The sequence below is a fragment of the Mirounga leonina genome, unplaced genomic scaffold (assembly GCF_011800145.1).
Source record: "Mirounga leonina isolate KUSES-001 unplaced genomic scaffold, KU_Mleo_1.0 Mir_195, whole genome shotgun sequence".
Lineage (NCBI taxonomy): Eukaryota > Metazoa > Chordata > Mammalia > Carnivora > Phocidae > Mirounga > Mirounga leonina.
Window position 1 is genome coordinate 1,537,321 of NW_023270490.1, and position 70,443 is coordinate 1,607,763.

Below are 70,443 nucleotides of genomic sequence, written 5' to 3' on the forward strand. Positions count from 1 at the left end.
CTGGAACAACGGGACTCTTCAGGGCAAACCACGGTGGATAGCCACCCTAACCAAAGGCCATGGACCTAGGGCCATGACCAGTGAGGCCACTTAAGTGTCTAGGGCTTTCACTTAAGCCTCATTTAAGGAGACTTTTATTCTTAGGTCTCAGCTCTGCACTTGCATGATCCTGCAAGTGAATACTTACCTAAAATTCGCACCCTGGGTGCCTCTTTCCCCTGTCCTTGGCACAGCCTGTACCTCTGGGACTTGCCTGTACCTCTCTTGCTATATTGACCCTTTTCAAGGGTCTCCCTCCTCAGGGCTTTTGCCTGTGCTATTCCCACTCTTCAGTTCTCAGATCCAGCATCTCCCCCTCAGGGGAGCTTTCCCTGATTTCTCCAGATCCGATTCAGCTATATAATTGACTCTCCCAAGTGCCACATGTGTCTCCTTCCCAGTACTGGCAACAGGGAATCATCTTGATATCCTGTGTATCACGTGATTCAAGTTTATCTTGAAAAACACAGAAAATATTTGCCCTGGACTTTGGGTCCTTGTAAAGCGTAGGGTGGCAAGTGGGAAGCATTTGGGCTCCTAAAAGTGGACTCACCTCTGGAGTGAAATTTCCTGGATTCCAGTGTTCTTTCACCACTCCCTTTGCTGTGTGACTTCAGGCAAGAGATTTGAATCTCTCTTGGCATCAGTAACCCCCTCCTGAAAAGAGGAGTGAAGTATCAACCTCATGGGGTTGCTGGAGAGATAAAATGCTTTTTTAAATTCCTTTAGCACAGAGTGAGGAGGGGACACTAGAACAGCTGATATTTACCCAGCCGTCATACCCAGTTTTTAATCCTCACAACTGGATGCAGCAAATTCTAGGGATATCCCCATTGTAGAGATGAGAAAACAGACTCAGAGCTAACAGGAGGAGGGATGAGGATGAAAACACAAGCCACTTATCCACGATGCTCCTAAACGTTTACTCGCATAGATTCCTTGGTTCTCGTAGGGAATTTCTGGTAAGCAAAATTGACAGTAGAGCAAATTCCCGTGCAGAGGACCTCACAGGAGGAATAGGTTAAGCCCGACGGCCCGGGGCATGCTGGGTATTATAGTTCAGCGGCGTCGCGGAGCCTATCGGGAGTTGTGGTCCTCTGCGCCAAAGCTCCCTCGGAGAGGCTCCGCCCCCGCCCTCGGAAGTCTACGGCCAGTCCCCAGGGCCGGATTCTTCTGGTGCCTGAGCTTCATCTCCGCCTTGCGTTGGAGCTGGTAGCTTCAGCTGATGTGGCTAAGAGTCCTGTTTATCGGATTGTTGGGAAGATTAAGATGGTTAATGGAACTAAAGAATTTACAAAAGGCCTTGACACAGAGCAAGTGCTATATAAGCATTAGCTACTATTTTTCTAACTATTTTTTAATCCTCGGTGACCCCTGCAAAGTAGCTTTTATCATCTGTTTGTCAGATGAGGAAACTGAGGCTCGGTGGCGTTAGAATGCTTTCCCAGCGTCACACAACAAGGAAGGAGTAGGAAGGAGTAAAATCGGGTTTGGAATTCAGTTCTCTTAACCCTGGGGCACCTGCCGTTGCCTCTGTGGAACCTGGGAGGGTTTTTTTGGTTTGTTTTTTGTTTTTTGAAGATTTTATTTATTTGAAAGAGAGAGGCACAGCGAGAGAGGGAACAGAGCAGGGGGAGTGGGAGAGGGAGAGGCAGGCTTCCCGCCGAGCAGGGAACCCGATGCGGGGCGCGATCCCGGGACCCTGGGATCATGACCTCAGCGAAGGCAGACGCTTAACGACTGAGCCACCCAGGCGCCCCGAACCTGGGCGGTTTTTAAGCAAAGCGTGGAGCTGCTGAAGGAATCCTGGGGCTGTTTACCTACAGGTTTCTTTCTTTCTTTTCTTTCTGGATGTTAGTATTTTTAAGTACTATCAATGCCCAACATGGGGCTCGAGCGCACAACAGCGAGATCAAGAGTCGCATGCTCTTCTACCGGCCCAGCCAGACGCCCCTACTTACAGGTTTCTAAAGACATGAGATAATAAGTCTTTATTGCTTCAGCTGCTCTTAAAGGTGGGTTTTTGTTACCTACAGTCAAAAGCATACCTAATAGGTACAGAAGCTGGCACAGTGCCCCAGTGAAGAGACACAGATGTGGACTGTTCCACAGTGTTCATTCAGAGACTATTCTCAACAAGGTGGGAAAACATCTGGGCAGTTTGGGGATCTCTGTGATGTGAAAGGCATAAGTAGTATATTCAAAATGTAAAAAAAATGCAATATACTTTTTATAAAACTGACAGTATTATTTTTTAGAGCAACACTCCTCAAACTCGACTGTGCACACGAATCACTAGGAATCTTGTTAAAATGCATATTCTGATTCTGTGTGTGTCCCGGGGGGCGGGGGTTGTGCTGAGATTCTACATTTCTAACAAGTGCCTAGGGGATGCACAGAGGACACTTTGAGTAGCAACCTTGTGGATAACATTGTATAATTTTATGTTTATATTTCCAATTTATAGTTAAGAAAAACCCCCAACCTTCTGCTATAACTTTTATAATACAAACTACAGAAAGCAAAGCTGACAAATTGTTGACAGAGGAAGGGTCATGGGCACCCGGAAGACAGAGTCAAATGCCTGGGGAGGGGGTCTGTGGTTGATGGGGGGTGGGAGACACATTTGCTAATGGCATTTCATGGCACATACATGGAATTATATCCCTCTGGGGGGGGATATGCTACGTCTGAAGTGTAGCATTAAGATGTTTTATCTAACATTTGATGAATTTGCTGAAGTCTGCAACCCAAAAGGGATGGGAGTGCGTGGAGTAGGGGGTAATGGTACAACATATTTACTCATTCCCCTCTTGATGGACATCTGAATTGTTTCCGTTGGCTTCTTCCTATACAATTTATTTCTGTACTGTCTGAATTTTGTATCATCTGTTACTTTTATGGTCAGGGAAAAATAAATAAGAACCAGAAGTCTGGGGTGGCCAGGGAGGGGGAACCAAAGGATGAGTTTCCCTATATTACAAAGAATCCTTGCAACTCATCGTGAAAAAAAGATAAACACTCCAAAAGAAAGATGTTAATCATAGCAAACATTTGTGCAACATTTACTATGTTCCAGGAGCATAGGGTTTTGCATATATTAATTAATCTTCACAACTACACTATACAGTCTACCATTATTATCCCTTCTTACAGATGAAGAAACAAACACAGAGAGGTTTAGTAACTTGGCCAAAACATGATCTTGTAAGTGGCAGAGCCAGGATTTGAACCCCAAGCTCTTAACCACTACTACCCTGCTTCCCAAGAAAAATAAGAAAAGGGCATGTACAGAGTAAGGAAATGAGGTAAGATACCTGATCTCACTCAACATATTGCATTTTAGTGATTCTAAGATGCACATTTTTACATTCAAACATCTCTGGAATCAGGATGCATCTTACAATCAGTGATATCTTAGATTCAATGAAATAGAGTAAGAGAAATGTAAATTAAAACCAACTATCAGGTTGGCAAAGGACAAAACGCTTGATAACACGCTGTTGGCAAGGGTGTGGGGAACCTGGCACTCTCCAGAGTTGTGAGTTTAGATGGGCAATTGGAAGGCAATTTGGTGTGAGCTAACCGAATGGAACACAGACAGCCTGGGCCCAACAATTTGGTTCCTAGGACCTGACCCCTCAGGTCTACTGACCCTCGTGAGCGAAGACATAGGTTCTCCTGTGCACACAAACAGCAGTTCATATTACCCAAGATTGAAATGTCCAACAAAAGACGAGTTAAAGGGACGCCTGGGTGGCTCAGTCGGTTAAGCGGCTGCCTTCGGCCCAGGTCGTGATTCCAGGGTCCTGGGATCGAGTCCCACATTGGGATCCTTGCTCAACAGGGAGCCTGCTTCTCCCTCTCTCTCCTTCTGCTTGTGCTCTCTCTGTCAAATAAATAAAATCTTTAAAAAAAAAAAAAAAAAAGACGAGTTAAAACATGAAAGTCCATTCTGAAGTTGGAATGCTACACAGCTGTCAAAAAGAGGAAAGGAGGGCGCCTGGGTGGCTCCGTTGGTTGAGCGACTGCCTTCGGCTCAGGTCATGATCCTGGAGTCCCGGGATCGAGCCCCGCGTCGGGCTCCCTGATCGGCAGGGGGTCTGCTTCTCCCTCTGACCCTCCCCCCTCTCATGTGCTCTCTCTCTCTCTCTCTCTCTCTCTCAAATAAATAAATAAAATCTTAAAAAAAAAAAAAAAAGAGGAAAGGAAGGAGTTGATGGAACACTGTCTCCATAATACACTAAGGGAAAAAAGGCAAGTGCAGAACTGTGTATGTAATATTCTCCCTATCACGTGAAAGTGGGGGCGGGCATGCCTCTCTGCCTGTCCGAGGGACTTGCAAGGGTCTTGTTGCAATAATGGCGTCTGGGGAGGGAAACTGAGGGCTTGGGGGAACTCGAGTGGGAGCAATTTACTCTTCACTCTAGATCAGGAGTTGGTAGACTTTTAATTTTTATTCTATTTTTATTTATTTTAGTTTTTTAAAGATTTTATTTATTTGACAGAGAGAGACATGGCGAGAGAGGGAACACAAGCAGGGGGAGTGGGAGAGGGAGAAGCAGGCCTCCAGAGGAGCAGGGAGCCTGATGCAGGGCTCGATCCCAGGACCCTGGGATCATGACCTGAGCCGAAGGAAGACGCTTAATGACTGAGCCACCCAGGCGCCCCTAGGAGTTGGTAGACTTTTAAAAAATTTATTATTATTATTTTATTTTATTTTTTTTTGTAAAGGGCCAGATAGTATTTTAGGCTTTGAGGGCCGTTTGGCTCTCAACTTTGCCTCTGTATTGGACAAAATGCAAATGAATGGCTGTGGCTATGTACCAGTAAAACTTTACCAACACACTGAAATTTGAACTATGTGTTAGGGGATACTCTTTTTTTTAATACCCCCCCAACCACTTCAAAAAAATGCTCATGGGGCCATGATTTGGCTCCCTGGCGGTATCAGCTGACCCTGATCTAGATCCTTTTGTATTGATTCTTATTCTTTTTTTTTTTTTTTTTAGATTATTTATTTATTTATTTTATTATTTGAGAGAGAGAGAATGAGAGACAGAGAGCATGAGAGGGAGGAGGGTCAGAGGGAGAAGCAGACTCCCTGCCGAGCAGGGAGCCCGATGCGGGACTCGATCCCGGGACTCCAGGATCATGACCTGAGCTGAAGGCAGTCGCTTAACCAACTGAGCCACCCAGGTGCCCTTGATTCTTATTCTTTACCTTATGCATGCATTACCTATTAAAAAATGTTTGGGGCGTCTGGGTGGCTCAGTCGGTTAAGTGTCCAACTCTTGATTTTGGCTCAGGTCATGATCTCAGGGTTGTGACATCGAGCCCCGTGTTGGGCTCCAAGCTCAGTATGGTCTGTTTGAGGTTCTCTCTCTCCCTCTGCTCCTCCCCCTGCTCACGCTCTCTCTCTCCCTCTTTCAAATAAATAAAATAAATAAGTAAGTGTTTAAAGGGTAGCTTGAAATTTTTAGGTTTATCAAAGGGAGTGGCATTAAAGTTGGGGATAGGTGTCCCGCCCAGACCCCCTCTAAGAAGAAGCCAGCACAGTGGGGGATTGCATGACGTTCCCAGCCAAGCTGGGAAGGCGTTTGCCCTGCATTGCTTGCTACCTGCCCCACTCCACCACCAGATAGCAGCACAAATCCACCAAAAAGCGGGCCATCCCCGCACAGCTGGGAAGCTGAGGGCAGAAGTCAGCCCGTACACCTGTTTTATTTTGCCTACCATCTGTTTAAAAAATGGAGCCAGCATTTAAAAAAAAATCTGGATTTCTGGTTCCTCTTTAATCAGCTGATGTGAGCAGTGGCTGCCCTCTGGGCCTGAGGTCCCCAGCGCATCCCAGTCCTCAGTGTCAGCGGCTCTTTCCCATCCTGCTGTGTAGCTATTTTTTTGCAGGGGACACATTTCTCACTCGCCACCTGCCTCCTCACCTCCATCCCTCCACTGGGGCTACAGGCCGGTGTTAAAGCATAAGGGCTTTGGGGCAGATTAGGGCTCAGGTCCCAGGCCTGCCATCTATCAGCTGTGTGACCTTGGGCCTGTTCCATGACCCCAGTGCCTCAGGGTCCTTGTGTGCAAATGGGGCTGAATGTACTCACCTCTCAGATTCAATGCATGGAGCTCCGTGCAGTCTGGCGGGTGGTCAGCATGCGTGGATAGGAGCATTTTCCCCTGCCGGGCCCTCACAAGCCCTTGTTTGCAATCCCCCCGGCCCAATCTCACAAATGACCCCAACACAGACACAAGACATAACTGAAGGTTCTGAGGGTGTTTTTCCAGCCCCTGGGATTCAGGAGCAGTGAAGACAAGTCTGCATGTTAGGCCTGGCTCTGTCTTACTGGTTGTGATATCTTGGGCACGTCAGTTCATTGGTGGACTCAGGCTGGTTTTTTTGTTTTTGTTGTTGCTGTTGTTTGCTCTGGGCAATTAAGACAGGTTGGTAGGCCTGGAAAATCTCTCCACTGGGGCCTGTGAACTAGAAACCAACCTCTGCAGCCCCAAAGGTGCTTATCTGACCCTTCTGAAGTTTCACTCTCTGCCCCACCCACTGTAGACTTCCTTTGATAACACCTTACTTTTTCTTTTGGGAACAAATCACCTTTCCTCCTCTCATCCTGTGGCTTGTGAAGTGTTGTTTTCACCCCTGCAACCCCAGGTGGCATGTTTCAAACCTGGCCAACCAGAACCATTCACCACCACAAGACCCAGTCTGTCCCACTGAGAGCCTTCCCTGGGCTTTTGCTGCAACCACTGGAAGGGGAAACTTTTCCTGCTGAGATTGCTGAGCTGGTCTGATGTCAAGTCTCAACTCAGAGAAAAACAGGACCAGACTGACCAAGGTCTGGTGAATCATGTGAGCCCCTCAGTCCTGCCAAACCTTAAGTCACAACCACCCCTTCTCCACTTTTCAGTTACAGGAGTTAATCAAATTATTTTAGCTATTTTTACTTGAGCTATTATTTTCTGCCACTTATGAATTGAACTCTGATTCCCCCTCCTTTTGTGGTCCCCTCGGACAGTCACAAATCATCTAGTAGTGGGCAAACTTTAAGGAAAATTATGTTATGGGTCACATTTTTCAAAAAGCTTTATCTGTGACCACTCTAAAGAGTATTTTATCATCTCTGTCCCCCCTTTTTTGGGGGGCTAGTATTGCAGAAACTACCTAGCCCAGATTAGATATTGATTGTAATGTCTATGTTCACTACTGAATCTCAGTGCCTAGCACATGGGAGGTGCCTTATAATGTCTTGCGCAATGGATAAATGAACAAGATACTCATTTGTCTAAAATGTCCCTCCTCGGAGAGACCCTCCCTGACCGCCCTGCCAAAACTGCCCCACCCTGCTTTTCCAATGTGATACATTTTTGATTTTCTTTATAAATCACCATCTGAATGTACATGTGCATTTATTTATGTTTATTGTCTCTCTCCTGAGGAGGTCAACTCCACCAGGGTTTTGTTCACTGCTGTGTGCCCCGGTGTCCAGGTCAGAGCCCAGCACACACCAGGGGTCAGTAACATTTGCTGAGGGAATTCACTAACAGGGATCCGCCGTCATCGCCATATCATCATGATCTCCTGCAGGAAGACCATTCCTCATCCAGCCGTGGGTCCCCTCCGAAAGTGTTTGGAGCAGATGGCAACATTAATTCACTGTGTCAGGTGGCGAAGCTCCCATTTTGAGCCCAAGGGAGGAGGAGGGGAGCTAGGAATGGGATAGGGGTGGGGCCTCACCCTCCAGGATCCTTAACCATCCCCCGCCCACCAGCCAACCCAGAAACACGAGGCAGCCGAGGTTAAGTAGACTCTTGCTGCTTTGTTATAAATATATTATGTACATCCAAAACATGACATTAAAATATTACTCCGTGTTACAGAAAAGATATTAAGGCTTTCTATTATTTACATTAAACAAGCAAGCACCTTTAAAAAAAAAAAAAAACAAACCAAAACAGAAAAGCCCCATTCTTCCTTGTTGGACATCCCTCTAGCCAGAGGGGACTCTGTGTCCCCTTCCAGATGGCCAAGACCCGTTGCAGGGGCTGCACTCTGTGAAGACATCCTCTGATTAGAAATATCAGCTCTGGCTGGAATCCCATGGGCAGATGGGGAGGGGCAGGGGGGGAAAGGGGGTCCAGGCTTGGGCAGGGGAATCCTGCCTCTTCTGGCCGGCTGCCCTCAGACCCTTGCTGCACCTGGCCATCCTTGGGTGAACAGGCTAGGCCAAAGGTGGTGCCTGGGGCTGTCCACCCACCCAGGCTTTCAGGGTCAGTTCGAAGGGCCATGGCAGGGCAATGCTCCAGGCACACATAGGTGCGCCTGGGGGGCTCGTAGACCACTGGGGGCAAACAAAGAGAGACAGAGAAGACGACTCAGTGGCCCCAACGCCAGCCACGCTGAAGTGCTGCCCAGTGAGGCGGTGGGGGGGGCGGGGCGCGGGCTGGGGGAGTGCAGGGAGTGAATGAGCTTTCCCTCTACCCAAGGAATGGCTAGCAGGGCGGGGCTCCTTTTTCTGCAGTCAGGCTTGGAGACAAGAGCAGCTCAGGTGGCTGGGGAGGGGCCAAGGAAAGAAAATGAAAAAAAGGAAATGAAAAATCAGTGGCTCAAGTATTCTGTGTCACGAGGGGTGGGCTGGGGGGTGCCCGGGCCCAGCCCAGGAGGCGTCCTCCCCACCTGGAGGGGCCAGCACGAGGAGGCTGGAATTTGGCAGATGGCTTCGGTTTGGGGGGCTGGGGAAGGTTGGCAATAAGGTGGCAGGCTCCGAGGAGTTATTTGATCTTCTGGGCCCATTTCATGTCGTCTGCCCGAGGCTTCTCGCCTGTCAGGCCCTGGATGAGGTCCTCTAGGCGTCGCCAGAAGCCTATCTTCTCTAGAGGGTAGTTGAGCCAGCCTGCAGTGGAAACAGAGCATGGGGGTTTGAACGGGAGAGCGGCAGTTGAGGAGACGGAAGAAACATGTTGGCTTTGCCTGGGGCAGGGGCACCGAGGAGTCAGTCTGGACAGGGCAGGGGACAAGGGCTGACCAAGGAATCTGGGGGTGGGCACCTCCCACCAATGGGCTTAGGGGCTGCTCACACATGCCTTCGTCCCCTCACTCATTCACTTTCTTACCCAGTGCTTATTATGTGCCAAGTACGGTGGCAGCATTTCTTATCACCGGGCTCCCCTGCCACCTCTTCCAGGGAGCCTTCCTTGACCACATCACCCTCCTTTGTTTTGTTACAGCTTTTATGATGACCTGTAACGGTTCTCATTAATTCACCCCCTTCCTGTTTTGTGTTGGTTTTTCTCTGCAACTCCCAACACAGCAGAAGCCCGTGTTTTTCCTCCACTGGTGATCCCCTGGCACATAGTAGATGCTCAATAAATACTGCTTACGATCTTACTTCCTCTCTTTTACAGCCTCCCACCCAAATCACGAGGTAGGTACTATCTGTGCCATTTTCCGGATGAGAAGACAGGCTTGGAGGGGAGTCTCCCAGTTAGTGGGTGGCCAAACCAGGATGGATCCTAGGCCTGGCTGAGCAGTTAACCTGATCTCAGCAGCCTAAATTCTAACCCGTCCACCTGTCCAAGAACATGACTTTCAGACATACAAAAACTATTTTTTGTGGTTCTCAGTTCTGCCTCCAGAAAGACAACACGCCCCGCCCCCTGTGAAAACCAGGAGCTGTAACTTATCCAGGAGCTATCACATGACAAGCCCTGGCCTCTGCCATAGTGCCATTCACAGCCTGGCCTGGGAAGGCCATATGTAAGGAGGGCGCTGCAGCCCCATTCCGGCGGGGGGGTGGGGAAGGAGCTGATAGTTGAGCCGAAGCCGGCCTGACTTGCTGTCAGGATGCCGAGAGCACCTCAGTCCCACTGAAGTTTGATGCCAGGGGGCCCCAGCAAATCTGCTCCATTCACCTTTGGTACCGGCTCATGAACCCCCAATGGCATGTGGGTCTCCTTACTGTTCCTCAGCCACACCAGGCATGTTCCTGCCTCAGGGCCTTTGTACTTGCTATTCCCTTTGTCTGAACTGGTCTGTCCTGACTTGGCTGCAGGGGTCTCTCTCACGCTGGTTTCCGATTTCTCACCTCCTTCTCACCTCCTTCTATGAACAGCTACTCCTGCCTCCTCACTCCACGCGTCTCTGCCCTTTACCCTGCTCTGTCCCCCATAGCATTTCTCACATCTGGACTTGGTCATCTCCCCTCTACTCTGCCCCTAATGCCCTTCGCTCCAGCCATACTAACTACCTTGCAGTTCCTCAAACCAACCAGGCACGTGTGTCCTCCTTCAGGCACTTTGCACCTGCTGTTCCTGTGGCCTGGACTGCTCTTCCTCCAGATCTGCATCATTCTCTCCCTCAGTTCAAATGTCCCCTTCTCAGTGAGGCCTTCACCGACTGCCTTCTCTCAAGGGCAAAGTCCCGCAGTTCCTTCTCCTACCCTCTGCTTTGTTTTGCTCCACAGCAGTCAGCACGGTTAAATGTACTACTTCTGTACTGTCTGGCATGTCCCCTAGGAGAACAGGAATGCCACAAAGGCAGGGATCTGTGCCTGGTCCTTTGGTGCTCTGTCCTAAGCCCAGGAGAGTGCGTGGCACATGGTAGGTGCCCAACAAGTATGAGCTGGCTGGCTGGGTGGGATCACAGCTCCATGAGGTGGGAGGTGGGAGTGGGGAAGGTCGTCCTCCCCTCCCCGTACCTAGAATGCTTGGCACATAGTAGGTGGGTGTGTGTTGTAAGAGCATGCTCCGGTAGGGCGAGGATTCCAGGACCTCCTCCTGTGACCCCTGCCCTACCGATCCTAGGATGGAGCTACAGCTGGACGTGGGGACAGCCTATTCCATGCCACCCTGTAGCCGCACCTGTGGTGATACAGAAGTAGGTCTCGTGGGGAGAGACGTGGTGGATGCGGTGGTGTTTGCGTGGCAGGATGACATGCCAGTCCTGCAGGAGGGTGACCCAGCGTGGCAGCCCAAAGTACGTGTGTGACCACTTGTGGATTTGGTTGGTGAAGGTGCCGAAGATGATCAGGCAGAAGATGAAGCACTCCCAGGGGTACAGCTGCTCCAGGGCTTCTGCAAGGTGGGGACAGGGTGGTGCCCACAGGGCCACACAGTTGTCACCGGGCGGGGCCACCACCAGCCTGGCCCTCCCCACTTGCCCCTGGGCAGCTCCCAGGCCTCCTTCCACCCTCCCCCATGGTCTCAGGCAAGTTCACACTCCCCTCTGGGCCTCAGTCCTCTCTTCTGTTCAGTGGGCAAATAATGGAGTCAGCATAAGAAATTGTTACAGATCTGGGCTCTGGAGTCAGGCAGAGCTGGGTTCAGGTCCGTGCTCTGAGATTTCTTGGCTATATGAGTTTGGGTCAGTGCCTCTGCCTCTTTGAGTCTCAACTTCGTCATCAGTAAAATGGGAGTAAGTCTTTGTCCAGGTTCCCTAGAAGCAGAGCCTGAGACAAGGGTTCATGTGCTCATAATTTAAATGAGGAGGAATGCAGCGGAGGGGGGGGGGTGTCCTCTGTTCAGAAAAACACCTGAGGGGGTGAGGGAAGCAGGGGGAGAGCTAAGCAATGATGGGGTTGGGGGAGTCCTGTCGGCCTGATCCTGGGGGCAGCTCGGCTCCACAGAGTTGGTCCCACCCAGAGGTGAGAGGGCTGGTCTTCTGTAGGCTTTTCCTGTCACTTTAGGCTTAGGCTTTAGGCTTATCCCAAGGGGAGAGGTGGGACCTGCTCTGGCAGTTCTCCTAAGGGACAGTGGGGAGCTGTTAGCAGCCACCACTCACGGCAGCCGGGGGATGGGCGCAAGCCTCGGAAGAGGATACGGGCGGGCCCCGCAGCGCCCACCGCACCACAGCAACTCCTCACAGCTACCCACAGAGGGGGCGCTGCTCGAAGGATCCCTGAAGTGTCAAGTTGTTAGAACAAGACCCGGAACAGAGGAAGTACTTATCCCCCCGCCCGTCACTTCTGCCCACCTGACAGATAAGGTAACTGAGGCTCACAGAGGTGAGAATGACTTGCTTTTCTCCCCCAGACAGGCAGAGCAGAGATCAGAACTCAGAACTTCCTGAGTTCACAGCCTATATTCTTCTAACTGAGCCAGGGCAGCCAAGCCAGCAGCCCTCAGGGCCAGGCAGGTCATGTAGACGGGCAAGGTGGGCCAGGTGTAGGACAGCAATGGGTAGTGGGGACTGTCTAAAGATGGCGACCGCAGCTCAGCTCCCACCAGCGGGAACGAGGACCCAGGATGGCCAGAGCGGATCGTCCAAGAGAAGCTGGGAACACAGATTTTACGTCAAATATCCCAATTCTACAGGCCGGCACCCAAAAATCTTTTATAATGTTGTGAGGGAACTCTGTCCCCACAGGCCCCTGCAGCCCGCCGCCGGCCGGCACGCTCACCGGGGCTCTGGGTGTGGAACGTGTAGGCCATGTTCAGCAGAGGCAGCAATGTCAGCAGGCAGTTGTCCCCGTTGGTCTCGATGAAGTCGTGTCGGGTGATGGCTGTGGGGTCGATGTGATGCTCCCGGAAGGGTCGAATGAAAGCCTGGGGTGGGGGTGTGGGCGGGAGAAGGGATATACGGGACCAGTCAGCCTGTGGCGGCCAGCCTCTCTCCACCACCTCCTGTGCACACTGGACTCGGGCTTGCCTCCTGGCCTTTGGGATGCCAGAACATTCCACCATGCTACTGATAACGGAGCCCACCTGGCCTTCAGGGTCCTGGTCTAAACAGCTCTGGCAGAAGACAGTCGCAGTGACTTGGTGGGGACCTCGGGATGGTACTGCCCCACTTGGGGCCTCAGTCTCCCCATCAGCGGTGTGAGGGGAGTTGGAGACAATCTCCACCCCTCTTCCCCACTCTAATACAGCTGAGGACGCCCCTCACAGTGGCAGGCAGGCCCCTTCTATTTCTCCCCTGCGGCCATGCGCCTCCCAGTAACAGTCTCCCCCTCTTCCTCTTGTGTTGGTACGAGCTGTTCCGATGGGGCTGACCCCTCCATCCCTTAGGTGAAAGTGAGCACGTGACCCTGGCCCGGCCACTCAGAGCATCTCTCTGCCACAGTGCCTGACAGGGATGGAGTCATGAGAACACGGTATGACCGTCTGTCCTACTGGACCCGGCAACGCTTTACCTTGGTTCTACTCTTGAAATGTTCAGTTACGTGAATCAGTCCCTTTATTTGGTTAAGCCAGCTCGTACTGGACGCTGCGTCATAACCAAAGAAGTCTGATGGGAGGCAAAGTTCACTTAACACGAACAGTGAGACGCAGCAGGGCTGGCAAAGGAGAATAAGACGTGGCCCCCAAATTCATGGGATAGTCAGAAAGCGACGTGGCCCCCAAATTCAGGGGGTTCAAAGCTTTCTGACTATCCCATGCTTCATGCTTTTGCTTCCAGAAAATCCCAGGGGGGTTTCTAGTCTCTTCTGGTCCCGGAGGAGGGGCATGGGGTCAGGCTGGAATGATGGTTTCTGTCTTTCAAACAGGGAAACAGGAGGCTCAGAGAGGAAGGGGGCTCACTCAAGGTCAGACAGCCCAACCCCCGGCTGGATGGCAGGGCTGGGTCAATATACGCACCTTCCCCACGATGGGCAGCTCCACGGAACCCCAGGTGTCAGCTCCCCAGTGCACCAGGCCAGACAAGAAGTCAGCAATGAGAGCACCTGCAACTGTGGACAAGAGGAGGGTGAGGTGGGGGTGGGGGACCCCCAGGGGGGCAGTCCTGCCCACCCTCCACCCCACAGTAGGGAGACCCTCGTTCATTCACTTGCCTGCTTGCTCACTCACTCATTATGGGGGGGTGGTGTCCCTTCTCTACTTGGGATGCTTTCCTCCCTGTGAATGGAGGCTTCCGGATAACACTCCTGTCCCTTTACTTGCTCTGTGCAGGGGATATGTGGGGACTCATCTGCCTGGTGAGTCTGGAGGAAATAGACTGGGCATGCGCAGGTCAACTCAACTTTCCCCTATTAGGAGCTGCCTGTGCCCTTCTCTGACCCTGATCCCTCCACGGAGGGAAGCCCGCTCTACTTCGGTGTTGCCAGTGACTAGATGGAAATGTCCTTCTGGGGTCTGGTGTCGGAAACACCTGAGGTGCGGACAGGAGCCTCCCCAACCTAGCTTTTGTCACAATAAATGCCACGATTTGGCCTCCGGAAGCCTTTTCCTTGACTTTGTTCTCCATGTGTTCGGAACTGGACCGGGGTTCCCTCAAAGACCCCAACACCATTCACTTACTTGAGGGTTCAGGATAATACAGAGGTTAAGAGCTGTTAGATCTGGACTTAAATCCTAGCTGTCTCTCACTAGCTGTGTGATGTTGGGCATGATACTAAGCTCTCTGTGCCCCAGTTTCCTCTAGATGGATGGGCATGGTCATTATAAAAAACACAGCGGCTGCCATTTATTGAGCACTTTCAGGGCCTGACACAAGTGCTTTACATGCTTGATCTCAGTGGATTCTCAGTCTGGTCCAAGCTGGTACCATCCTCACGCTCCCCTTACAGAGGTGGGTAACGGGAGGCCTGGAGAACAGAAGTGACTAGGCAGAGGCCACAAAGATGGCAAGTGGCACAGCTGGGCTCTTAACCTGCCTTGAGGTCCAAATTTATCACAGCAGGATGCACCACCACCCCTGCACAGGGGGGGAAACTGAGGCAGAGTGGCTCGCTACCTGTGCAAGGGAACACCCCAGTGCCATCCCCCATCACTCTCCCTGCTCACTGACATCTCAGCCCTCCTGGCTCATTCCCTTTCCCCCTGCACACCCTCACACACCTCTGCATCTCTCTCTCTCTCTGCATTTGCTGCTCCCTCTGCCTGGAATATTCCTTCCCCAGGTGTAGCAGAGCATACTCCTTCACTTCCTCCAGGTCTTTGCTCAAACATCTGCTGGCGACACCTGATCTAAAATTATAACCACCCCCATCTTCCAGCATTTCCTGTCTCCTGTCTTTCTTTTTCTCCAAGCACCCTTCCTTGTGGACTTCACTCCTGTTTGCTCATGGTCTCAAGAACGTCAACTCCACAAAGGCAGGGGTTTTAGTCTTTTGTTTATGGCTTCATCCCAGTTCCTGGCACTTAGTAGGGGGTTCAGTAAATATTCCTGGAATTAATTAATGCAGACTACTAAAGTACAGTGCTTGGCACATAGCAAAAAGATCAGTTGTTGTTCTTCGGTCATTTTGTTTATCAAGCAACATTCGGTGAGGACCTACTGTGTGCCAGAGCCAGAGATGCAGCAGATACTAAGCTCACTGTCCCTGGGGCAGAGTGATGGGGGGGGGGGCAAGCTGTAAACCACGCAGGCCACGAATGCAGTTTCAAGTGGCGGTACGTGTAGTCTGTTGGATCACAGGACTTCAGGCAAACCCTTTCCCTCCTCCTCCCCAGGCTGGTTCTCCCTGCGGAATCTTCTGAGGCCCAGCTGGGCCATTTAAGGGTCCTTTGAGTTTTGCTGGGGTCCTCAGCTCCTTGGTGATAGGGGACCAGGGCCTTGGGACACTGTGGAGGCTGCAGAAAAACCCCTAGATGCCATCCAGGCTGGGCAGTCCTGTTCCTCAGTGACACTGCTAGGAGGGTGGACCTGGGCTGGGGGGGTAGGCTGGAGAGCAAAAGCCAACAACGGCTGCTGCTGCTGCTTCTTTTTTTTAAGATTTTATTTAGGGGCACCTGGTGGTCGCTTAACCACCCACTCAGGTGGTTAAGCGACTGCCTTCAACTCAGGTCCTAATCCCGGGATCTTGCTCCTTGCTCATCGAGGAGTCTGCTTCTCCCTCTCCATCTGCCCCCTATCCCCCATTTGTGCTCTCTCGTTCGCTCTCTCTCTCTCTCAAATAAATAAAATCTTTATTTATTTATTTTTTAAATTTCATCCATTTATTTGAAAGAGCAAGGTGTGGGAGTTATATTCCCCAATAATGCATTTTTTTTTAAAGATTTTATTTATTTATTTGACAGAGAGAGACACAGCGAGAGAGGGAACACAAGCAGGGGAGAGGGAGAGGGAGAAGCAGGCTTCCCGCGGAGCAGGGAGCCCAATGCGGGGCTCGATCCCAGGCCCCTGGGATCATGACCTGAGCCGAAGGCAGACGCTTAACGACGGAGCCACCCAGGCGCCCACTAATAATGCATTTTTAACATCACTGACATAGGGCCTGGCACACAGGAAGCACTCCGTGATGTTAACCACTATTATAAATACTGTTTTTCTAATATTTTATTATTATTATTTATTATTATTCTTGTGATATGTAAGGATTAAATGCTTAGGACGATTAAGGAGATAAGATGCGTAACTGGCTTAGGACTAGCCTTGGTACAGTTTAGGGATTAAGAGAGAGAAAACATTTAAGGTGCTGGTACAGGGCGTGGTACCTATAAGTGCTCAATAAATATTGAGTGAGAACAAATAAATAGCTGGCGACCTAGCCCAGAGTAGCAATGCAGGCGTATGTCTGCCTAGAGGCTTGTGCGTGAACGTTAAGCTCGACTCCTAGCAGCTGCACCTGGAAAGCACCCAGACATCCAGCGGCTAAATTGATAAATGCACCATGGTACATCCAGGCAATGGAATACTGCTCAGCAGTAAAAAGGATGTGCCATGAGAGAGATAAAGCAGGGAGATGTGACCAAGAGCACCTGCAGGTGGTTAAGCGTCTGACTCTTGATTTCGGCTCAGGTTGTCTCATGGGTCGTGAGACTGAGCCCTGTGTTGTCAGGCTCCACGCTCAGCGGGGAGTCTGCTTCTCTCCCTCTCCCCTCCCCACCTCCCCTTCTCAAGTAAATAAATAAATAAAAAGAAAAACTCCAGGGGCACCTGGGTGGCTCAGTGGGTGAAGCGTCTGCCTTCGGTTCAGGTCATGATCTCAGGGTCCTGGAATGGAGCCCGGTTTCCAGCTCCCTGCTCAGCGGGGAGTCTGCTTCTCCCTCTCCCTCTGCTCCTCCCCCTGCTTGTGCTCTCTCTCAAATAAATAAAAAAGTCTTAAAAAGAAAAGAAAAACACCAGACAAATTCCCATAGAGGGGCGTCCTATGATACCAGGGCTCCTCAAAACTATCAAGGGCACCAAAGAAGGAAAGTCTGAGAAACTGTCACAGCCAAGAGGAACGTAAAGGAACATGATAAATAAATGTGAGTGGGATCCTAGATGGGATCCTGGAACAGAAAAAGGACACGTTAGGTAGAAACTAAGGAAATCTGAATAAACTATGGACTTTAATTCATAATAACGCATCCACATTATATGGTATCTTGATTGTAACAAATATACAGACACTAATGTAAAATATAACATGTTAACAATAAGGGTGGCTGGGAGCAGACAGTGTATGGGAACTCTTCATACTACCTGCTCATTTTCTGTAAATCTAAAACTTTTAGTAAATAAAATCTATTTTCGAAAAACTGTATCGTCTTATTTCACGTCCATAGTGATGGGCCCCAACACATCCTGACTTTCCAGGGGAGAAAGGACCCTTGGAGGGTAAGGGCAGTCGGGGCTGCGGGTGAGTGGCCGGGGACCATCGTGAGGGCAGTTCACAATGATGCTGAGCCTTCATGTCCGGGTCTGAGAAATGGGGACTTTAATAGCACTACTTTCCTTAAGTACAGTAGGTTAATAAACTGGGCTAAGGCACGTGAAGTCAGTCCCTGGAACGTGGTAAGCGCTCCCAAGGTAGCTCCAGGGGTTACCCACCTCCCCAGGCCTCAGTCTTGTCATCTGTCAAATGACCAGCACCTGGCCTTTGCAGGCTGCCAAGCAGGGAGGGATGTGTGCTGTGGGCAGATGTCAGGAATTATTTTTGGAGAGGAGCACCCCTCTCCCTGGGCTCTGTGAGCCCCAGGCCTCTGCAAGCGGCTGTTTCTAGAACAGTGACTCCAGGAGTCATTGGCCTGCTGCCTGAGGAGGCTGTAATGGGGGGCAGGGGTGGCCAAGGCGAACACACAGGGCGTCTTCGTCCCAGTGCAGGTAGCGGCGGCTAGAGCTGGCTCATCCTGGGGGCAGCTTGGGCCTGGTCAGCACCCCAAGTGCAGGACATTGGAATAGGGTACAGGATGGTGAATAACTCACTTGGGGCCACCCTGACCCACTGGGTGGGGCCTTCATCTGGCCACAGGTCACCCAACTGTGCCTTCTTAGCCCCCTCCCATTTCAAGGCCTGGCGTGGAGACTGTGAGAGCAGCTAAGACTGATGAGATCATGCCTGGGGGGCTCAGCCGGCTGAGTGCCTGCCTCCGGCTCAGGTCATGATCCCAGGGTCCTGGGATGAAGCCCTGCATCGGGCTCCTTGCTCAGCAAGGAGCCTGCTTCTCCCTCCACCTGCCGCTCCCCTGCTTGTGCTCATATGCTCTCTCTCTCTGACAAATAAATAAAACCTTAAAAAAAAAAAAGAAGAGGGGCGCCCGGGTGGCTCAGTCGTTAAGCGTCTGCCTTCGGCTCAGGTCATGATCCCAGGGTCCTGGGATCGAGCCCCGCATCGGGCTCCCTGCTCGGCGGGAAGCCTGCTTCTCCCTCTCCCACTCCCCCTGCTTCTGTTCCCTCTCTCGCGCTCCCTCTCTGTCAAATAAATAAATAAAATCTAAAAAAAAAAAAAAGGAAGAAGCAATCAGCTGAAGGCAGGCTGCTCCGCAGGGGCTGGGCCAAATCCTGGCTTTTTTTTTTTTTTTACCATCTTTCAGCTTGACTCCTCACCTGACCTGAGGCCAGGTGACCTCTGACTTCACCACCAGTCTTTGCATTCATTGTGCTCCCTTGCCTGGAACACCCCCTCCTCTACCAGGCCTCCAGAAACTTCTACTCACTCCTCAAGGGCCAACTCACAAGCGCCCAAGCTCTTCCTCCACCTTCCCCAGGCACAGCCAATAGCTCAAGGCTCCCAGGGACATTCATTTGTTCACACTTTCACTGATGACAACACTGTCCTTGTCAAGGTCACTGACGGCCTCCACGTGGCCAAATCCAGTGGTCCCCTTGCTGTCCCATCCCACTGGTCTGCTCCGCGGCCACTCCTAGTTGACCCCCAAGTCTTCTGGAGACACATTCTCCTTCTGCCCTCTGCAACCCCTCCCGCCCCCTCAGCTGGCTCTTCCTCCTCCCCCCACAGTCTGGAGGCACGGGGGCCTTGGGCTTCTTCTCTGCCTGCACTCAGCCCCTGGGGGCACTCTGCCAGCATCTGAGCTTCAAATACCTCTTCTACTGAGAGGACTCCCAGATTTCTATCTCCGGCTGCCTTCCCGGACTCCACACTTGGATTTGCAATTTCCTGCTTGGCACCTCGCCCTGGCTCTCAGGCAGGCAGCTCAAGCATCTCCCCCCAGCCGCCTCTTCCCACCCCTGTTAATGGCCACCTTGTCCCTTCCATGAAAGCCTGAGAGTTGCCACCGACAGGCCCTCTCTCACCTCCACAGCCGAGCTGACAGGACATGCTGGCCGCTCGCCTCATACAGCTCACCAAAAATCTGACCATTTTTCACCGCCTCTACTGCCCTACCCAGTCTGGGCCTCCATGCTCGCCTCCTCTCCAGTCCTCCCTGCCCCCATCCACCCTCCTTGTAGCTCACCAATGGCCCCTCGTGGCCTGTAGAACAAAACCGCGAGTCCAGACCACGGCCCTGCAGTCTACACCCCCTCCTCCCACCTCTGAGCTGCCACCAACTACTTTTCCTCGGATCAACCTTCTCCAGCCACACTGGCTTCCCATCTGTTCCCTGGGCACACACCAGCCTCTGGGCCTTTGTACCTGCTGTTCCCTGCTGCCACTCCCTCAGATACCTGCCTGGCCTCTTCCCTCGCCTCCTTCAGGTCTCCCTGCAAATACTTTTCTAGAAGGGCCTTCCCTGCCCGTTCTCTTATCTTGGTTTTGCTTCCCAGCATTGCATCGTTGGTCCATGTTTATTAACTGGGCACCTTTTCATGCTTCCGCCTCCCCTGGTTTCCAGGGCCTGTCAGAGGTGCCGGGACCTCTGGGGAGACAGTGCTGGGCTAGAGGCAGACCCTGCACACTGGCACGATGCCTGGCCTCCTGCGTGTTAACACACAAATCAGGGTGGCCATTTAAATCGATTAGGGACTTTGCAAGCACCACTCTCAGGAGATTGTCTGCTCTTATCAGCCCAGAGGCAAAGGTGTGGGATGGGGGAGCTGGTGTCACACGCTGTGACTGGACAGCCCGAGCTCCTGAGCCAGGGATGGGAAGTTCTGACCCCAACCAGGGAAGGGAGGTGGCGACAGCACCTGCCCAAGGCCCCACAGCCACGAGGCAGGAGAGCTGGGCCGGGGCCTGCTCGTCACCACCCCAAGATGGGGCACCAGGGCTCATGCTGGCCACATCCCTGCCCTTGAATGTAGTGCCCGGAGGCCGAGAGGCTGCAGGTGAGGTCTCTCTCACCCCTGGGCAAAGGGGGCATGTGTGGCTCCTGAGGTGGGGCCCAGGCTCCCCAGCACCGGAGGGGTTAACTCCTTGTCCTCCAGCTGGCCCAGCCCCAGCACAGGCCCACCCCACCGCAGACCCAGATGGCTCAATTAGCCAGCCTGAGCACTATTGGCTTAGGTGACCAGAGTGCTTTTAATGAGATTGTGGGAGCTGAACACTTGGGGAGAGCCAGGAGGGCGGACCAAGGGCACAGATGCCCCCTCCGCCTGGGAGCCCGGGGCAGGGGAGGGGATGAGTGCCTGAGCCTGAGGGCAGAGGGGAGGCCGGTGCGCGGACAGGAGGGAAACGAGTCACCCCAGGACCTGGGAGTGGAGATGGTGAACGAAGAACTATGTTGTGCTTCTGGCTCGAGGTGTGACGCTGGCCTGCCCTTCTCTAAGCCTCGGTTTGCTCATCTGCAAAATGATGACAAGTGTAGTATCCGACTCCCCGGCTGTGGACGGGGGAGGCCTGACCAATGGGAAACACGAGTAGGTACTGTAAGCTGCAGTTTGCTCATTCATTTGTTCCCTGATTCGATAAATATTTATCAAGTACCTACTGTGTGCCAGGCCTCATGCTTGGGGCTGGGCCGCTGCAGTGAACACACAAGAATGTCTGCTCGCAGGGACCTGAGATTTGAGTGGAGGCAGACAGATACTGAGCAAATAAATATATTGTGTAACAGTATGCTGAAGTGATGGTGTATGGAGGGCTGTTATTTTTGAGGGGTAATCAGGGAGAGCCTCCCTGAGGAGGTGACCTCTGTGTAGAGACCCAGATGAGGAAGTGAATCAGGTAGGTGTCTGTGGGAAGAGAGTTCCAGGCACAGGAACAGCATGTGCAAAGGCCCTGAGATACGAGTGTGTCCAACAGTGCATGGCGGAGACACAATGAGGAGGCCCGTGTGGAGGGAGCATGCTGTCCCAGAGAAGAGTGGAGGGAGATGGTGTCTGAGGAGGAACTGAGGAGTCGGTGTCTTATTCTACGTATACAGAGAATGGGGCTGTAGCATGACCTCACCGAGGATCTAACGTGATCCTTCTGGCTACCAGCGAAGAACGGACAGTGGGGGCAAAGGGGAAGGTTGGGAACCAGGGAAGAGGCTCCTACAAAAGTCTGGGCAGGAGAGGCCAGTGGCCGGACCAGAGTGAGAACGGTGGAGGTGGAGAGTAAGGTTTGGATTCTGGGGCTTCTCCCTCTCCCTGCCTCCCACTCGTGCTCTCTCTCACTCTCTCTCTCTCTCAAATAAACAAATAAAATCATTAAAAAAAAAAAAGTAGAGCCAAGGGCATTTGCTGAGGGCTGGATATGGAACGGAAGACAAAGAGAGGAACTGAGGATGATGCCCAGGGTTTTGGCCCAAGTAAGAGGAGGAACGGAGGTGTCACTGAGACAGAGGTGGGGTTCCCACAGCACGTCCTTGATTCGCATGTGCACACAGCCACACACACACGTGGGCACGCACAGCCACACACCGTGACCCACGTGTGCAAGTTGCCATCGGCGTGGCGCAGACAGTGGGTAGGTCCCTGACGCCTGGGGAACCCGAGGGAGGCAGAGAGCGGGGCCCCAGGCACTCACCGACACCCAGCATGACGAGGGGAGTGTGCTCCCAGTGGGCCAGCAGCAGGAGGTGGACCAAGTTGTGGGTGATGAGGCTGAGGCACAGGACCACGCAGCACCACTCCTGGAAGCGCTTGCCTGCAGGGACAGGAGGCCAGAGGTGAGCGCGGGGCGGGTGGTGAAGGCCGCAGGGCTGGGACTAAAGCCAGGCAGGGCCGGACCTGTACAAGCTCCTCCATGTGTTCACAGAGTCTAACGTGCTCGGCACAGGTGGAACACAGGGGCTGCCATGAAGAAAAGGCCCCAGCCTACCCATTTCACAGATGACGTCACTGAAGCCCGGAGAAGGGGAAGAGTCGGCCCAAGGCACCGGCCCAGGAAGCTGGCCTTGCACAGGCCAATTCTTTGGCAGATAGGACCAGAACTTGTCTCCTGGGCCCTTGTGGGCTCTTTGGAGAAGCTCCAGGGAACTTTAACGAGCCTTTTTTTTTTTTTTTTAAAGATTTTATTTATTTATTTGAGAGAGAGAATGAGAGACAGAGAGCACGAGAGGGGAGAGGGTCAGAGGGAGAAGCAGACCCCCCGCTGAGCAGGGAGCCCGATGTGGGACTCGATCCCGGGACTCCAGGATCATGACCCGAGCCGAAGGCAGTCGCTTAACCAACTGAGCCCCCCAGGCGCCCGTAATGAGCCTTTTTTAAACTGACCTCATGGCATCACTTGTCCCCTTGTGTACGTAATTATTTGGAGGTGAAGGCTACCAACACCTTTTAACCCTAGAGGATCAGATCCTGTCCAACATCCATCAAGCAAGGCTCCAGTGAGTCAGGGATTTAGGAGAAATGGGCCTTGGTTACCATTTCTAGGGCTCCTGCCAGGAGCAGGGGGTCTGGGAGCACGACACAGGAGATGAGGGACCAGGCAGGTGACGTGGAGTAAGGTGGGCTGTGTGGGGGCTGTGGGATGTGGCACCCATGCCCTTTGTGAAGGAGGGTCACTAACATGCGGACTCCTGCCAGGTGGGAGGGCGGGCCCAGGGTGCCCGAGCTTCTTAATTCCCAAGAGAAGCCAGAAATCAAGACACGGGTGTGAAATCTTTTTAAATCTCCTGCCACATATTTTTAAAAGCCATGTGAGCTCAGACAAGCTGATTCACTCACTGCAGCTCCGTCTGAGGTGTCTTTTGGGGGGGGTCTCAACACTGGAAACAACGGAAGTGTCCAGCGCCTGGGGGATCAGCCAAATTAATTTGGTCCATGGCATCCTTGCAGCCAGAAAAAAAATGCCTGGGCGGCTGTTTACACGTAGACATGGAGGTGTCCAGGACATACCGGTGAGTGCAAAAAAGCAAAGGGCTAAGCAGCAGCCATTTATGTAAGAAAAGAAAAAGCTACCTGGTCAAGACTGGCTTTCACTTAACCCCCTTGGAATTTAGTATTTGTGAATGTACTCCTCTACCAAAAATCCTTTGTAATTTGTAAATTAAAATTTAAAAATATAAAAGGAAAGGAAAACATTGCGTGGGTGGTGCAGATTGCGCCACAGGAACCCAGGGGATACTGTTTTCCCAGGCAGCTGGTCCCAAGGGCATGGAAGACCCTTAATGGTAATAATTTTCTTATCATTAGTGTTTAACATCTACTGAGCTGTTGCTATGTGCCAGGTGCCTACTGAGGTGATGCCAATTTGCAGATCAGAGATCAGAGGGTCAGAGTGGTCCCAAGGAAGTAACCTAAGGCTGCACAGCTAGTAAGCTACAGACTAGGATCCTCTGGCCGGGCAGGTCCTTGTGAGTGATGAACACTTGAAGGGGACATGGCAGAGAGAGAGGAGTCCTCCTGTGTCTGTCCTCTCTTAGTGCTTGCTATTCCCTTCACTCGCCTCTGACCTGGAGTGACTCTGGCAATGCCCTTGCAGACCTCCACCTCCAGGAGGCCATCCATGATGCTCCCTCTGACTCTTGGACTCTCCCTGGCATAGGGCTGCCCCTATGACATCCATCTTCCCCGACCCAAATGTGAACTCAGGAAGCCCAGGACCATGGCCGGCTTGCTCACCAGGGCCCTGGCACACAGCTGGTACTCAATAAATGCCCGTGGAATGAATAAATTCGTAAAGAGGATCTTAGAGGACAACTGCCAGGCTTTGTCTGTGGGGGCACCTCACCAGAGCACCTTCGAAGGAAGTATCAGGCATTGCACTGCTCCTGCTAGGGAAATAGGCCCAGAGAGAGAGAGAGAGAGAGAGAGAGAGAAGGGTCTTGGCCAGGACCTACAACAGCACGCTGAGCCCTGGGCCAGAATCAGAACAGCTGCCCTCCCTTTGCCCGTAAAAAGACCAAGGGTCAGAGGGGGAAAGGGCCGCGCCCAGGGTTGCATCCCCTCGGCCCCCTCTTGTACAGATGAGGACACTGCGCCAGCAAGGGCGAGGACCCCAACAACAGCCCCACAGCTGCAGATGTGGGCCTAGAACCTCTCGCATCCCACTTCTTAGTGGCTGTTTCCCTTGGGCCATGGGACCCTGTTGCTCCAGCAGCCCCTGCCTGGGGTCACTGTAATCCAGCCCAGCATGGCCTTCCCCTTTCTGGTTCCTGTTTGTGGCCCAGGCCTGGACGTAGAAGCAGAAGTCGGCAGGGGGCAGGTGGAAGGGGTAAGGAAAAGGTAATGCTTCAACGCCAGCCTGCCGGCCTGGCACACTAACATGATGGAGTAACAGTAACAGCAGCCGACGCACACTGAGGCCTAGCACAGCTGGGGTGCCAGGTGCAGCCCACATTAGAGATGCCGCAGACCAGCTCCCTCCAGCACATTTTGCTCTCGGCTTAAAAAAAAAAAAAAAAAAGCTACATTAAAAAAAAAAAAATCACCTACAATTCCTAATTTCCTGCTTCCCTTGAGAACACAAGGCTCTGGGCGCCCCAGGCCTGAGCAGCAGTGGCTGCCTGTCCCCATCAGATGGGGCAAGAGCTCCTGGTTCAGCCCAGTCTCCTCCCTTTCCTGTGGCCTCCTATTGGGTGGTTTCCTTTGGGGGCAGCAATCACCAGCATTTTGAGCTGGTCCCTCATTCAAGTCTCAATGCTTCCAGGGATGAGCTACGTGATCTCACTTCCCAGGTGAGGAAACTGAGGCTCAGTGGGTAGAAATGAAGAGCTGGGTTTGGGTCCTGGGCTTGTCAATGGGACACGTTAGCCTGGATGCTGGGAGCTGTCCTGGTTCTAAAGAGCGCCCAGCTCTTTCGGCTTGCCTTGGAGAATGACCCTGAAATCGGAATAGTTTCCCATCTAAACGCCATCTATCTTTGGCCTCTGGAATCTGGATCCTTCCCAGACCAAGTGCTTCAACTTTGATCCATAAAGAATACATCTATAATACTAAGTGGCCCTCACTGAGCACCTACTATATTCCAGTTACGGTGCCAGGGATGAGCTCAGCCAGCCCTTGCCATACACTGTGGGCTGGGGACCATTTGCCCTTTCCTTCAGAGGGAGAAACGAGGCCTGAGAGATGAAATGACTGGTCCAAAGTCACAGCATGGACAGTCAGCCTGGCCGGGCCTGCGAGGTCAGGTGGTCTAAGTAGTGTCACTATACAGATGGGCAGACTGAGGTCCAGGGGGGAGAGAAGGGCTTTGCTTAGGACATGAGTGCTCAGGCCATCTCTGGCAGAGTGCTGGGCCTTGTTTTCCTGAGCCAGCCCCTGGCCTGGCCAAGGTCCATGGTCTGGCCTCTGAGTTATGGCAGCGAATGCCTGTTGGCCTGGGGAGGAGATTGGGCTTGTGTGTGGTGGTTACGGAGGGCTGGGAGGAGCAGGGGAGGCCAGGCGTCAGGCCTCAGTCATCTTTGCTTTCCTGAGGGCAGGCCACGGCAGCCAAGGGCTTGGCATCAGGCCCGACTCTTCTTGTTTCAGTCAGACAAGCCCTGAATAACCTGCACTTTTGATGGCCCTTGGCGTCGGGGAGGTGGGGGGACAGGAGGCCGAGAAAAGGCAGGAGCCAGAGAGAGACAGAGGAAGTGAGAGAGGCAAACAGATGAGAGAACAGGAAGTAGAGACACAGAGAAATGAGAAATGGAGAGACAGGAAGAGAGGAAAAACAGAGACATGGAGAGATGATAAGGAGACAGAGAAAAAAAGACAAAGGGCGTGGCAAGAGAGGAGAGACAAAGAAATGGAAAAAGAACAAGACTGAGGGAGACAGAGAGAAAACTCAGCCCAGAGTGGCAGGGACCAGGCCTGGCCTGGAAAGGGGCCCCAGGTCTCTGGGTTCAGTGAGACCCATTCTGGGGGACCGAATCCTTGCCCCGACCCCAAGCTAAGAGATCCTTGTATCCCCCAGGGCCAGAGGTACCTGTAGTTAGACAGGGTGGTTTGAACAGCTGACTCCAATGACCCCTGAGGGTCCCCTCCCGGAGCCCGGGGCACCTGACATGTGGCACACAGCCAGGTTTCAGCGGATACCTGCTGGGAAGCCGTGGGAAGCCTTACCTCTGGGCTTGCCCACGAGGCCTGCCAAGCCCACCAGGTCCTCCACAAATCCTGGCACGGGGCAGGCTGCTGCTGTGAACCCCGAACCCAGAGGGCAGCGGGCTAGGGGACCCTCCATGACTCCCAGGATCCGCAGGACCAGGCCCCAACTTCCTGGCCAGACACTAGGGGCCCACAGGAAAGGGCCGAGGCTGCCCCACTCCTTGGCCCTTGCTGTTCCCACCACCCAGTGCTGCCCCGATCAGACTACTCACAGCTCCCTGCGGACACTAGGCCCACTCGCTCTGTCACCGGCCCTGCACACATGCTGCCCCACTGACCTGGAACACTGGGCTCCTCCTGCACACCCACTCTGGGCTGGCTCCCTTCCACAGTGAAGATTAAGAACACGGAATCTAGAACATTCCCCTCCTTCCACCAGTGTTCTGGTTCTGGCCCTGCTGCTAACTGTGTGATTGTGGGCAAGTCCCTACTCTTTGCTAAGCCTCAGGAAATGTCTTCAAGATGGACAGGGGGACCATGAAGTGCCAGGCAAATCAAACACAAGCAGTCCCTGGCCTTGCTGACTCTGCCCTCTGGGAGGGGCGGATGCAGGCTTGATCCTAAACAGGACAAGTATTAGGAAGAACACATGTAGGGGCTGGGCTATGAAGAGGCTACAGGAGGTGGTGGTGGTGGGGGGGAAGCCTCAGTTTCCTGCCCTGAAAAATGCAGTCGGTACTGAGGGGACACCTCAGACAGTTGTAGTGAGGATGAAATGAGATCATGTGAAGAAAATGTCCAGCACAAGCAGTGCTAAATAAATGTCAACTATGTTAACTGCCTTATTATTGCTGCCAACTGTCAGGGTGCCAATCCACCTCTGGCCCCAACAATATCAAGAATTCAGTCCTGGAACCCAGAAGCTTCTCCTACTCTCTCCTTGCTCATTTTTCTCCAGTCCATGGGACTCCTTGGTGTTCCACAAACGTTCCGGGCATGCTCCCACCTCAGGGCCTTTGCATTTGCTGGGTCCTTGGTCTGGACCAATCCTTCCTCAATTATCTTCAGGCCTCCCTCCCTTCATGTCTCTGTTCAAATATTACTCACGCAGTGAAGCCTTAACTGCCCCCTCCCTAAAATGTTACTGCCCCTAACAACATTTCACTTCCCCCTTTTCTGCTATGTATTTGCTCCATAATGCTTGCCACCACTGGGCAAGGGAGCTACTTTCCTTATTTACTGAGCTTAGTAAAATACCAGCTCTATTTTTCCTGTCTTATTCACTGCTTTGCCCTCAGGGCCTAGAATGGAGACTGGGACAAAGATGCTCCACATGTATTGAGCCTGGTGCCTCATTTTATAAGTCAGGTCCAGAGAAGGTCGAAGTACTTCTACAAGGCCACACAGGAAAGGAACAGAGACAGAGGGAGGGAGACCTACGAAATTTGGAGAAACCAGTCTGTCCAGTCTCCTGCTTCTCCACTCCTCACTCCTCATCACCCTGCCTCCTCACAGCTCCAAGTCAAGAGGAGATAAAGCCTTTACTGAAGGTTTGGGGCATCTGGAGGCTGTCTGCAGCCTCAGATCCCTGCATGGCTGTTCTTCAGAGGGTGAAGGGCATTTGGGGAAATCAGAACCAGACAAAGATGCAATCATGGGGAAATGGAGAAATGGCAGTCTCTTGGGGGAGCTCAGAATGCCTGAGTATGATTTGGTTGAAAGTGGACAGGGTTTACCCAGGTGGGCAGAGCTGGACACCAAAGGAAGAGGCCTTTGAATCCTTACCCTTGAGTTTCCGGTGGTGAGTCTGAGGACAAGAGAGGTCAAACACCTTACTCCAAGACTCCCAGGAAACACCAGACTAATGGGGCAGCACTAGGGAGCGCCTACTGTATGCCAAGCACTGCATCAAAGTGGATGATCTCATTTCCTCTTCCCCCAAACACTAAGGATCAGGTAAACTTTATGTCCATTTTAGAGGTGAGGAAACTGAGGCTCAGAGAGGGAAAGTGGCTTGGCCCAGGTCACACAGCAAGAAGCAGTGGGGATGCCAAGCCCAGCCTATCCCAGGAAGTGCAGGAGGTTTTAGGTCCATAGGCTAGGTGCTTTGGGAACAAGCTAAAGAAACCATGGCATCATGCAGAAGGTACCCAAGTCATTAAAAAAAAAAAAAAAAAAAAAAATCACACCCAGAGCATGGAATTGCAAGTCCAGAAAGGGCCTCTGGTGACCTAGGACTCAACAAGAAAGCAAATGGCCCAAGGTCACACAGCCAGTGATGGCAGAGATGGTAATGCAAACCCGGGCCAGTCAGAGTAGAGAGCCAAAGGTGGTAGTGGACCCATGCCCACCCCAGGCAAGGGCTGTGCATGGCAGCTGTCCCCTGGCAAAAGGAAAGATGTCAGAATGTTTGACAAACAAAGCTTGGTGTGATGGTGACATCCAGGCGGAGAGGCCTCCTGCAGCTCCCAGTCACCTGACTCTGGAGTTCTCCATGGCACTTCCTTAACCCCTGGGGACAGAAGGCCCAGGCAATGAGATTCCTTGGGTTCTACTGGAAGTCAGAGAAGAATGGGAGAGCCGGTGCTTGCTGGAGCATAAATAGTAGGCACAGCAGGAAGGAGCCAGAGACCACTATCTGAGGGCAGAACAGGGGGTAAGGGTCTCTAAAGCGTGGTCTGGTTTGGAGAATGGAGGGGGCTGATATACATGCAATGGGAAAGGGGCAAGGGCTGGACTTGGGGTTTGCATACGGGAGAAGCTTAAACTGGAAGATTTACAGTGCCCTCACCACTCGAGATACTGGAATAGAGGGATAGAGTAAGAGCTGAGGCTCCTCTTTGCTGGGGGAGTGGGTGGTCTGTGGCCACTGAAGCTGTAACTAGAATGGGGCTTGGGGGTAGGGCGGCGCCTGGGGCACTAGGTAGCTGGGGGGTCCCTGAGTTGCGGTTCCTAGAGCAGGGAGGCTGACGTGCCCAGATTTTGGGGGTGGGGTCACTGTTTGCTGCCCAGGGCCCTGGCTGGGGCACAGATGGGGCCCTCGGCTGTGAATTCCGGATCTGGGGAACCTGGGATGGGATGGGACTTTTAAGAGGCCGGGGGGGGGGGGGGGGGGGGGGGGGGGGGAAGGCGGGGGGGGGGGGGGGGGGGTGCATGCAGGGGGCGGGGGGGGGGGGGGGGGGGGGGATGAGAGAAGGCGGGGGCGGGGGAGTGGCAGTGCATGCAGCTGACGGGTTGCCTGGGATAGGGGTCCCTAAGTCTAGGGGCGCTCTTTGCAGCGGCGCATGCTTTGAGGCTAGGATCCGGATCTGGGGGTGCGATGGGGGCTCTCTATGTGGCCCGGGGAGCTGATATGGCAGTTCCTTGATATAGGGATTGTCTGTGCATCTAGAAAGCCCCATGGCTGGAGCTCTGGCTTGAGCTTGGAAGGGGCCCTGGGGTGGGGTCCCCGGACTTGGGGGCGCTATTTGCAAGTTTAGAAGCCGAGGCTGGAGTTCTGCATCAGGGCCTGAGGCTGAGGTTCCGATCTGGGGAACCCGGGGTCGCTGTCCGCAGCCCGGCTGCAGGCCCAGAGGGGGGGCCCGGAGATCTTACCTGGAGAGTAGAGCGAGGCCAGTTCGCGGGCCCCGGCGTGCTGCGCGCCCCAGCGCCGGCAATACGCCGCCTCATCCTCGTCGAGTTCCGGCTGCTGACCCGGCCCATCCTCGGCGCCCGCCATGGCCACTCACCCGGCCCGCCCGGTGCGCTCCGCTGGCGGCGGCAGGGCCGCGGAATCGCGGCGAGATCACGCCGCCCAATGACTGCTCAGCGCCCGGCGCGGCGGAGGCGCGGACGGGGACCTCGCCCGGCCGCGCGTCACAGCCAATCGGGGACCGCGCCAGGGCCGCGATGGCCAATCAGCGGCCGTCGAGCCAGCCAACCGCGGCGCCGGGGGGCAGGAACGCCCCTGGTCGCAGCTGGGCACGGAAGGGTGGGGCGGCGGCGCGTCCCTCCCCGCAGCGATCCGCCCCCGACCCGGGCCCGGCGTCGACCCCACAGGAACGGCCGGCGCGGCGCCGCCCACGTCGCGCTCGGTTTACCGGCCTGTGCAATGGGCCGAGGTCGTGCGCCGCCGGACCCAGAAACAGGCGTTTCTTCAGCACGCACTGTCAAGCGCCTCCTGTGTGCACGGAGCGCGAGTGGAGGGCGCCGGGCCGGGGCCGGGGAGCCAGCGCTTGGTGGACCCTTCGAACAGTGCTCCCTGGCTGGGGCTCCCTCTGCCTGGGCTAGCTTCTCGAGCCCTACCGCGTGCAGAGGTTACGAGGACCGTGCGTCCGCCTACTGTGTGCCAGCTGGTGTTGAGCGCCCGCGAGCCTGAGCCCCAGGACCTCCTGTTCCCCAGAGGGAGAGGACAGTAAACTGATGAGAATGACCTTAAGCGTCACTGTAAGATTTGGTGAGCGCTTAGTATCCGTTAGACGCCGGGCCAAGAGCGAGTCAACAGCCTTTCGTTCACTTCTAATAACCAGTGATGTTGCCTCCTCAGAGTCCCCTCCTGACTTCCCTGCTCAGAGTTGCTCCCTCCTCCAGTCACTGTGACATCATCATGTTTTGTCTTCACAGCGCTTGTCATGGGCAATGAACTTGCAGTTCATGTGTCACCCAGCAGAAAACCAGTTCCTGAGGACCGGGACTTGCTTTGTTCACAGCTGAATCCCCATGTCTGGATCAGCATAGGGCACCTGGTAGAAACTCAGTAAACGCTTGCTGAGTGAGTTAAGGCTCAGCCCAATGCTTTCATTCAAATCCTTTGCGCATTTAATAATTGGATTGTTTGTCTTTTATTGTTGAATTGTAAGAGTTCTTTATGTGTTCTGGACACTGGACTCTTATCAGATACAGATTTGCAAATATTGTTTCTCATTTTTTTGTGTTTTCACTTTTTGCATAATGTCCTTTGATGCACAAAAATGTTTTTACTTTTAAAAAAATGTTTTTACTTTTGATGAAGTCCAGTTTTTGTGTTTTTTACTTTCTTTGTGCCTGAGGTGTCATATTTCCTTATTCTTTCTTCTTCTTCTTCTTCTTTTTTTTTTTTTACAACTTCATGGTATTCCATTGTGTGTCACAGTGTTGGGGGATGGAGCCCCTGCCAGCTTGCCCCGAGTCAAGATCATGTTGATCTGGATTGCTCCATTCATTTATTCATCAGATCTTTACTGAGAATTGCTGTGGGCCAGATTCTGTGTGAAATGCTGATGGTACAACAGCAAAAAGATAATCTAATTTCAGGTAAGGACCGATGATGTGGAGAAGTGAAGCAGGCTGCAGAGATGGGTGGAGAATGACAGGGAGTGCTTCATCAGATGGGGAGCGGAGGTGTCAGGAAGGCCTCTCCGAGGCGATGGCAATTGAGCAGGGACCTGAAGGAAGTGAGGATACCCAGAGAAGATGTGCAGAGGCCCTGAGGCAGGAGCATACTTGGTGTGCTCAAGGGACAGCAAGGAGGCTTATGTAGCTGGAGCAGAGGGTGAGAGGGAAAAAGGGGGAAGGTGGGATCAGAGAGGTATGAAGGAGTCAGATCATTATGCACCATTTAGGCCAAATAAATGTTGAATTAATGCGTGAATGAAAGAGGCAAACAGAGCTATGGGAATGCATAGGTAATGGCTACCTACCTCAGGGTAAGAAATCAGGGACAGCTTCCTGGAGGAGGGGATACCTGAGCTGACATCTGAAGTAAAGTAAGAACTGGCTGGGGAAAGGGAGTCAGGTGAGGTATGAGGGTCTTCCAGACACAGGGAATAGCATGTACACAGACCCAGGCGTGAGAGATTGTTTTACTCACTGAATTGAAGAAAAAAAACAATCAGCCAGGCTGGAGTATAGCATGAGAGGAGAGTTGTAGAGAAGAGGAAGATCCATGGGGGCTTGGGCATGCTTGGTGCCCTACACAGGAATCTTGACCTTTCCAAGGGCAGCACCAGGGTGCCCCGCAGAGTTGAAGATCCAATTTGTGCTTTGAGAAGCTACCTCTAGCTGTTGAGAGGAGGTGGATTAGAATGGGGTGAACCTAGAGGGAAGGGAGATGAGTAAGAAGGGTCCACAGGGATGATGGGTGAGGGGGCTGGAGGTCAAGGGAGGCTGCGATGGGGGCTCGTGCCAGCGGACTTCTTTCTCCCACCTCTTTATGCATCCTCTTCATCCATCTGAGTGTGCTTACGCTGGGTGAACGTTTTCAGCGTCTGCCCCGAGCCGGCCCCGTGCTGTGGGCTGAGGGACCTGTGGGGAATAGTCTCATTCCTGAGAGATGTTCCTTAGTGACACACAGGGCCCTGTGTTGAGGAGAATGTTTGAGATCCTGCCTCGGGCATATTTACGTAGGCTCCGCACAACACAAATTGACTGCAAAAATGAGCTCCACTCTAATTTTAATTTTTACAATTCATTTATTCGCCCAGCAAATATTTATTGAGCATGTATTACAAGGCAGGACTTGCTCTAGGTACTGGAAACATAACAGGAAAGAAAGAAGACAAAAATCTCTGCCTCCTGGAGTTGACACCTGGGGGCTGGGAAGGGAGATGGACAATAATCACTAACAACTGAACTATGCTGACATGCTAGGGGGTGATGGCTGCTTTGGAAAAAACAACAACAACAACAACAACAAAACAAAAACAACAAAGCAGGGTAAGGAGGATTGGAAGCTGGGAGGTTGGAGGGCAGGTTGAGTAGTTAACGAGGGTAGCCAGGGAATGCCTCACTGAGAAGGTGATAGACTAAAGATAGAAGGTGAGCAGATTAAAGGAGGGGATGGAGGGAGCCATGTGAGACTGTAGGGGAAGAGTGTTCCGGACAGAGCCAAAAGCCAGTGCAGAAGCCCTGAGGTGGGAAGGAGCCTTACTAGCTTTAATGATTGACTGAATGTATGAGCTGTTAAAAAAAAGTGGACTTGGGGCCCACAGGGACCATAAAAGTTCCAGGTTGTAGCCTAGCGGAAGGACCAAGGGCGTCAGAGTTTCCTGGCTGAGAAGAGTGTCAGAGACAAGGGGGGGGGGGGGGGTGCTGCTGTGCGTTCAGGATGCCAGCTATCCCGCTACCCCTAGAGGCTCTGTGTGCCCAGCCAGGCTGTTTGCTCCCTAAGTCAGTCTACGGGAACATCTCCTTCCCATTTCCCCTGTTCCCAGCAGGGCCTCCTACCCGGAAGGAAGTGCCCCATGCTGTGCTCTGGCCTGCTCCAGGCTGTTTGCCAACACCCTGAAGGTACCTGCCTCCTGACCCTGCCACCACCACAGGGCATGGCTATGGACAGGAAGGCCTCCTTCCCTGGAGGGTCATGGCCAGACTGCACTGGCCAGATGGTGCATAGCCATCCCCAAATGAAGCCTTCCTTTTTTCCTACATTTTAAAATGTTTTATTGTATGTGTGAGTCATGGGGATGGAGACATCTGCTTCTGGATGCCTATGCCCGTTCCCCCTCCTTCATGGAAACAATACTCTGAATTTTTGGAGGAAATCTCTCTTGCCTGTTTTCTCAGCCTGTGGTTTGCATGGGACAGACTCCACTTCTTTAATATAAGCCAAGCGACATTGTCCAGCCACCTGGGACGTGGTGATTGGTTCGGAGATGGGTGTGTGACTTCAGATGGCCCAATCAGAGTGAATTTCAGGATCCTGCCATGGAATTTCACGGATCCAGGAATCCAAGCATCTTGGGACATAGATGCTTTTTCCCCATTGATGTGAATGAGAAAGCAAGTCTCATCAGACTCTGCTGGCAGCATGAAGGGGTCATCTTTAGGGTGCATTCCCTGGAGCAGGCAGAGAGGAAAGACCAAGAGAAACCAGGTCCTTGGTGAGATCTTTGAGTGGCTGGATCAAGCCTTACCTGAAAGTGGTCCTCCCTTTCCAGTCAGACAGACTTAGATTTAAGTCTCAGCCCCACCACTTGTGTGTTGTGTGACCATGGGCAAATTATTTATTCTCCCAGGATGTCAGTTTCCTAATGTGGAAAATGGGGATAATAAGAGTATGCCTGCCTTGCGGGGTTGTTGTGAAGATAAGCTAATAAATACATTGTGGTTAGAAGAGTGCCTGGCAATAAATTTTAGCTATTGTTATTAGCATTAAATAAATACCCAGAGCAAACCTTACCTGAACTGTGTATGATCTTCTTCTGGACTTCAACATTTTCTGGAAACCAATACATCCTCTGTTTTTATTTTTCATCTTTCTTACTTGCAGAGTGTAGGGATCAAGATCAGGGTGGGACTGGGGAGAAAGGGTGGGGGACTGATGTTTGCAAGTGGCTGTTTCTGTGTGCTGGATATTTTAAGTACACTTGCTCTTTGACCTCATTTTACAGGAAAAAAAACTGAGGCTCAGAAAAGTTGACTTGCCCAAAGGCGAGTAAGATTTCATCAGGGAGAAAAGGTGAGGGACGGTATGCTTGGCAGCAGGCGTGGCAAGATCAAGGGCCATGACGGTGAATGTACTCGGTACTATTCAGGGAACAGGAGTAATTCGGAGTCCAGGGAATAAAAGATTACAGCCATGTTTTAAAAACTAGAATAAAACATAGGTGAGTATGACAAGATCCTTTTAAAATTGTAATTTCTAAGATAATTTTAATTTTACAGAGAAGTTGCAAGAATAGTGCAGTAAGCTTCCATATCTCCTTTACTCAGATCCCCCAATCATTAACATTTTGCTACACTTGATTTGTCATTTTCTCTGATTTGTCAGTTTCTCTCAAAACCATTTTGAGAGTCAGTTATAGACGCGATGTCCTTTTACCCTTAAATACTTCAGTGTGTGTTTCCTAAGAACAAGGACATTCTCATACATGGCCACAGGTTTGAAACAGGTTTCAAAATGAGGAAATTTAACGTTCGCAGAAGGTGTCTATTGTCCATATCCAAATACCACTAATTGCACCCATAATGACCTGAAATCTTTAGTGACTACCAAGGTCATTGTACCCCTTCCAAAGAGAAAAAATGTGTGCCTGCCCAAAGAGAAGAAAATCATGAACATCCATAAATCTGCTTAAAGCATCTGTGCTTAGAATTCCTACTTGTAGGCTCTGTATATCTCAAGTAGTGGTTTTCAACTAGGGATGCTTTTGACCCCTATGGGACATTTGACAATGTCTTGAGACGTTTGTGGTTGTCACACCTTGGGGGTGGTAATATGCTATTGTCATCTCATGGGTAGAGAAGCTAGGGATGCTGCTAAATGTCCTACCATGCACAGGACAGAGAATTCTCTGACCCAAAATGTCAATAGTGCTGAGGTTGAGAAACTGATCTGCAAGTAACTGGGGAGAGACACCTCCCTTTGCTGCAATCGGAGCACCCTGTGGGCTTCCAGTTCACCCCAGCAATTCTATTTCTCTCCAGCTACCCTGGAAAACCCCCACTCCTATAGGCGTAGGGAGGCCCAGCCAAGGCTGTTTATGATAGCTCCAAGCTGGAACTAACCCACGTATCCTATTAGGAGGAGACTGATAAAATAAAACTGTGGAGTCACGCAGTGGTCACGGCTCTTTCCTCAGCTCTGTTTGCATTTCTGTAAAACAGGGTTGGGGGGGGTGGGATTGGAAGGATGCCAGTTATCTTGGGTTCGGCTGCTACTTTATGACTTGTGGGCATAACTGCTTCTGACTCATGCACAATTGACGCATTGGGATTATGTGCTCACCAGTCTCTGGGCTTTTATTTACAGGAGGCTGCCCGGGAATGTCTCTCCATTGGAATCGAGGGCAGGGCCTCTGCTGAGTCACCTCTGGCCCCCAGGAACCCAACTCAGGGTCTAGTTCATTGGAAAAGCAGCGGCCGTTCCTTTGGTGCCAACTATATGCTGGGCCCAGTGCTAAGTCCACACGCTCTCACATGGCACGAGCATACTTACTCTCTTATCTCCATGTTATAAATGAGGACACTAAGGCTCAGAGAGGTCATGACACACAGCTGGGAAAGGCAGAATTGCGATTCCACGTAAGATGAATCAAATTCCAAAGTCTGGGCTATTTCTAGTCTGCTGCAACTTCTCTTACACATGGTAGGTGCTCAGAAAAACATGGGTGGCAGAGGGTGGACAATATATTCATTGGCTATAAACCCCGAGTTTTAGCAGATAACATAGCTGCCCAGCTGTTAGCGATGGACTGCTGTTCCAGCTTCCCTTGCAGCAGTATAGGACATGTGACTAATTCTGGCCAATCGAATAAGAGCAGAAGTGGCATGAAACATTCTGGTTTGTGCCCTTAAAGAGATTGACTTCTGCTTCCTTTTCTCCACTTCCCACTGGCAGGAATGTAGACGTGATGGCAATGTTAGAGTAGCCACGTTGGGCCATGAGATAGAAGCTGCCAGTCGAAGATGGATGAACTGTAAGATAGAAAGAGTCTGGGTCGCAGGGCGCCTGGGTGGTTCAGTTGGTTGAGCATCTGACTTGATTTCGGCTCAGGTCATGATCTCAGGGTCGTGAGATGGAGCCCCATGTTGGGCTCTGTGCTCAGTGTGGAGTCTGCTTGAGATCCTCCCTCTCCCTCTGCCCCTTCCCCCACTCGTGCTCTCTAAACAAACAAACAAATAACATCTTAAAAAAAAAAAAAGAAAAATGAAAGAAAGAGTCTGGGTCCCTGATACCATAAAGCCACCATCCAACCCTGGACTGCTTTCTTTCAGATTAATGTAAGAGAGGAAGATAAATGATTTTCTTGTCTAGGAAACACTTGTTATTTGAGCCATTCTTGAACAGCATGGATCTGGTATCTCACCAGTGTAGTTGTTAAGTGAGTGAACGGATGACTGAATGACAGAAGGAACCGTCAGACACAGGTCCGTACACATATAAAAGTGCACAGACTGACCTTGTGCTGAGGTGGGAGCATTTGACCAAGTGCAGTGGAAGAATCTGTGGCCAGAAGAGCCAGTTTCAGACCTGGCCCTTGTATACTAACTTGCCGTAGGCTCCTGGGTAACCCATGTGCCCTCTGTGGGCCCCACCCTCCTCAGCTGTAAACGAGGCTGAGCAAGTTCATGGAATCTGTGCAATTTAAAGATGTTCACTGATCTTTGCAACTCCATTTCTAGAAATCCACTCCCAGAGAAGTTCTCACCTCAGAGCTCATGACCACAGGTGCTAGGATATAGATGCACCTTGGTTTGTGGAGGAGAAACTTGGAACTATCCTTAAAGGTAATGAGATAAACGATGGCACGTTCATGCTCTGGGGAGCCGACAGCGGACTGTGGCCACCAAGGATTCTCTGGTGACACCTCCTGGCACAAAATGAAACTGCAGCCCGGCTCAGCAAGGCCCTGGGAATTTCTAGAACCAGAGAGGTTCAGGGTGGCTGTGAGCGTAGTGTGGGAAGCCACAGAGCAAGGAGAGATTTGGAAGGAAGGCACCAAGGTGAGGAGGCGGCCTGGGTTCGAATTCCAGCTTCACTACTTACTAGCTAGGTGAGCGTGGGCCGAGTTGGGACTTTCTCTGAGCCTCAGTTTCTTCTTCTATAACATATGGACCCATGGGCCCACCTTATGGATGTCTAGTGAGGATCTGATGAGAGAATTCATTCATTAGATTAGTTTTTCTTAAAGATTTATTTATTTGAGACAGAGAGAGCACGTGAGCATGTGGGGGGAGGGGCAGAGGGAGAGAATCTCAAGCAGAAGCCCCGCTGAGTGTATAGGGCTCAAATGACTGAGCCACCCAGGCACCCCCAAATCTCATTCCTTTTTATGGCTGAGCAATTTTCCACCATGGGTCTATAACTTGACTAATTTCATGGTTTCTCCCTTTGTATTAAGACTTTAATCCATGTGAAGAGTCTGCCTTTGTTTGCAGTTTTGTTTGGGGCCAGTTTCCCAACAATATCTCCTGAACCGTCTCTCCTTTCCCGGGCAGGCTGTGGTTCCATGCACCGAGGTTCTCAGACAACCGCGGTCGGCTCCAGCCCCCCTGCGTTCCCTCGTTGGCCTGCGTTTCTGTGGGCCAGCACCCCAGTTTTTATTATACTGGCATGTTTGTTTTTCGACCGGTAGGGGAAGTCTCTTCTTTCCTATTCTTTCTTAAGGCTGTGGTTGTCCATGCCACACCCTATCAAATCCTCAGAACACCCTGTATTATCAACGAGTACAATCCTTTCTCCCACAGGACAGGTGAGAAAATAGGCTTCAGGGAGGCGACGTGACTTGATGAAGTTTGCAGAGCTGACAAAAGGCGGAGCTAGGACAAAAGCAGGCCTGGTCCCCAGCCCCCAGCTGCCTCTCCTATCTATAGCCCACCCGGGTTTTAGCTTCAAGAAGGGGGAAAGGGCGGGGCGCCTGGGTGGCTCAGTTGGTTAAGCGACTGCCTTCGGCTCAGGTCATGATCCTGGAGTCCTGGGATCGAGTCCCGCATCGGGCTCCCTGCTTGGCAGGGAGTCTGCTTCTCCCTCTGACCCTCCTCCCTCTCATGCTCTCTGTCTCTCATTCTCTCTGTCTCAAATAAATAAATAAAATCTTTAAAAAAAAAAAAAGAAAGAAAGGGGAAAGGGCTGCAAAAGCCTACCATGCTACTCACCTGCCAGTTTGCTCTCAGATCCTTTCCTCGTAGCAGGAAAGGAAACCACTGTGCATTTAAACAGAGAGACTTTCCAATGGGGAATTGGTGACAGGGATGGTGGAGGAGCCCAAAAGTCGAAAAAGAGGGTGTGAAAAAGCTCAGCAATTGGCAGCAGAAGTCATTGCCACCTCTAAGCTGGAGGGAGCAAGGGAGGAGGAAATGTTACAGTAGCCCAGGCCTGTGCTATTCAGCAAAACTGGAAACACACCTCTGGGATAGAACTGTGAGCCACCATTAATTGAGCATTTACTATGCGTCAGGATCTTCCACTGGTATTTTACATGCATTCTATATACACAGGATGCCGCTCCTTCTGGCCTCTGCTTAGACCTCCTCAGAGATGCCCTCTAATAATGCTGCCACCCATACAGACCCAGCTTCTGCTTTATTTTCCTTTATAGTATTATCAAGACCTGAAATCATCCCATATGCATGTTTGTCTGTTGTGTCCCCCCACCTGCCCTGCCACTAGAGTGTCAGCCCTGTGAGGGCAGGACTCAGGGCTTGGTGTATTTTGGTGCCTGGATGAGATTCTCAATCACCCACATCATAGGTACTCGATGTTCCTCCAGTAACTAATCTGGGGGCGCCTGGGTGGGTCCGTCAATTAGGCATCTGACTCTTGGTTTCGGCTCAGGTTGTGATCTCATGGGTCGCGGGATTGAGCCCCGCGTCAGGCTCTGTGCTTAGTGCAGAGTCTGCTTGAAATTCTCTCTCTCTCCCTCTCCCGCTCCCCCTGCATGCATGCGCACGTGCTCGCTTTCTCTCTCTCTCTAAATAAAATCTTTTTTTAAAATTTAAATTTATTCATTTGAGACAGAGAGATACACAGAGAGAGAGAGAGTAGGAGCAGTGGGGAGAGGCAGAGGGAGAGGGAGAAGCAGACTCCCCGCCGAGCGGGGAGCCCGATGCGGGGCTCGATCCCAGGACCTGGAGATCATGACCTGAGCCAAAGGCAGACGCCCAACGACTGAGCCACCCAGGCGCCCCCTAAATAAAATCTTAAAAAAAAAAAAAAAAAAGGAAAGAGATTTTGACACATGCTACAAGGTGGAGAGATCCTGAAAGTGTATGCTAAGGGAAATAAGCCAAACACAGAAGAACAATGATAAGCAGATTCATGCGGACAGAAAGTAGGATGGTGACTGCTAGAAGCTGGAGAGGGGAAGGATGGGGAAGGATGGGGAGTTTATGTTGGGGACGATGACAAAGTTTTGGGTATTGACAGTGGTGATGGGTACGAGATATTGTGAATGTAATTAATACCACTGCATTGTACACTTACAAATGGTTAAAATGATAAATATTATATATATTTTACTCCAAAAAAGCACTCTCCCATTAGTAAAAGAATAGTCAGAAGGACACTCTATGCCTAGAGGTGAGAAAGGACTTTTTAAATTAAGCCAATTTCAAAAGCACAAGCATGAAGAACCTGATTCAGAAATGGTCAAGGAACCTGAATAGGCATCTTCCCCCCCCGCCAAAAAAACCCCCCTTCAGATGGCCAGTGTACATATGAAGTGATGCTCGGTGTCACTAGGGAGACTCAAGGGGATACCACTTTGCACCCCATAGGATGGCTCTCATAAAAAAACAATGGAAAAGAACCCGTTCCGATGAGCATGTGGGGACACTGGAAACTTGCTCAGTGCTGGTGGGAATGCAAAACAGGGCAGCTTGTGTGGAAAGCAGTTTGGCGCTTCCTGGGAAAGTGAAAACATAGAATTACCATATGATCCCCAATTCCACTTCTAGGTTTATCCCTAAAAGAATTGAAAATGAACTCAGATTCTCATACACCCGTTCCCAGCAGCATCATTCACCACAACCAGAAGGCGAAAACAATGCAGATATCCGTTGACAGGTGGATGGATGCACAAAATGTGGTTTATCTGAATGATGGGATATTACTTAGCATTAAAAAGAAGTGGAATTCTGACACAGACTACAACATGGATGAACCTTGAAGACATTATCCAGGGGAAGCAAGCCAGACACAAAAGGACAAATATTGTACGGTTCCACTTATTTGAGGTACCCAGAGCATCACATCCATAGAGACAGAAAGTGGAATAGAGGTTTCCAGAGGCTGGGGGAGGAGGAGGACAGAGTTTCCATTTGGGGAGATGAGAAAGTTCCAGAGATGGATGGTGGTGATGGTTGCACAACTCTGTGATTATAGTTAATGCCACTGAATTGTATCCTTAAAAACCACTAAAATGGTAAATTTTATGTTATCTGTATTTTACCACAACAAAAAAACCCCCACAAATGTATAAAAGGCAAAAAAAAAATTTTTTTTTTTTTGCATTACCCTGATAATATAAAAATTAAGGAATTCTGGCCAAAGGATACCACGGACAGAGTAAATAGGCAGGTGTCAAGAGTGTGAAGACATTGCAGTGTCTAAAATTGCTGTGCTTAGAATATACAGGAAACTTGCAAATAGACAACAGCGGAAAAGACAGCAGCCCCCAAGGAAAAGGGACAACGGATGTGGAGAGCAATTGACACAAGAGGAAAACTACTAGCAAATGAAGCAGGCTCAAACTCATTAGTAATAGGATATGCGAATGAAAACAACCAGGAAATATCCCTTTACGCCTGTGAGGTTGGTAAAAATCAAGAAGTTGGACAGCACCCAGATTCTGGTTTCAAAATACCATTCTCCTGTAAAAGGAACCAGGGCTGGGTTAAGACAAGTAGAAATGGAGCCTGGAACATCTTGTCCCAGAAATGAGGGAATGCCCAGAGAATGATGGGGACATGGTGGAAAGACCCGGGAGCCAGTAAAAAGTGACTTAGACTGGCCAAATCTGGGTCACTTTGAGCATCGAAATAAGTAATGGTAGTGATGGATTTATTACCCCTGGGATAACATAAAATCCACGGGTCCCTCCTGATATAAATGAATAAACAAATAAAGTGGGAGTATGGCGATTTTAAGATATGCCCACCAATTCTTTGACTTACTGTCTTATCTCCATTCGTCTCAAGAGGTGGCATCTCATTCACTTTCCCTTGTGTGGGGGCTGGACTCAGTGATCCCATGCGGATGGGTAGAATACGGCAGAAGCAAGCTGTGCTGTGTCCGAGAACGAGGTCAGTAAAAGGCAGGTACTCCCTCCTTGCCGTACTCTGCCATAACTCTCTCTAGGGGAAGACAGCTTCCATGGGGGACACTCAGGCATCCGGACAAACAGGGCCACGTGGTGGGGGACCGAGGAATCCCTTAACAGCCCTGTGAGTGAGTCATCTTGGAAGCAGGTGCCTCCCGCTGAGCTGTCCCACACGAGTCACTAACCACCATGGCTGTTTAGTGCCGGCTCTGGCCAGTCCAAGTCGGAACGTGCTGTGAGAAATATACACTGAAAAAGAGATGTCAGATACGTCAATAATTTTTCATATTGAGAACGTGTTGAAATGCGATTTGAGTTCCATTGAATTAAATACAGTATATTACAAAAAGGAATTTTGCCCTTATCTCTTTCTACTTTTTAAACTGTGCCTGCTGGAGAACTAAAAGGTAAGCATGTGGTTCTCACCTACGGCTCACGTTAGATTCCTCCTGGCTGCCGATGCCCCAGCCCCTTTGAGCTTTCAGATAATGGCAGCCCCAGCTGACATCTTTTTTTTTTTTTTTTTTAAGATTCTATTTATTTACTGTGAGAGACAGAGAGAGAGAGAGAGAGTGCATGAACAGGGGGAGAGGGGCCAAGGGAGAGGGAGAAGCAGGCTCCCTGCCGAACAGGGAGCCCAATGCGGGGCTCGATCCCAGGACCCTGAGATCATGACCTGAGCTGAAGGCAGACGCTTAACTGACTGAGCCACCCAGGTGCCCCCCCAGCTGACATCTTGATGACCTGAGACACCCCAAGCCAGAACCTTCCAGTCAAACTCCAGATGAAAAAATGAATGATTATTCCCTGAAGCTGCTATGTTTTGGGATAATTTATTACGTAGCAATAGACTGAGGCAGACATCATATGCGATGTTAAAATTGGTGAAAATCAGTGAAACTGAAAAATTAGTGAACTTTGGAGGATTAACAAAATAGTTAGATGGTTTAAAAATATCTCCCCACAAGCTACTTCTCATTATAAAGAGAAAATACAGTAACTTCACAGCGGTGAGACCTGGCCGACATCATCTTGACCACGTGATCAATATTGCCATCCCTAGTAAGGGGTCAGTGGCTCTTGGGTGTCTCCCGATGGCAAGCATTGAGGAGGACAAACACACCACCACTTGGGTGGTTCCTGACAAAGGTGCAGAGCCAGAGTCTAACCAGGAGTAACTTCAGACAGAGCCATAGGAGGGACATTCTGCAAAATAACCAGTCTGTCCTCTTCAAAAGTGTCAAGGTCATGAATAAGAAAGACTGAGGAATCGTTCCCAATTAAAAGAGCCAGGACAACTAAATACAGTGAGTTGCAGGCCCCAGCACACCTCACCCCTAAACACTTCAGCGTGCCTATCATCAGCTAGAGTTCAATATTTGTTTCTGTCTTGAAAACTTATATGCAGGGAAATGCACAAATCTTAGGTGTACTTTTGATTATTTTTGGTAAGTGCATCTACCTGTGTTGCCCAAACTCTTTCCAAGATAGAGAACATGAAGTGGGTTGAATCGAGTCCCTCAGAGAGAGATGTTCAAGTCCTGACTCTTGGTAATTGTGAATGTGACCTGATTTGGAAATAGGGTCTTGCAGATGTAACCGAGTTAATATAAGATCATCCAGGATTAGGGTGGACCCTAAATCTAATGACTGGCGACTTTATGAGAGAAAGGAGAAGGAGATTTGGACACGGACACATATAGGGGGAAGAAGGCCATGCAGAGACAGAGGCAGAGATTGGAGGGATGCAGCGACAAGCCCAGGAATGCCAAGGATTCCTGGTAACCACCATTAGTTGGAAGAGGCAAGCAAGGATTCTTCCCCAGAGCCTTCGGAAGGAGCGTGGCCCTGATTTCAGACTTCAGACTTGGAGCATGTTGTTTTAACCCGCATAGTTCGTGGTGGCATTTTATCATGGCAGCCCTAGGAAACTAATACAGAACATTACCATCACCCCAGAAAGTACCCAGAAAGTACCCTCATGTTTCCCCATTCGAGGCTGCCCATCCCCCAGTTTGAGGCAGCTCCCGTTCTGATGTTTCCTGCCATAGATGAATTTTGCCTATTTTTCTAAAGCTTCATATACAGGGAAGCATGCAGGGTGTATTCTTTTTGTCTGGTGTTTCACTCGGTCCAAGATTTCGTAGGTGGTTCCAGCTCGTTTGCATCTACCAGTACTTGGTTTGCCTCTGATTAAAGTCAGTTTGCTTGAGGCGGAGGCAAATTTTGAAGTTGGGGAGGGGAGTGGGCAATAAGGATGGGCAATTTATCTTCAAAGCTGGGTTTGGGGCCCCCTGTCCTGGCCTCCGTGACCTCTCCGCTTTCCAACCTGTGGGGGCATTCCCAGCTCAGACAGGCGCTGGGGAGGTTGGAGGCTGGGCTCTCCTGCCACCTGGTGGTGATTCTGGGTAGTGCACCCACAGATGCCCACAAAGGCCTACTAGTGGGGCGGGGAGATTGTGGGTCAGGCAAGTGGTTGGGCCCCCAAATCACCGAGCACCTACTCGGCACTTGCATAATTTCACTGTGTGTGTGTGTGTGTGTGTGTGTGTGTGTGTGTGTGTGTGTATACGTGCGAACAGACATGACCTAGTTTAGGCTGACCTTAAGGGGCTGCCGGGAGAGGCTGATTACCCAAAACTAACTCCAGTAGGGGCAGAATGAGATTCTAGAGGCACAAACTGTGGGGAGTGCAGAGGAAACGGAGTCATTTGACTTGGGCGCTCAGGGCAAGTTTCTCCGGGCATTGTCTCAGCTGCAGGTGGAAGGGAAGGGTGTTGAAGCAGAGGGAACAGCACAAGCAAAGGTGTGGAGACAGGACCAGGCAATGTATGACTTTCTAAACTCAAACAGATAATAAGGTAACACATATCCGTCGTGAACGTTTTAGAGTTAGAAAAAAAAATGAAGGTCCTCCTCCCACCTCCCACGTCAGTCCCCAGCCCTCTTCCTGTGGAAGACTTACTTGAGTGGCTCCCGCCAATAGGATGAATGGTGGTGTCGGTTTTGGACTTAAGCCTAAAGAAGGCCTAGCATTTTTCATTTTTGCGCTCCGGGGGAAGCCAGCTGCTGTATGAGCGATGTGGCTACTGTGCTGGGAGGGCCACGTGGGGAAGGAGAGACTCCATAGTGGAGAACCGAGGGACCGAGGATGAAGCTGGCAGACATATGCCCCAGCTGGCCCATCAACCAATCGGGCCATCTAGCTGAGATGTCGCACATGGGGGTAAAGGAGTCACCTCGTACGTTCCAGCCAGCAGCCAGCACTGGGCAGAGACAAGTTGCCCAGATTTCTGATCCCACAGGATTGGGAGCAAACCAAATGGCGGGTTGTGTTAGGCCACTAAGTTCTGGGGTATGTTATCACACAACACATTCAGAGCACCCCGGGCCCTAGGCTGCCCCTGGTCACCAGTTTCTTGTGGCCCTTTCATTGGGAGAAACCTTCTCAAACACACACTTGAGTGAAGTCCTGCATCTCCTCTCAGTTCTGTGGGGGTTTGCACACCACACATCCTGGCCTGCCCTTGGCTTTTTCCTCTTAATGATAGATCTTGGTTCCAGATGTGTATTGTTCAGGACGGTACCCACTAAGCACAGGAGGCTATTTAAATTTAATTAAAATGGAATAAAATACAAAATTCATTTCCTCCATCACACTAGCCTCAATTGTGGCTAGTAGGTTCCATACGACACAGCACAGATTGTAGAACGTTGCCATCGTCCCAGAAAGTTCTGTGGGATGGTGCGGGTCTAGCTCCTCTCCCTCATCCTCTTCTTCATCCCTCATTCTCAGCACGGCATAGTATTCCTGGTGATGGTAGGCACTGATGCTGTCCACAGTCTCCTGCTATTACCATGTCCGTTCTTCTTTGTGCAGCTGTGAGTATCTTTGTAGTATAAATGCCCAGCATTTCTGGGCTCAACGACATTTCTGGGCCAAACTACAACTAGAGGTTCTACCACTTTACACGGCCACTAGAAGTTTGTAAGAGTGTGTGTCTTCCCGCACCATCAACACTATGTGTAATTAAAAATATATGTATTTTAGCTAATGGCAAATTAGCCAACTCCACCAGGATCCTGCCCCGCCACATCTTTCTTTCACCTCACAGGGCCCTTGGGCACCTCTCCATGTTGACATATGAAGATCTGCCTTGTCCTTTTTTTTTTTTTTAAGTTGTGGTAAAATTCAGATAACATGAAATTTACCATCTTAATTATTTTTTTCCATCTTAATTATTTTTTTTAAAGATTTTATTTATTTATTTGAGACAGAGAGAATGAGAGAGAGAGAGCACATGAGAGGGGGGAGGGTCAGAGGGAGGAGCAGGCTCCCTGCCGAGCAGGGAGCCCGATTCGGGACTCAATCCCGGGACTCCAGGATCATGACCTGAGCCGAAGGCAGTCACTTAACCAACTGAGCCACCCAGGCGCCCCATCTTAATTATTTTTAAAGGTACAGTTCATTAAGTATATTCATACTGTAGTGCAGCCCTCACCACTATCTGTCTCCAGAAGCTTCTCATCATCCCAGATGGAAACTCTGTCCCCATTAAACAGCTCCCCACCCCTCTCTCCCCGGCCCCTGGCATCCACCACGCTACTTTCTGTCTATGAATTTGACTGCTCTCAGGACCTCATCTAAGTGGAATCATATGGTATTTGTCCTTTTGTGCCTGGTTTATTTCACTTAGCATCACGTCCTCAAGGCTCATCCATGTGTGGTATATCTGAATTTCCTTCCCTTTAAAGGCTGAATAATTGTCGCATGTATAGACCATATTTTGTTTATCCATTTATACATCGATGGACACTTGGATTGCTTCCACCTTTTTGGCTATTGTGAATAATGCTTCTATGAGCATGGGTGTGCATGTATAACGTCAAAACCCTGCTTTCAGTTCTTTTGGGTATACAGCTAGAAGTGGAATTACCAGATCATATGGTAGTTCATATTTTTAATTTTTTTGAGGAACTGCCATACTGTTTCCCAACAGTGGCTGCAGCAGTTTGCATTCCCACGAACATTTTCTCCGTATCTTCACCAACACTTGTTATATCCTATTTTTCTTGAGAGTAGCCATCCTAGTGGGTGTGGGGTGGTCTCTCATGGTGGTTTGGATTTGTATCTCCCTAACCATCAGTGACATTGAGCATCTTTTCACGTGCTTATTAGCCATTCACACACCTTCTTTGGAGAAATGTCTGTTCAAGTCCTTTCCCCATTTTTAATTGGGTGGTTTCTCTGTTGTTGAGTTGTGGGAGTTCTTTACATATTCTGGATATTACGTATCAGATACATGATTTACAAGTATTTTCTCCCATTCCTTAGGGCTGACTTTCCACTCTATTGATTTTTCCCTTGGCTGCACAGACGTTTTTAATTTTGACATCGTCTGATTTATCTACTTCTTTCTTTTGGGGGCTGGTGCTTCTGGTAGTCATATACCTTATCCCTTTAAATGGCTATGGAGCAGTCCATATGGAGTGTGGCTGTCTTATAACTGGATCTATCAGCAAATTCTGAAAGTTCTACTTTCAAAACAGATTCAGAATCTGACCCCTTCTCTCACCGCCTCCACGGCCACCCCGCTGCTGGCGTCTCCCATCAGCTGCTTGCACGGACTGCGGTTACCTCCTCCCTGGGCTCCTTGCTTCCTCTGGCTGCTAGTAGTGTCCACCCTCCTCCACTTGCAGCCAGAGGGATTCCGTTAGAACCCAAATCAGATCCTGTTCCTCTTCTGCTCAGAACTCTCCATGGCTCCCAGCTAACCTGGGGTAAAAGCCAAAGTCTATTTAGTGCCCCACAAAGCCCTGAGGGATATGGCCCCCACTATTTCTTGGTTTCTTTTTTTAAAAAAAGATTATTGGGCACCTGGGTGGCTCAGATGGTTGGGCGTCTGCCTTCAGCTCAGGTCATGATCCCAGGGTCCTGGGATCGAGTCCCGCATCGGGCTTCCCGCTCCTTGGGAGCCTGCTTCTCCCTCTGTTTCTCTCTGTCTCTCATGAATAAATAAATAAAAATCTTAAAAAAAAATTATTTATTTGAGAGATAGAGAGACCACAAGTAGGGGGAGGGGCAGAGGGAGAGGGACAAGCAGACTCCCTGCTGAGCGGGGAGCCCGATGCAGGACTCCGACCCAGGACCCAAGATCATGACCTGAACCGAAGTCAGACGCTTAACCGACTGAGCCACCCAGGCACCCCTGGCCCTCATTATTTCTGAAATAATTTCCTCCTACTGTCCACCTACTCCACCCACAGCAACTACATGGGCCAGGCATGCTCCTACGTTAGGGCCTTTGCACTTACCGTTCCCCCTCCTCTGACCACTCTAAAGTCAAAAATCCACGCCAGCCCCCCACCCCCCCTCCTGCACTCCTCATTCCCCTCCTCTGCTGTATTTTTCTCCAGGGTGTTTACCAGGATCTAACACAATGTATACATTACTCATTTATCTTGTTTCTTGTTTGTCTTCTCCAAGGAGAATGTCAACACCGTGAAAACAGGAATCGCTCTGTCTTGTTCATGAATATGTTTCTAGGGCATGAGCCACCGTAGATGCCAAAAACTATTTGATGAATGACTAAGTGAAAATGAGCACCTTTTGTCTGTAGACATTGGTTCGTTGGACATTTTTATTTCTTTCAGTAGCCTGCTCCTGTCCTGTGAATATCTATCATAGCCATAGTGCCTACCTCTGTATCCCAAAGCAAGAGGATGCACTTAAATCACTCCTGCATTCCCAGAGCCCGCCACATGGTGGCAGCATATGCACAGACAAGTTTCACGAGCCAGCCCTGAGCATCTCCCAGGACTCCAAAACCCTGGATCCCAGGATATTTGGCTCGGCAGCCCTCAGGGATCTAATTTCAGCCCCAGTTGGTAGATGGGGAAAGTGAAGCTTTAAAGAGGAGGCGTAGTGGGGAAAATCTTGGAATCAGGGATCTGGCTTTTCAGTCTGGCTCTTTTACTGGTTCACTGTGACCTAGGGGAAGGTCCTAACCCTCTCTGGACCTGTTTCCCATCAGCCTACTTTGTGAGGCTTCCATGACTTACCAGGGTCAGGCCCTCTCGGGGGACTAAGGGGATGCATTCCCATGTGTCACAGTGGGCCAGTGGGAGGGGAACTGCTGGCTCAGAATGCCCAAGACAGAGGGGTATTATTATCCCGTTCTGTAGACCAGGGACTGAGGTGTAGAGGACACACTGGAGTGTCCCAGTAAGGAGGGTACAGAACAGGAACCAAAGCCCACCCCTTTCAGGCCCCCCATTCCAGATCCACGAGAGACCGGCTCCATGGACCATCTCTGATGGTTCCTCTTTCAGCCTTATGTTTCTACCAGCAGGCTGATTTCTACCCCCTGCGAACACCTTTGACCATTCTCCATCAAAGGAGCGACATTGGGACTCCCTCTGGGCAAGTTGCCTTGGTTTTCTCCTCCTGAAAATGGGGCCAGGGAGAAGCTGCAGAGGCTGGGAGAAGGGATTTTTTGAAAGCAGTTTGGGGGCAGAGGAGGGTGTGTATCCGGGTAGGAAAGAGCCTGTTCCTCCACAGCCCCCGCCTGGTTCCTGCCCACACTTACAGCCACAGAGGCCCAGCCCACGGATTCTGGTTTTAAAAGAGAAGCTGAAAACTGGAATTTTGATGTGAAGTCTCCTGATTTTTAAATGTTGGCAATTAATTCATTAGGAAAAAAACCCACACACAACAAAGCAAAACGCAGGGGGTCACACTGAACACATCTGTGGGTTGGATTTGACTTCTGGCTGCCCGTTTGAGACCCTTCCCCACCCAGGCTCTGACAGACACCTGGGGGGGACAGTAACCGGTAGAGGGCATTGTGGGTGGTGTCAGGTGGAACCCGGCTTCTGGGCTGTCCCTGGTGCAGGACCACGGGGGCGTGCTGGTGGCCTCTGGGCCCTAGTAGTTGCTGGCCCATCAGACCCTCGTTGGAGGGGAGGCTGAGTGTTCATGGCGCGGCAGCAGGCAGGGCCTGTTGAGCAATGAGGCTTGTAAACACAAGGGCTTACGTCACCCAAGCACGCAGCCTCTGCAGGCACCTGGGGTGGCCGCAGATTTCTCCGTCAGGCCAGCGTGGAGAATCTTGAGCAGGGAAGCAAAAGGCTCAGTGTCTGGTGGGTGAAGTCCATCCTGGGGGCCAGCAGAACAAGACCCTGATGGGGTGAGTCTGGTCCTTGGGGGCTGGACACTAGGATCAGGTTGCCCCTCGACTCACTCCAGGGCCCTTCGACTCGACACCAGGGCACCCTCCTCTGGAACTCAGTTCTTCCATTCAGAAAATGGGGTTCACACCCCCAGACCCGTTATGATTTATTACAAGCCCGAAGGGGGAAGGTGAGCCTGGAAAGACTTTAGTCCTTCCCACCCCTTAAATGTGACCTTGGCCTCAGTTTCCTCATTTGTAAAGTGGAGATAATGGGATCTGTTTCCTATAAGTTATCAGGAGGATTAAATGAGTTAATACATGTGGAGAGCTTAAAATGTGGTTCAGAGAGGGTGGAAGATGTGCTTGAGGACACACAGCAAATCCTCTAATTAGCTTCAGACCCCCCAGGTCTCACTGCAATCTCCCCAGAACGCCTGTGCGCATGTGGGGGGGCGGGCTGCTGAGGCTCAGAGAAGGAAGCCATCTTGCCTGGGGTTACATAGCCCAGCACGCGGGTGACCTCACTTTCTCCGCCTCCTCCATACATTGAGCATCTTCCCCGTGTCAGGCACTGTTCTAGGCACTGGGGCACAGCAATGAACAAAACAAGAATCCCTGCCCTGGTGGGGGTGACGTGGGGAGGGGGCAGTGGGGACAGAAAGCCACATGCATAGGGGAGATACTTTTGATTGTAAAGAGAATACGGGAATGTGGAAGAAGCGACTGAGGGTCTGGGACTTCCAACGGGGAGGTTAAGGAGGGCTTCTTGGAGGTAACCTTTGAGCTGAGCCCTGAGGAGTTGCCTTGAGCAGAGCTAGGGGACCAGTGTTCTTGGTCCAGAGGGAACAGCAGATGCATTCACTACTTGTGACTTTTGATCATGCCCAGCCGAGGAGGCCCAGTATTTGCGGGCCAGCCGTCATAGAACGGGCAGTCTTTTGGGGAGGGTGGGGGGGAGACTGAGGTAGACTGGACAAGTAGGGTAACGGTAGCTGGTGACAGGCTGGTAAGGAAATTCACTTGCAGGTGGGGCCAGGAGGGCCTCTTGGAGGTGGTGTGAGTGTCCCACTTTGCTGAGCTCTGAGCGTCCTACTTTGCAGCCTGGAAGGCCTGGCTGAGTGGCCCTGGGGCCTCAGATCTCTCCCTAGCCCAGTGGCTGCTGGGAAGGCCCAGAAAGCCAGCAGGCCCGGTCAGTGTTTCATCCTGTTCTTCCCTGCTCCCCTCCACCCCCAAGGGCGCTTGGAGATGTCATTTCTCCAGCTCTCTGGGGCGGAGGTCACCCCAGCTCAGCAGATAACACTGAAGGTTGAGCAATGCCTGCCTGCCCGCCAGGGCCAGGGCTGGGGTCAGTGGGCCGGGGGTTATCCCCAGGCAGGCTGGGAGCTCCTGCCTGGGCGGCCTGGGCCGGGAGTGGCAGAGGGGTGGGCCCAAGGATCTGCCCAAATGGCCTGGGCACGGGGCTGGAGAGGCAAGGGGCCCCTTGAGCCTACACAGCCCACTGTTCCAATCCAGGATGGGCCATGGCCTGTTTTCCCATCTGTGTACCAGGAGTAGCAGAAGCATCCTCCTGCCGTGGTGGAGAAGGGAACCCTGGGTCCAGGCCCACCCTCAATACAAAGTGGGGACTTGGTAACAATGGGGGAAGTCCCTTCTCTCTCCTGCATAGCTCTCAGTGGGGTCTGGCTTGACATCCCCACCCCCAGCCTCAGAAATAGGGTTTTGGCCTCAGGTTGGCAAATAGGTCTTCGGGTGCCCTGACAAGAACTCTTCTTTTGAGACTAGTGGGGGACATGAGGCCATGTGACCTTGGGTGTCTTATGCCCGCCCCCCCTCCCAGGGTTCTTTGTACCCTGTGTAGGGGGTGGCTTCTTTCTGTTGTGCCTCCCAGAGTGGACTTAAAAATGAAGCCTTATGTTTGGGAGTCTGGTGGAGACAGTATTACAGTTAATGATAACTGTAACGGACCTTCATGGCTGGAGGTTGGAGAAGTAAAGTGACTCGCCCAAGGTCGCATAATGTGGTAGAGTCTAGCACCCCCGCCCCCTTCCACCTCCCTGGGCCCAGGTCAGGGTCGGGTGGGGCCAGAGAAGACCCAGGTGTGGTCTAAGGGGGCGGGCAGGTCCGGTGGGCGGGGCTAGGGGAGGGGCGCAGTCGCCGCCCCAGAGGCCCGGGTGGAGTGCTCCCTTGAACTGACCTCCATCCCTCCCCACTCCGACCCGGGTCCTTGTATTGGACGTGGCTTTACGAGGGGAGTCTCCACCAGCGTGGAATCCCCTCCTTCCGAGAGCTGGGGATGGGGGCAAGTTTGGGGGCGGGGCCGCGCCCGGGGGAGGGCCGTGGGGACGGGTCACCTCTCCAGGAGCCAGAGCCGGGGATTGGGGTCTCCGGGATCCGGCATGGGGAGCGCCTACTCTGTGGGGCGTCCGGGCTGGGCGCCGCCGATCCTGAAGCCACCGCCTCCTCCAGCAGGGGGCGGGCGGCGGCCGTGTTTTGGGTGGGGGAAGGCGATCGCGTTGCCCCCTCCCCGGATTCCACCCCCTTCCAGTACAGCCTCCAGCCCAGAGAGGGCGGTCCGGGGGCGGGGTCGCGCCTCCCCTTCTCGCTCCCAATCCCGGGGCCGCCGGGTGGGGGTGGGCAGGGGGCGTAAGGCCGCCCCCCCCCCGCGACCCGCGGACCCCCGAGGGCGCACTGCCGGTCTCGGGTCTGGCCGCCGTGCCCCGCCGACGCCCTCCCGGGGGTCTCGGGCCGCCACACCGCGTCCCGGCGGCGGCGGGAGGGGCCGGGGCGGCTGCCAGCGTGACGCAGCCGTTGCCATGGGCCGCCTTTATAAATAACCGGGCTCAGGAGAAACTTTAGCGAGTCAGAGCCGCGCACGGGACCGGGAAGAGGACCCACGCGAGGGTCCAGCCGTCAGCCCCCGCACTAGTAGCGGCCACCCCGGCGGCAGCGGCAGCAGCAGCAGCGACACAGCGGCGACAGTCCGGAGCCAGGAGGCCGCGCCACCTGCGGGCCGGCCGGAGCGGGCAGCTCCAGGCCCCCTCCCCGGGCACCCGCGTTCATGCAACGCCTGGTGGCCTGGGACCCAGCATGTCTGCCCCTGCCGCCGCCGCCTGCCTTTAAATCCATGGAAGTGGCCAACTTCTACTACGAGGCGGACTGCTTGGCTGCTGCGTACGCCGGCAAGGCGGCCCCCGCGGCGCCCCCCGCGGCCAGACCCGGGCCGCGCCCCCCCGCCGGCGAGCTGGGTAGCATCGGCGACCACGAGCGCGCCATCGACTTCAGCCCGTACCTGGAGCCGCTGGGCGCGCCGCAGGCCCCGGCGCCGGCCACCGCCACGGACACCTTTGAGGCGGCTCCGCCCGCGCCCGCCCCCGCGCCCGCCTCCTCCGGGCAGCACCACGACTTCCTCTCCGACCTCTTCTCCGACGACTACGGGGGCAAGAACTGCAAGAAGGCGTCCGAGTACGGCTACGTGAGCCTGGGGCGCCTGGGGGCCGCTAAGGGCGCGCTGCACCCCGGCTGCTTCGCGCCGCTGCACCCGCCGCCCCCGCCGCCGCCGCCGCAGCCCGCCGAGCTCAAGGCGGAGCCGGGCTTCGAGCCCGCGGACTGCAAGCGGAAGGAGGAGGCCGGAGCGCCGGGCGGCGGTGCCGCAGGCATGGCGGCTGGCTTCCCGTACGCGCTGCGCGCCTACCTCGGCTACCAGGCGGTGCCGAGCGGCAGCAGCGGGAGCCTGTCCACGTCCTCGTCATCCAGCCCGCCCGGCACGCCGAGCCCCGCCGACGCCAAGGCGCCCCCGGCCGCCTGCTATGCGGGGGCGGCGCCGGCGCCCTCGCAGGTCAAGAGCAAGGCCAAGAAGACGGTGGACAAGCACAGCGACGAGTACAAGATCCGGCGCGAGCGCAACAACATCGCGGTGCGCAAGAGCCGCGACAAGGCCAAGATGCGCAACCTGGAGACGCAGCACAAGGTCCTGGAGCTCACGGCCGAGAACGAGCGGCTGCAGAAGAAGGTGGAGCAGCTGTCGCGCGAGCTCAGCACCCTGCGGAACTTGTTCAAGCAGCTGCCCGAGCCCCTGCTCGCCTCCTCCGGCCACTGCTAGCGCGGCCCCCGCGCGCGTCCCCCTGCCGGCCGGCCTCCGCGCTGCTGGGCGCGCCGCGGCCGCGGAGACTCCGGGAAGCGCCCGCGCCCGCGCTCCCGCCCCCGCCCCTGGTGGCGCCGGCAAAACTTTGGCACCGGGGCACTCGGCAGCGCGGGGAGCTCGTCGGTAATTTTAATATTTTATTATCTATATCTATATCTATATTTTTGTCCAAACCAACCGCACATGCAGATGGGGCGCCCGCCCGTGGTGTTATTTAAAGAAGAAATGTCTATGTGTACAGATGAATGATAAACTCTCTGCGTCCCCCTCTGCCTCCTGTGCCGGCGCCGGCGGGCGGGCCGGTTTCGAAGTTGATGCAATCGGTTTAAACATGGCTGAACGCGTGTGTACACGGGACTGACGCAACCCACGTGTAACTGTCAGCCGGGCCCTGAGTAATCGCTTAAAGATGTTCCTACGGGGTTGTTGCTGTTGCTGTTGTGTTGTTGTTGTTTTTTGGTCTTTTTTTTTTTTTTTTTTGTATTATAAAAAATTATCTATTTCTATGAGAAAAGAGGCGTCTGTATATTTGGAAATCTTTTCCGTTTCAAGCATTAAGAACACTTTTAATAAACTTTTTTTTTTTTTTGAGAATGGTTAAAAGCCTTTTGGGGGCAGTAGTTGGCTTTTGATTTTTTTTCTTTATTTTTGGTTTGTATGATTTTATATGGCTTTCCTGGTGGGGGGTTGTTGTGTGTTGGGGGGTTCTATTATTTTTGGCTTTTTTGGTGGTTGGGTGGGGTGCTAACAGCTGTTTCTTTTTTTTTTTTTTTCCCCCTCCTCTGCTACTCCCTCCAGGGCCTGTGCTTGGAGATGGGGGTGCCAGGCTTGGAGGGGGCAGGCAGAGGAGTGCTGGGTCAGGCTCTCAGAGTGACTCAGCGCCCCGGGGTGCTGGGGAGGAGTGACTGGGAACCCTGCTTGGGAAGAGGTCTAGGGCGGCCGGCTGGTCCTGAGTGCCAGGCTTGGCTTTAGAGGGGCCTGCAGGTCTGGGACCTTTGTACAGTGTTTGGGGATCAGGCCAGCAGGCCAGGTTATGTAGGAGGAGGGGGTACGGGTCTTGGTCCTGCTGAGCCCAAGTTGGGGCAGATTCTTTTTCTTAAGTGTAGTTGGGCGGGCTGTTTAAAAAATGCTTTGTGTGTGTATATATTTATTTTAAGAGGAGCCTGGGTGTGTGGGCGAGCTTGTGTTTGTGTGTCCCTGGCCTGCCAGAGGGGAGAAGCTGGGCCAGGTGGAGGGAGGTGGGGGAAGGGTTCTTGCATTTCCATTCCCTTTTCTTGGGGGGGGTGGGAGGTTTACCACTTGTCTTCTTAGCCCAAGTGTGGACACCAAGGTCCAGCCTCACCTGCTTGTTCATGATGGCAGGGCCTGGTTTGAACTTCGGACCGCTGTCTCTGATTCCTTGGGACAGAAGGGACCCCTGGTGAGGCTTCTGCCTCCCTGCCTCCTGATACCCTCCCGTGCCCCTGCACTGCACCCCCACGGCCATTCCAGCCCTGGACGGCATTCCTGAGAGCTGAGGATGGACACGGAGGGGTTAGCGTGGACACACGTTCGGCGTCCCGCTGTTCCTGGCACACGGGAGGTATTATATAAGCGTTTGCTCTTGTTATTATTTTTTGCTGGGAGGTTCCTGGCATTTGGCAACCAGTCTTCAGTGCAGCGAGAGTGTGGCGGGTACCTGCCAGGGGTCGGGTGTCTAGTAAGTCCTGGACCTAACCCATCTCACGTAAGCCTCCTGACAACCTTTGCACAGGTGGGTACTATTATGAGGCCGGGTTTTAGAGCCGTGGAGCAGTCTTTTGTCACATCCCTAAGGGTACGAAGGTGGTTTGGAATTCAGGGGTGGGGTCAAATGGGAGCTTCATAGATTGGTTTGCCAAGGGCCTGGGGCAGCCTGGGGTCTTGGGAGCAGCTGCTGGTATGGTGATTTTAGAAGAGGAAAGGCTCCCCCCCCCTTTTCCTTCTGGAGGCCTGGATGTGCTTTCTCTGTGGGAGCCCCGGGTATCGGTGACAGAGACAAGCAGCTCCCACCATCATGGAGCTGAGCGTCAAGGCAAACTACCCCCCCCAGCACCCCCCCACCCCGAACCCTAGCATCTTTTGTTTGTGGCCCTGGGGCTGTCTTTCCAGGGGGGTGGGGAGGTCACGATTTAGGAATGCATCTTCCCAATCCCCGCTCTCCTCTTTGTCACTCAGAGTTGGCCGGTGGCTGCCGCTACACCCAGAGGAGGTGAGAGGGAAGCAGCCTAGCCACACAGTGACCCCCAAGCCTCCTTTTCCTGAGCACTGTCTTGCGAGCCAGCCTTGAGTACAGCCCTTTACACACTCACATCCGGATTTAACCTACGGAAGCACTCCAGGGAAGGTGTTGTACCCATTTTAGAAGAGTAAACTGCGGCCCCCAAAAGTGAGGTTAGTGCCCAAGGAATGGGGTGAAGCCGGTTCCAAAGTTAGGTCTGACCCCCAGGTCTGTGGGGAAAGCTTGGGGTCGAGAGCCTGTTTTGTGATCCTAGCTCCTGCCCTCAGTCCTGGGCCCTTCCTGGATGACTCCTTGCCCGGCCCCAAGTTCAGGTGCCCCAAATGCCAGAGTCAAGTGACTTACACACAGTTTCACAATTTGGAAGCAAAAGAAAGGGGATTTGACCCTGAGCCCCTCTGAAGAAGGTTGGGAAAAAGTTAACAGGTTGAGGGCTCTGCTGGTGGTCTGGGTGGCCTGGTGTGGGAGCACTGTGGACAGAGCTCTGCCCAAAGGACTCTGGGAGATGTCATAGGTGGGGGAACAGCCACCCCATGGATCACAAGGCTAGGAGGGCTAAAGGCTTGCAGGGAGGAGGGAGGAAGCCATTCACAAGTCAGGAAAAAAGAGTAGGCTGGGGGAAGGAGCACTGGGGTGGGGGTGGGGGGGCAGGAGGCCAGAGAAGAGCCTTGAGGAATAGTAACAACAGTGGGTGTGAGTTCAGTGCTTACGATGGGCAAAGCGCCACTCCAAGGCCTTGGCTCAGATGGACTGGCTGGATCCTTCTATCTGCCTAAGAAGGCTGGTCACATTAACCACAGACCCATTTAGTGGGGTTGACCACTGAGGCTAGCTGGGAACCCCAACCAGTGTTTGCGAGAGTTGACAAAACACATTCATACCTCCTAATCTTAGGCAGTTGTCCCACGGCCTGGTGATTTCTACCAAGGAGAAAAGTGGGCGTCCAGAGTGAAAGCTGGAAACACTGCTGGGTGCTTGCCAGTTGAATCAGCCCAGCCCCTCTTGGAGGCTGTGGCTTTGGTTATGGGCATTTTCCTGCCAAGCAGACAGGCTCAGAGAGGGGAAGGGACCTGTCCAAGGTGGCACAACTGGGGATGGTGGGAGTTGGGGTAGGAAAGAGAAGGGAGACTCCGCCGTGGAAACACTTAAAGGTGTCTTCCTCCCCCAGAGTGCCTGGGATTGTTTTGTCCTTGTTTCTGAGACATTTATTTGTCCAGTTACTTTTCCCATTTATTTGGCAAGCATTTGCTGAGCACCTGCCGGGTGCCAGGCCCAATGCTCTGTGCTGAGGACGTGGTGACCAAGACAGAGGGGGCAATTTATGGAGAGAGGCAGACCCTAAGTGTCCAGTAACTAGAATGAGGTTAATGACAGGTGGGGGGCGCCTGGGTGGCTCAGTTGGTTGAGCGACTGCCTTCAGCTCGGGTCATGATCCCAGGGTCCTGGGATCGAGTCCCACGTCAGGCTCCCGGCTTGGCAGGAAGCCTGCTTCTCCCTTTCCCACTCCCCCTGCTTGTGTTCCTGCTCTCGCTGTCTCTGTCTCTGTCAAATAAATAAATAAAATCTTAAAAAAAAAAAAAAAATGACAGGTGGGGACAAGGGCTCCGAAGGAAGGGAAGTGGGGCAGGGAGGGGCTGGGAGGTCCAGGAAGGCCTCCTAGGAGGTGGCATTCAAGCAGACACCTGAGCCAGGTGAGGTGTGAGGGAGACAGGCCTTGGTTTATTGGGCATGCGCATGCTGTGCTGGGTGTTACCGTGTTTTATGTGGCTTTTATTCTTACAGTAACCCAATGACTTGAGTGCTGTTTATCATTCCACTTCCTCAGTTGGGGAAACTGAGGCACAGAGAGAAGAAGTCACTGGCCCAACAGCTGATGAGTGACTTGTGTGAGAGTTGAATTCATGTCTTACCTTTGAACCTGAGAAGCCTTCTCCTCCTGTCTCTGCCCATGGTCCCAAATTTCTCATTTGCTCTGTTTTCCTGCCCTCCTCTCCCTGCTCCTTTCCTGGCCTGGCTGACCTGCTGGGTGACCCCTGAGGGAGTCCCAGCAGCTCCAGCTGTCCATTTGGCTGCCCCTCCTTGGGGGTTTTCAGCCTTGTATTGGCTGTGGCCATGTGCAGGGGAGTGAGGGAGGCTGGGGGCTGCTGGGGAGACTAGAGCTTCTGGGGCCCCCACCTGTCAGAGTTCGAGCCCCTCCTGGGCGTCCTCTGAGACCAAGAGTTAGTTAGGAGTCTTGTTGTACACAGTGGGGACCTGAGGCTCTGAGAGGGGACATTACTTGCCCAGAAAACAGAATAGATATTAGAATCAATGCCTGTGTGAGCCCCAGGCTTAGCTATCTTGTCTGCTTATCACTGCACTCTGGGGGGACAGATGGGCAAATGTCGATTTTACAGCCTTTGAGGGGTAAGATGCTCGGGCCAAAAAAAAAAAAAAAAAAAAAAAAGCTCTGTGCTTTGTCCCTTACTTGGTGGATGACTTTGGGCAAGATGCTTGACTTCTTTGGGCCTGGGTGTATATTCACATAGTCAGGATCAAGCAAGCACCTACTGTGGGCCCGGGACGGGCTCTGGGCTCCTGGAGTTGAAATTCTGGCATGGGAGAAAGAAGAAAATGAAGGGGGTGCTTAGAGAGCATTCCAGGCAGAAGGAGCAGCAAATGTAAAGGCCCTGAGACAGGACAGAGCTCAGTGTGTTAGGGAAAGAGCGAGGAGCTGGCGTGGCTAAGGTCGAGGCTGCCAGGGATGACATGGGGAGAGAACAGAGGGATGGCAGGGTCCTTCATGCAGAGCTGTGGAGGCCAGCGTGAGGCTGACGGAGGTTGTTTTGAGGAGGAATGAGTGGGTGTCCCTGGCAGGGCCTGGCACCTGGAAAGCCCTTGACAAGTTTGTTGATGGGACAGAACAGGCCCCTCGGCCTCAGGAGGAGGCAAAGTGCAGTGGGTGAAGGGCACAGGGAGGCTGCCTGCCTGGGCCCAGGAGAGCTCGTGGGTGAGCAGCCTCTGACCCAGGGCCTGGAGCCACAGTGAGCTGTTCACCAGGCAGGAATGAGGGGAAGGGCATGCCAGGAGGGGGTACCAGAGGAGCAAAGGCGGGGAGCCAAGGGGAGGAGAGTTCCTTGGGAAGCTGTGACTGCAGAGGAGAGGGCACCAGGGGGGAGGAAGGCCAGGCTGGCGAGGGAAGTAGGGCCCAGCCTCCCTGAGGCCTTGGAGGTGGGTGTGTTGGGGAGTAGGCAGGAGGCTGGCCCCCAGGAGAGGTGTTTTCTTTTTATCTGATTTCCCAAGCAATGCACGATCCTGGGTGGGAGGGTTGGAGAATGCGGAGCATCAATGAAAGAAGGAGACAGGAAACACCCACAATTCCGCTACCCGGAAATAAACCCCATTAACGCTTGCCATGTGGCCTTGGACAAGTCACTTTACCTCTCTGTGCCTCAGTTTCTGTGTTCATAAAATGGAATGCTAGTACCTGTCTCATAAGGTTGTTGGGAGGATGACATGCATGAATCCATGCAACATATCTAGAGCAGGGCCGGCACCAGCGAGTATTAGCTGCCATCATTATTATTAACAATCTCATTACCGTTTTGGTTAAGAGCTCCAGTGCTGGAATCTGGCTGCCTGCATTCTAGTTCTGAACCCCCCATTTCCTGGCCGTGTCATTTGGGGCAAGTGACTGCATCTTGGTGTCCCTCAGTTCCCAGCTCTGTGCTAAGAAGTTAATAAAGTTCCTCATGGTGTTTTGTACAGATTTGACAGGTAAATTCAGGCAGCGCAATGGTAGAGTTGTGTATGCAGTTCTTTCTTTGCAGAATTTTCACTTCATGTGTATTTTTTTCTTCATTGTAGCTAACATTGTCTATTTGATAGTCACTTCCTTCCTTCTTCCTTAGCAATGGGACCCTCTATTGTGGGGGGCAAGTGATAAGAGACTGCATTTCCCAGATTCTCTTGCAGCTAGGGATGATTAATGAATATAAAGAGAAGTTATAGGTGAGGTTTCCAGGAAGGCTCTTTAGGGGGTGCTGACTCAGCTATGAGGTACGTTTCCTTTTGCCTCCTACCTCTGCACCCTCTGCACCCGCTGCCCCCAACTTCTTCCTACTTTCTGCCTGGAACTCAGATAGGATGGCTGGAGCTTCAGGGGCCATCTTGAACCATGTGGCAAACACTGAAGCATGGAAGCCACCTGCTGAGGGTGATGAAACCGGAAGATAAAAGGCACTTGGGTTCTTGATGGTAGTGCAACAGCGACAGCAGCCTTTGCCTGCCTTGTTCTGGATTTATTTATATGATATGAAAAATAGAAATAAAAAAATCTTACAGAGGTCTCTGTCCTTTTGGCTCCTTGCTACTGGCAGCTGAAGCCACTTCTAACTGATACGTTTGGCCAAGTGGAATCAACCTATATGGAATGGACAGAATCTCCTCTGCTAACCCCAGCAAGGACAAATCGTGGCCCCGCACCCTCCGTATGCAAACCACCGAGGGGGTCCTCAGTTTGGAAATGGAGAGGGTCAGTCCCCGCTGCAGAGCTCACAGAGCATGTGGCAGCTGTGCTGGGAGCCAACACCCCACACCACCCTGAATAACCCCTCCGCCTCATGCTGCCACCACCACCTGCTCCCCTGAGCCCTCAGCCTGCCAGGCCTGGGAGGCATCTTTGCTAGGCTGTCTCTGTGGAGTGAGTCTGTAGGCCAGGGAGCCAGGCTGGGGGAGCTTTTATTTTTATAGCTGTCACCAGATCCCTGCCTCACAGGCCCTAGCCCTGGAGCCCTGGTGAGGACGGAGGAGGTCAGGGAGGAGGAAAGCTCCTCAGGGAAACTGGTGGGTGGGGATCAGTAGGCCCTGGAAGAGAGAACCTTGGGGCAGGAGTTGGGACTGTCTGGACTGTCTGACTCAAGCCAGGCCTCAGTCCTCATGCTAAACGGGGCTGGTCATCGAGCACGCCTTGCTGATGCTCCTGGGGGGGCTGGCGAGGGACATACAGATGATGGGGACCCTTTCCTTCCTTTAGTCTTGAAACTCAGGTGCAGAGCATCAGCTTAATCCTGCCTTTCAGTTCTGAAGATGCGATTGCTACCAGTCCTTGCAAAGCCTGCATTGCATTTTTGTTTTATTTCCCCTCTGCATCTCAGCTCCCCACATCCACTTCTTGTAGCCCCCACCCCACTGTGGTTGATATCTGTCCTTATATACGTGCATCTTATTGTTTAATGTCTCCTCACTGAAATATGCACACACAGGAAAGTGCACACAATAAAGGCAGATGGCTTGGTGGGTTTTCCCTGCATAGACCCATGGGTGGAACCAGCACCCAGATCAAGAAATAGACCATTCCACCAGAATGGTGGTCCCCAGAAACCCCTTGTGCCCCTTCTAGTTACAGACACTCCCATCACCACCTAAGTGGAGAAAGGAGGAATCATCATCTTGATTTCTAACAGCAAACATTAGTTTTGCCTGTTTCTTTTTTATAGATGGAGAGAGAGAGGGGCAGAGAGAGAATCCTAAGCAGGCTCCACACCCAGCACAGAGCTAGACACGAGGCTTGATCCCACAACCATGAGATCATGACCTGAGCCGAAATCAAAAGTCAGACACTTAACTGACTGAGCCACCCAGGCATCCCTAGTGTTGCCTGTTTCTACACTTTATATAGATGGAATCACAGGATATGCATTCATTTGTGTCTGATTTCTTTTACTCAGTATTGTAACTGTAACACTCATCCAAATTGCATGTATCAAGATTTGTTCCTTTTTGTCGCTGACTAGAATCCTACTGCATGGATGTACCACAATATGTTTATCCATTTTATTACTGAGAGACACTTAGGTTGTTTCTAGCTTTTGGCTCTTTAGAATTGGGCTGTGATGAACATTCTAGAATACATGTCTTTTGGTGAACATAGGTGCACATTTCAGTTGTGCATATACCTAGGAATGCTTGCTGAGTCATAGGAAATGCTGTGAGGATGTATTTTAATTCCTGTTGGTGGTATTTAACCCTTGATTTTATTCTGTTTCTTACTTTTTTTTTAATTTAAAATTTTTTTCTTAGTCAGTTTGGGCCACTGTAACACAGAGCATAAGCTGGTGGCTTATAACCAACAGAATTTTATCTCTCACAGTTCTGAATGCTAAGCCCAAGATCAATTGGTAGCAGATTTGGTGTCTGGATCAATTGGTAACAGATTTGGTGTCTGGTGAGGACCTGCTTTCTGATTCATAGATGCTGTGCCCTCACATGGTGAAGGGGTGAGGGAGCTCTCTGGGGTCCCTTTTATAAGGGCACAAATCTATTCATGAACTAACCCTCACATTAGGTTATTTCAACATATGAATTTGGAGGACACAAACATTCAGTCTCTAGCATTTTTGTTTTGACAAAGATGTCACATGTATAGAAATGTTACAAAAACAGTGCAAAGAATACTTCCCCCCCCCGCCCTGAATTATTTAAGAATAGTGGTGCCTGGGTGGCTCAGTAGGTTAAGCATCCAACTCTCGATTTTGACTCAGGTCATGATCTCAGTGTTATGAGATCATGCCCTGCTTTGGGCTCTGTGCTTAGTGGGGAGTCTGCTTGGGATTCTCTGTCTCCCTCTGCCTCTGCCCCTCTCCCCATCTCTCCCTCTCTAAAATAAATAATATAATTAAAAAAATAAATTGCTGACCTGATGCCTTATTACTCCCTAATACTTTGATACATATTTCCTACAAACAGGGCCATTTTCTATATAACCACAATATAACCATCAAAATCAGGAAATTAACATGGCACATTACTGTCATCTCCTTGGACCCATTCAGCTTTCACCAGCTGCCCTAACCATGTTCGGTAAAAGGGCCCAGTTTAGAATCACACGTTACATTTAGTTGCCATGTCTCTTTAGTCTCCTTTGATCTAGAACAGCTCCTCAGTCTTTCCTTGACGTTCGTGACCTTGACATTTTTGAGAAAGACAGGCCAGCTATTTTGTGGCATGTCTCTCAATTTGGGTCTGTTGTTTCCTCGTGGTTAGGCTCAGGTTATGCATCCTTGGCAGGTAAATCACAGACTTGATGTTGTGTTATTCTCTTTGTCCCATCATCAGTGGTGTTCACCCCCCCCCCCAGTTTTATCGAAATATAATTGACATATAACATCATATAAGTGTAAGGAGTACATCATGACTTGATAGATGTATATATTGTGAAATGATCACCGCAGTAAGTTTAGTAAACATCCATCACCTCACGTGGTTATGGTTTTTCCCCTTGTGATGACAATGATGGTGTTCACTTTGATTACTTGATTGAAGAGAGATCTGCCAGACTTCACAACTGTAAAGTTACTCCCACCCTTTGCAATAGTAAGTGTTTGAGGGTAGGTTGGGAGCCCCTTCTAGCTGGCTTCTGTGCCATTCTGACATGTCCCCCTCATTCTCTGAGTACTTCCTTACTTTCTGGCACGAGGTGCTGCAGGTGCTCCGCCTCATCCGGTGCCTTCCCTGCCCAGCCCTGGAATCAGCATTTCTCCAAGGAGCCCTGGCTCCTTCCAGTGGGGAATGGTCTCAGCACAGAGTGTGCTCATCACTGGCGGAGTGTCACTGCGCCCAGACCCTCTCTAAGACCGTGTGTCTGTAGGTACATGGACATAAACTTCTATCTGTATCATTTCTGTATCTGGTTATCTGTCTTCTATCTTCTTTGTATCAACTATGTAGAAAACTATGAGTTGACGCGGATAATTCTGCTTCTAATCCAGCACCATGGAGTTTATTCTAATCTTCTCTCTTTCCATGTTTGGAACTATCTTTCCCAACAGTGAGAAGAATATTAGCTTTCATTATTCTTAATTTTTATTTATTTATTTTAGAGGGAAAGCGAGTGAGAGAGAGAGAGAGAGAGAGAGTGAGCACGAGCATATGCGGGGTGGGGGAAGGGGCAGAGGGAGAAGCAGACTCCCCGCTGAGCAGGGAGCCTGCTGCTGGACTCGATCCCAGGACCCTGAGATCATGACCTGAGCCGAAGGCAGACGCTTAACCAACTGAGCCACCCAGATGCCCCAGCTTTCATTATTCTTAATGTATGTACTTATCTCATCAATCCCCTTATGTAACCAATTTCCTGTTTCTGCATCTCACTCCCTGCCCCGCCCACTCCCTCCCACCCCAGTGGGATGCCCTCCTCACTCTGCTCTGGCCCCCAAACTGTGCCACGTTTCTTGCGTATGATCTCAGTTCAACTACCCCATGGAATTTACACATTTTAATTTTAATTTTTTTTTTAAAGATTTTATTTATTTATCTGAGAGAGAATGGGAGACAGAAAGCATGAGAGGGGGAGGATCAGAGGGAGAAGCAGACTCCCCGCCGAGCAGGGAGCCCGATGCGGGACTCGATCCCGGGACTCCAGGATCACGACCTGAGCCGAAGGCAGTTGCTTAACCAACTGAGCCACCCAGGCGCCCTTAATTTTAATTTTTTATTTAATTTGAATATATAATACCTACTCATTGTCTGAAATTAAAAAGGTATGAAAGGGTTTACAGTGAAAAGTCAGTCTTCCTCCCCCCTGGCCCTCCCATTCCCTTCCCTTCCCAAGGGCTTTTCTTTCTTTTTTTTTTATTCTTATGTTAATCCCCATACGTTACATCATTAGTTCTAGATGAAGTGTTCCATGATTCATTGTTTGTGCATAACACCCAATGCTCCATGCAGAACGTGCCCTCCTCAATACCCACCACCAGGCTAACCCATCCTCCCACCCCCCTCCCCTCCAGAACCCTGTTTGTTTTTCAGAGTCCATCGTCTCTCATGGTTCGTCTACCCCTCCGATTTCCCCCGCTTCATTCTTCCCCTCCCGCTACCTTCTTCTTTTTTTTTTCTTAACATATATTGCATTATTTGTTTCAGAGGTACAGATCTGAGATTCAACAGTCTTGCACAATTCACAGCGCTTACCAGAGCACATACCCTCCCCAGTGTCTATCACCCAGTCACCCCATCCCTCCCACCCCACCCCCCACTCCAGCAACCCTCAGTTTGTTTCCTGCGATTAAGAATTCCTCATATCAGTGAGATCATATGATACATGTCTTTCTCTGTTTAACTTATTTCACTCAACATAATACCCTCCAGTTCCATCCACGTCGTTGCAAATGGCAAGATCTCATTCCTTTTGATGGCTGCATAATATTCCCAAGGGCTTTTCTTGTTGCAGGTGGTCCGTGCTAGCATGGAGGTGCAGGCCCACACATGATGGTCACACATCACGCATTGTAGCACTGTCCATACTGGTCTCTCCTTGGCTTTTTTCATTCAACAATGTATCTTGGAGGTTGCTCATACTGGTACTCTTAAGCTGTCTCATTCTTTTTCGTTATTTTATTTTTAATTTTTTGCCTCACTTTTGTTCAAAGATTTATTTATTTGAGAGAGAGAGAGAGAGAGCAAGCGGGGGGGGGGGGGGGGGGGGCACAGGAAGAGGGAGAGAGAAACTCAAGCAGACTCCCCACTGAGCGCAGAGCCTGACATGGGGCTCCATGACCTGAGCCAAAACCAAGAGTCAGACATTTAACTACTTGGTGTAAAGGAAGCCCTTGATAACAAAAGGGTCCCCTCACATTAGGGTCCCCAGGCTTTTGTGGCGTAAATTTCTACCTCAGGCTTAGGTTTAGGGACATAGTCCTGCTAAGGGAGAGGGAAGGGGCTGGCCCGGAGAGGACCAGGGGGTCTGGGGGCTTGGGCTGGGGTTCTTAGGTCCCAAGAAGAGTTGTGACCAGGCTTTTGATTCAGTAATATTTGAAGGAAAAATGCTAATGTAGATGGGAACTGGTATTTGGTCCTTCATTACTCATTCATTCATTCATTCATTCATTCATGTTCATCTTCACAGCTTGTGACTTTAGGCAAGTAACTCCACTTTTCTGTGCTTGTGTTCCCTCTTCTGCGACGTGGGGACGGTGACAACAGAACCTGTCTCCCGGGGTGCGGTGAGATTAAATGATGATGCATGCACAGTGCTCGAATACTGCCTGGCACATAGTACATGCATAATAATATCAATTATCCTCACAGTTCATTTTTTTGTTCAACAAATCATTTATTGAGAATCTGTTACATCCCAGGCTTTGTTGTCTCTACCTGGAATTGGAAGCATGTGGAACCTCAGATTCTGTAAAACCAGAGCCCAGAAAAGATGATGAGACCTCAGCGTGTAACCACCCTCACCCAGCAATCTGGCTGCAGGGGATGGTTTAAGATCCCCCATTCCCTGCATTTTCAGGCCAGGGATCCTGACACCCCTGTAAGCCCTGTCGCTCAGCTCCCCAGAGGTTGGGACAACCTCAGACCTTCTCCAGCAGTGCTGATGGGAACCCTTGTGGACTCAGAACAAAAACAGACTTGTACTTTTTACAAGAAGGACTCTCCTTCTTAAGGTGCTGCTGAAGGTCCAAGCAACCTTTTCTTTGCTGCCAGTTGGGCTCTGGGAGAAAGCTGGCTTGGGGCGCCTGGGTGGCTCTGTCGTTAAGCGTCTGCCTTGGGCTCAGGTCATGATCCCAGGGTCCTGGGATCAAGCTCCGCATCGGGCTCCTGGCTCAGCGGGGAGCCTGCTTCTCCACCTGTCTCTGCCTCCTCACCCCTGCTCATGCTCTCTCTCTCTCTCTCTGATAAATAAATAAATAAAATCTACGAAAGTTGCCCAGGGGCTCACCACTGCCTGCTATCATTAGTTTAGTGTGAACCAGGACTTCTCAATCTCGACACCACTGGCATTTAGGACAGGATCATTCTTTGTTTTTTTTAGGATGTCTTTATATGGGGGTTGGCAGAGGAGGAAGGAGAGAGAGTCTCAAGGAGACTCCGCACTCAGCGGGGCTCAATCTCATGACCCCAGGATTATGACCTGAGCTGAAACCGAGAGTCGGATGCCGGACTGACTGTACCCCCCAGACGCCCCAGGACAGGATCAGTCTTTGTCTCGGGACACTGTTGTGCATTGCAGGTTCCCTGCCTTTACACACCTGAAGTCAGTAGCACCCCCCCCAACCCCTAGATGTGACAACCAAATATGTCTCCAGACATTGTCAAGTGTCCCCTGGGGATGCAAAGTCACCCTCAGTTGAAAATCCCTGCTGTGGAGGATCTAACAGCTGGGCAGAGCTGAGGGGCTTGCCCTGTGACATTGGGGAAGCCCTCTGCACTCTCAGGGCCTCAGGTCCCCATCACTTAGGGGATCAGGCTGAGCTAGCATCAGGGGGCCTCCAGCCTGGTCTGCCTAGAGTTCTAGCTCCTGTGCATTCCTGTCTCTCTTTGCATCCTGGTTGCAAGTTCTAGGAGGCAGGGTGGGGATTGAGGCCTGGCGGACAGGTCTGGATGGGGCCAGCCCCCTGTTTGTTCTTTACCCCATGCCTGGCCCTCCCTCCAAACGCAGGAGAGGTAGTAAGCGCAAATCCAGGCTGTGTGTCATTGAATCCTTGTAACAGCTTGGTGAGGTGGGAGCTTTTATTTTCCCCATTTTCCAGCAGCGGGACAAATCACAACGGTGTGCCACCTGACTCGGCACACCAGAATACAGTATCACTTCTATGAGGTCCACGCAAAGATGCATGACCTGAAGCTAGCGATGTGGAAGCATCAGGCAAATCCAGAGTGAAGGGCAAACTGCAAAGAGGCTGGCCTGTCATCCTCAAAAGTGCCAAGGACAAGAAAGTACACGAAAGACCAAGGAGCTGTTGAAAGAGCCTAATACAACCGAAGGAAGTGAGGTGTGGTCCTGGACCGGAAAGAAATTGTCAAGACCTTTTGGGGGACAATCATGGAATGTTGAACGTGGCATGTGGGTTTGATGGTGGTGTCGTATCGATGATAAGTGTCGTGAGTTTGTGTACTGTATGTGTGTGTAGTGGGGGAGGGGGGGTTGGGAGATCCATGCCGGAGGGTTCAGGGATCAAAGGACATCACGTCTACAACGGACTCTCCATCATTCAGGACAAGAGAGAAACATAAATAGAGGGAGAAATGATGAAGTGGGACAGAATGTAAATAATCTGGGCAAAGGATATCCCGGGGTTCCTTATAACTCCTGTAATTTCTCTGTAAGTTCAGAAGTTGTGTGACAGTCGAAAAGCGAATCAAAACATCTGACCTCCAATAAACCCGAGAGAAACGAAAATATATGTCCACAAAAAAGACCTGCAAGCATATTCACAGCAGTTTTATTTATAATAGCCCCAAGCTGGAAATAGCCCAAATGTCTTTCAGCACGTGAGAAGATCAACAAATTGTAGGACATCTATAAATGGAATACTACTCAGCGGGGCTGTGGAGCGAGCTATGGATTCCCGCACACGATGGGCGAATGGAGAGCATTACGCCGAGGGACAGAAGCCAGACACAAAAGACCACGTACGGTGTGATTGCTCTGATAGGAAGTTCCAGGCCAGCTCAGATGAATCTAGAAGTCACAACAGTGGTTCCTTCTGTGGGTGGAGGAGTTCCACTGCTCGGGAAGGGGCATGCGGAAGCCTTTGGTCTGCTGCAAAGGTTCTATCTTGTCCTGGGTGGTGGTGATACGGATTTATACACATGTAAGTAAATATTCACTGAGATAAAAACTGACCAAGACAGATTCCCTTTCTGTACTTGACATATGTTAAACTCAAAATCAGAGTAAAAAAAGAAGAAAAAAATTGAAGATGCACATCAAACACAGGGGAATGAGGTGGACAGGGAGGGGAAATGGGGTTGAAAGGAATAAATAAAACCAGGGAGGGGGCTTGCATGGCAACGAAGACAGCATGTTAGGAATTGAGGAGCTGGAGGGGCGCCTGGGTGGCTCAGTGTGTTAAGCGTTTTCTTTCATCTCAGGTCATGATCCCCTGGGTCCTGGGATGGAGCCCCGAGTGTGGCTCCCTGCTCAACGGGGAGTCTGCTTCTCCCTCTCCCTCTGCCCCTCACCCCCGACTCTCTCCAATAGATAAGTAAAATCTTAAAAAAAAAAAAAAAAGGAATTGAGGAGTTGGATAACTCGGCCCTTCATACCTGAGGTTCTAAAGGAAACACCACAAAGGACAAAAGGGCTCAGAGAGGGGGATTACCCTGCCTGAGGTCACACAGCTGGTGGGTCGCAGAGGCAGGATGTGAACTTGGGGCTGGGTGACCCTGGGGAGTGCTCCTTACCCAGTGCTCTGGCCTGGACTCACTGGGCTGGACAGCCCTGTTTGGCTCCCAGAGGCTTCCCCGGGGCCTGGTGGGGATGGCGAAACCACCACCTGACAAAGGTCCTTCCAGCCCAGAGCTCAAGATTCCAAGTGGGGCGAGCAGGCAGTGGGACAGAGGACAGCCTGGGCAGCAGATCGCATCCCCAGAGCCTTGCTCCCCGGTCCGGGGCCGCCTTGCCAACCTTGCCCGCCTCCTGTTGTCCTTTGCCTTCCTTCCTGGGCCAGTGTGTGGGCTCTGGGGCTCCACACCCTTGGGTGTGAATCTCGGCTCTTCCTCCTTCTGCCTATGTGACCTGGGGTGAGTGGCTCCCCACTGTGTGCTTCAGTTTCCACTTCTAGAGCCTGCCCACAAGACCATGTGCCTAATAGCATTGGTGGACAATGTGCTCGAAACTTGACATGATGCCTTCACGTCCTAAATACTCAAAAAGGGCACCTGCTCTTGTTTATTAT

General features: G+C 51.7%; 2 protein-coding genes across 2 annotated transcripts; one reads left to right on the forward strand and one right to left on the reverse strand.

Moving 5' to 3' along the window:
- Positions 1-7,851: 7,851 nt before the first annotated feature.
- On the reverse strand, positions 7,852-30,280 carry LOC118023964 (plasmanylethanolamine desaturase). Its single transcript, XM_035025391.1, has 6 exons — positions 30,086-30,280; positions 22,047-22,166; positions 13,627-13,718; positions 12,450-12,594; positions 10,912-11,124; positions 7,852-8,945 (listed from the first exon to the last, which is right to left on the reverse strand). The coding sequence occupies exons 1-6, from the start codon at positions 30,207-30,209 to the stop codon at positions 8,824-8,826; spliced, it is 816 nt and encodes a 271-aa protein (XP_034881282.1). The 5' UTR covers positions 30,210-30,280; the 3' UTR covers positions 7,852-8,823.
- Positions 30,281-53,103: 22,823 nt separating this feature from the next.
- On the forward strand, positions 53,104-55,112 carry CEBPB (CCAAT enhancer binding protein beta). Its single transcript, XM_035025394.1, has one exon. It carries the CDS (start codon positions 53,443-53,445, stop codon positions 54,481-54,483), a length of 1,041 nt encoding a protein of 346 aa, XP_034881285.1. The 5' UTR covers positions 53,104-53,442; the 3' UTR covers positions 54,484-55,112.
- Positions 55,113-70,443: the final 15,331 nt, after the last annotated feature.

Coding starts and splice junctions, on each gene's coding strand:
- CEBPB (XM_035025394.1), top strand. CDS start 53,443: ATGCAACGCCTGGTGGCCTGGGACCCAGCATGTCTGCCCCTGCCGCCG.
- LOC118023964 (XM_035025391.1), bottom strand. CDS start 30,209: ATGGCGGGCGCCGAGGATGGGCCGGGTCAGCAGCCGGAACTCGACGAG. Junction 12,595..13,626: donor AGCTGCCCATCGTGGGGAAG/GTGCGTATATTG, acceptor CCCCCACCCCAG/GCTTTCATTCGACCCTTCCG. Junction 8,946..10,911: donor CTACTTCTGTATCACCACAG/GTGCGGCTACAG, acceptor TTTCCACTGCAG/GCTGGCTCAACTACCCTCTA.